We start from the raw sequence: 72,089 nt of genomic DNA, 5'->3' as shown, positions 1-72,089 counted from the left end.
TAGCAGCTATATACAAATCTGGACCGATCTGGGCCAAATTCAAGAAATATGTCTAGGAGCCTAACATAAATCACTGTCCCAAAATTCAGCAAAATCGGATAATAAATATGGCTTTTATGGGCCTAAGACCCTAAATCGGCGGATCGGTCTATATGGCAGCTATATCCAAATCTGGACCGATCTGGGCCAAATTGAAGAAGGACATCGAAGGGCCCAATACAGCTTATTGTCCCAAATTTCGGGGACATCGGACAACAAATACGCCTTTTATGGGGCCAAGATCTTAAATCGAGAGATCGGCCTATATAGCAGCTATATACAAATCTGGACCGATCTGGGCCAAATTCAAGAAATATGTCTAGGAGCCTAACATAAATCACTGACCCAAAATTCAGCAAAATCGGATAATAAATATGGCTTTTATGGGCCTAAGACCCTAAATCGGCGGATCGGTCTATATGGCAGCTATATTCAAATCTGGGCAGATCTGAGCCAAATTGACGAAGGATGTCGAAGGGCCTAACACAACTCAATGTTTCAAATTTCAGCAAAATCGGATAATAAATATGGCTTTTATGGACCTAAGACCCTAAATCGGGTCGAAGGGCCTAATACAACTCAAAATTGCAAATTTTGCCCATAAAATTCCACTACGGAACAGGGGCAAACTTCTCACATATCAATGAGTGCAGTCCGATTCAAGTTTAAGCTCAATGATAAGGGGCCTCCTTTTTTTATTTTATAGCCGAGTCCGAACGGCGTGCCTCAGTGCAACAACTCTTTGGAGAAAAGTTTTATATGGCATAGTACCTCACAAATGTTGCCAGGATTAAGAGGGGAAAACCACCGCTGAATTTTTTTCTGATGGTCTCGCCAGGATTCGAACCCAGGCCTAACACAACTCACTGTGCCAAATTTCAGCAAAATCGGATAATAAATGTGGCTTTAATTGGCCTAAGACCCTAAAACAGCGGAGCGGTCTATATGGGAGCTATATCAAGATATAGTCCGATATAGCCCATCTTCGAACTTAACCTGCTTATGGTTAAAAAAAAAGAATCTGCCAAATCGGATGACAATTGCGCCCTCTAGAGGCTCAAGATGTCAAGATCCCAGATCGGTTTATATGGCAGCTATATCGGGTTATGTATCAATTTGCACCATACTTAGCACAGTTATTGGAAGTCATAACAAAACACCTCATTCAAAATTTCAGCCAAATCGGATGAGAATTTCTTGCTCTATTGGCTCAAGAAGTCAAGATCCAAGATCGGTTTATATGACAGCTATACCAGATTATGAACCTATTTAAATCCTATTTAGCACATTGTGGATGTTATACCAAAACACTACGTGCAAAATTTCAGTCAAATCGGATAAGAATTGCGCCGTCTAGAAGTCAAGTTTCGACAGACAGAAGGACGGACGGACATGGCTAGTTCGACTTAAAATGACATGACGATTTAGAATATATATACTTTATGGGGTCTCAGACTCATATTTCGAGGTGTTACAAACAGAATGACGAAATTAGTGTACCCCCATCCTATGGTGGAGGATATACAACAACATGACGATCTCCCTATTTTACTTTTTGAGCCCCTAAGGGGCGAAATCCTAATTCGATTTGGCAGAAATTTTACACAATGTCTTCTACTGTGGTCTCCAATATTCATTCCATTATGGTCCGAATCGGACCATATCTTGATAAAGCTCTAATATTATAACAATTCTTTTCTTTTATCGCTTCCTTTGTTTGCCTAAAAAGAGACACCGGGAAAAGAACTTGACAAATGCTGATTTGTCGGCCCGGCCAAACTTAGCACGTTTTTACTTGTTCAATAGTTAAATATGAACTTCGCTAATTGGAGTACATATTTAGCAGTATTCATTGCGATGGAAACCCATGATTCTACCCGGCCCATTTTTATATTCTCCACCATAGGATGGGGGTATACTATTTTCGTCTTTCCTTTTGTAATACATCGAAATATTGATCTGAGACCCAAAAAGTATATATATTCTTGATCCTCTTGACATTCTTAGTGGATTTAGCTATGTCCGTCTGTCTGTCGAAAGCACGCGAACTTTCGAAGGAGTAAAGCTAGGTGATTGAAAGTTTGCATAACTACTTCTTGTAAGGGCAGGTCGGATGGGATTGTAAATGGGCCGATATCGGATCTCACCATCTTGAGTCTCCAGAGTGCGCAATCCGATTTGGCTGAAACACCACCAATTGTTTTATTTTGACCATAAACAACTGTGGCAAGTATGGTTCAAATAGGTTAATAACCTGATATAGCACCCATATAAACCGATCTCGGATCATGACTTTTTGAGCCTCTGAAGGGCGTAATTATTATCCGATTTGGCTGAAGTTTTGCATGAAGGGTTTTGGTCCAACCAACAACTACTGTGCTAAGTATCGCTCAAATCGGTTCATTGCCTGATATAGCTCCCATATTAACCGATCTCGGATCTTGATTTCGTAAGCCTCTAAAGGGCGCAATTATTATACGATTAAGCTGAAAATTTCCATCAAGTGTTTTATCTTCACTCTCAACAACTGTGCTAAGTTTGGTCCAAATCGGTTCATAACCTCATATAGCTCCCGTAGAATCCGATCTCGGATCTTGACTTTTTGAGCCGATAGAGGACGCAATTATTATCCGATTTGGCTGAAGTTTTGCATGAAGGGTTTAACCATCAAGAACTGTGCCAAGTATGGCTCAAATCGGTTCACAACCTGATATAGCTCCCATATAAACCGATTTCGGATCTTAATTTCTTGAGCCTCTAGAGGGCGCAATCTGTACCCGATTTGGATGAAATTTTAGCACGAAGTGTTTCATCAACAACTATGCAAAGAATGATCCAAATCGTATCATAACCTGATATAGCTCCCATATAAACCGATTTCGGACCTTAACTTCTTGAGCCTCTAAAGGTCTTAATTCCTAACAGATTCGGCTGAAATTTTGTACCAAGTGTTTTATTTTCACTCTCAACAACTGTGCTAAGTATGGTTCAAGTCGGTTTATAACCTTATATAGCTCCCATATAATCCGACCTCGGATCTTGACATTTTGAGCCGATAGAGGATGCAATTATTATCCGATTTGGCTGACGTTTTGCATGAAGGGTTTTGGTTTGACCTTCAACAACAAATCGGTTCACAACCTGATATAGCTCCAACCCAAACCATCTCCCGATTATACTTCTTGAACCCCTAGAGGGAGCAATTCTTATCCGATTTAGCAGAAATATTGCACAACGACTTCTTGTATGACCTTTAACATACGTTGTAAATATGACCTGAATCGATTTGTAACCTAATATAGCTCCCATATAAACAGATCTCCCAATTTTATTTCTTGAGCCACTATAGGGCATAATTCTTATCCAATTTGGCTGAGAGTTTGCACAATGACTTCCACTTTGGCCACCAACAGCCAAACCAAGTATGGCCCCAATCGGTTTATAATCGGTATAGCTGAAATAGCATAGCAATTCTTACCCATTATCCTTTGTTAGTCTATAAAGAGGCATTGGCCAAAGAACATGACAATTGGGATCTATGGTGGACGGTATATAAAATTCGGCCCGGCCGAATTTAGTGCACTTTTACTTGTTCATATTTGTTTCTTATCTCACTTCAAACATATGAACGAAACAATATTAAATGAAACATGCAACAAAAGTTGCAACATTGTTTTTCTCTGAGTGTAAAAGAACTCACAATAATGTTATTTGAAACGAGATAATTAAACCACTTCAGAGTTCTTATAAATGCTCAAGCAAAAAGTGTGCCGGGGAATTCCCACATCTTATGATAAATAGTTATTTAAGATAAGCGTGGATATCGTCAAATGATTAGCCGGTTTATTTGTATGCAATTTAATACCGCCTCATGGAGAGGAATTTCGCATGAAATGCAATTTATATCTTCAAACATGCCGTATATGAATGGCATGATAATTACTTGTAGATCACATGGAATTTCTTTTGAATTGTTGCTAATAGTTCCAATAAAGCATTAGACATTATGAATTAAACATATGGGGATGTGAATTATGCAGTGTGAAAGTTGACGATAGGGCTTTCTAAAAATTGTCACAATTCAATATTAAAATTGTACTAAATATACAAATATTATTTTTACAACTAACACCATGGGTGGTGGTGGGCGTGTGTGTTTATACTAATCTTTTAATGATGTAGATGTGGGTCTTATGTCCCATAGCAGTTATATCGAAGTATGTTTTCCGATTTGGACCAAATAATAACAAGTACAGTAGCTATATCTAAAAATAAACCGATCGGAACCATAGCCTAACATAAGTCAAATTTCAGGGAAATCGGATTATAAATGCGCCTTTTATGGGGATCGAGATATCGGTCTACAAGGCAGTTATATCCAATTCTGGACCGATTTGGGCCATGTTGCGGAAAATGTCGAAGAGCCTAACACAAAGCGCTGTCCCAAATTTCGGCGAAATCGGATAATAAATGCGCCTTTTATCGTCCAAAACCTTAAATCGAGAGATCGGTCTATATCGCAGCTATATTCAAATCTGGACCGATCTGGGCCAAAATGAAGAAGGACGTCGAAGAGCCTAACTAAACACACTGTCTCAAATTTCAGCGACATCGGACAATAAATGCGCCTTTTATGGCCCCAAAACCTAAAACTGAGAGATCGGTCTATTTGGAAGCTATATCCAAATCTGGACCAATCTGTGCCATATTGCAGACGTATGTCAAGGGGCTTAACCTAACTCACTGTCCCAAATTTCGGCAACATTGGACAATAAATGCGCCTTTTTACTGGCCCAAAACCTTAAATCGAGAAATCGGTCTATATGGCAGCTATATCCAAATCTGGGCCGATCTGGGCCAATTTGACGAAGGATGTCGAAGGGTCTAACACAACTCACTGTCCTAAATTTCAGCAAAATCGGATTTTATGGGTCTTAGACCCTAAATCGGCGGATCGGTCTATATGCATATATAGCATCACGGACATGGTTAGATCGACTTGGAACGTTGAGACGATCACGAATATATATACTTTATGAGGTCTTAGATTATTTGGAGGTGTTATAAACGGAATGACTAGATAAGTATACCCGCATAGAGAGATATTGAGCTGAAATTTTAATTTCTTCCAATTTAAGATTCACGACCATAAAAGGCGCATATATTATCCAATTGGGCGGAACTTCGGCACAGTCAGTTATTTTGATAGAGCTCGCATATAGACCGATCTCCCGATTTAAGGTCTAAGACGCATAGAAGCAGCATTTACTACTCAATTTCGCTGAAAATTGACAGTGAGTTGTCTTAGAACGCATGACAACCGAATAGAATATGGTTCAGATCGGATCTTGTATCTTGACAGCCTTCATATAGACCGAACTTTCGATGTAAGGTCTAAGGCCTGCAGAAGCTGAATTTATTACCCGATTTCGCTCAAATTCGACACTGAGAGCTGTGGTGGCCTTTCATTGTCATTACAGAGTATGATTCATATCGGACCATTTTTGGATATAGCTGCCATATACTCCGACCTCCCAGTTTATGGTTTTTCCCCATTAATGGCTAGATTTTTTTCCGATTTCGCTAAATTTTCAAACAAAGAGTTCAGTAAGACCATCAACGTTTGTGCTGGGTTTGGCCTAGATCAGACCATAATTCGATATATAGGCGCAGAGAGTTTCGTTAGGTCCCCCAACATTCGTGACGAATACGGTTGTGATCGCTTAATATTTGGATATAGCTGCTAAGCTGCATTTATTAACCGATTTCGCTGAAATTTTCCACTGAGAGCTGTGGTAGGCCCTTCGTCGTCATTACTGACTATGGTTCAGATCGGCTGTCATATGCGATGATCTCATAATTTATGGTCTTTTGCCCATAATTGGCTTGATTCTTATTCGATTTCGCGGATTTTTTTAAAGAAAGATTTGCGTAAGACCCTTGACTTTCTTGCTGGGCTTGGCCTAGCTCAGACCATAATTCAATATGGCTGCTACGGGATCATAAATGGCTAGCCGAAACGGGCCCGCTCCGCTGCGCCTTCTTTAACTCTCTAATATCTTTTTAGGGTCGGGACACTTCACCCTGAATGCGGATATAGAATTCGTGCCATTGTAGCCTATGACATCGGACAAAGCGGTGTTTATGCCCTCTTAATGTTGGCGACATTTGCGAGGTAAAAATGGTCATTTGACAAATATTCCCCAAAGAGGTGTCGCACTGCGGGACGCCGTTCGGAATCGGCTATAAAAAAGGTGCCTTATCATTGAGTTTAAATTTGAATCGGAAAGCATTCATTGATGTGTAAGAATTTGTTCCTTCTCGATTCCTGGTGGTAATGTTCTTCCTTAGGGTAATGTTCTTATTAGGGGAGGGATGGCACCTCAGACATTTCGACTCAAATATGGATATCAAATTCGTGATGCACTTCCAAATCCCTTTAATTTGAGCCCCATATTGCCATGGCCGGTAAATATGAACCGTTTGGAGCGTGTTTTGGGGCTGGGGCGGTCATTGGCACTTTGCACTGAAAATATATATCAAATTCGTTCTTTTTTCCCAACGGAAATGAACTTCTGTTTAGGCGGTGCTTTAGGGCGTACCCAAAACACTTGGCTGCAAAATTGGATATTAAATTCGTTTTCTACTCCCAAATACCTTTCATTTGACGTAACTTTAGGAGGAAAAGCGCCACCCAGACTTGAACGCAAATTTTAATACCATATTCGTAATATATGAAAGGTATTGGGGAGACCTTTTATTTGAGTGCCATATAGCCATGGTCGGCTAATATGCCCATTTGGGGGTATTTGGAAGTGGGCGACCTCCCATTACTTGGACCTAAAGTTTTGTGCCATATTTGTAATCTACTGCCTAATATTTTTCATTTGAGTCCCATATTGACATGAACTTCGATTATATCTGTTTAGAGGAGTTTTGGGGTTGGGGTGAGGTGACCCTTCGGCATGAATTTAATGCCCTATTTTAAGGGGTTTTGGGGCTGGGTTGGCCCCCAGGCGCTTGGACCCAACTTTTATTCGTACTCTACTCTTGAAACCCTTTTATTTGAATACCATATTGTCCCAATCGGTCCACTTTTATTTTTGGGTAGTACTTTTAAGGTAAGGAGGAGGGTCCGCCCCCTCCCAATTAAAAAAAAAAAATTTAAAATAAAAATTAAAAATAGCCGTTTTTGAGCCTATAAGGAACAAACTGACAAACAAACAAACACAAATTGAATTTTATATATAAGAAGAAGATTGAGGTGGTGAATATCCAAATTTCGGGCCGATCAAACTTAATGCCATATCTGCTTTTTCATTTTCACCAGACAAAAGCTGTTTTTTAGTAAACATTTGTGCTATTGGGTTGCCCAAAAAGTAATTGCGGATTTTTCATATAGTCGGAGTTGACAAATTTTTTCACAGCTTGTGACTCTGTAATTGCATTCTTTCTTCCGTCAGTTATCAGCTGTTACTTTTATTTTGCTTTAGAAAAAAAGTGTAAAAAAAGTATATTTGATTAAAGTTCATTCTAAATTTTTATAAAAATGCATTTACTTTCTTTTAAAAAATCCGCAATTACTTTTTGGGCAACTCAATAGTTGGAATGACAAAATTCTTTTAGTGCTGCTTTTAAACCTTTTAACATTGACTCGTAAATAAGTACCCAAAAAGGTGTTTTCCCGGTAAAAACGAATACATTGGGTATTTACCGTGAGGAATCCCGTCTCTAGATATGCAGAATGAGGCAAAAAAAACATTTATTAGCAAAATTTACCGATATTCCAAAGTCATTATGAAACACACAAACTATTGTAAACGTGACTGCATATAAAAATGCGTATTTCGTGATAAAATGTAAACAAAAAATTATTTGCATGTATTGTAACAATAAAACAGTCAATGAATGAAAACAAACGTGACATGGCTCTTCCCACGAGACTGGGAAACTGTAAACACATTTCATCGAACGAAAATCATTTCACAAAAATTATATTTATTTCAAAATACGCTAAACTGTGGCAAAATGCAAACCAGACAAAAAAAAAAAAAAAACTTATGAATGAACAAACAAGTAAAAGCGTGCTAAGTTCGGCCGGTTCGATTCGTATATACCCTCCACCATGGATAGCATTTGTCAAATTCTTTGCCAGGTATTTCTTTTTAGGCAAACAAAGGATAACCCAGCAAAAACTTTGTAAGTGCATTTTAATATATTTTGCATGTCAAATAATGGATAACTCATTATCCTTAGATTTACTAGCTGCTAAAATATAACGAGTTATCAACAGGAATACCATCTGTGTTACCGAAAGTACAAATGTCATTATATACAACATTCGATGAAGTTCAGGAATAAGCACTTATTTGTAATAATAGAAAAAATCTTTATTATAACCTTGGTAATGATAAAAATGCCATTAAGCAACTGCGGGCAAAATTATCTCATACCAATAAGTGCTGTACATTATAACGTTAAGCTCAATAATATGGGACCTCCAATTTTTTGGCGAGTACGAATGGCTTGCCGCAAAGCGACACCACTTAGCAACAAAATGCAAATTTGACCCATGAACATTCCACTAAGGAACAGGGGCAAACTTCTCACATATCAATGAGTGCAGTCCGATTCAAGTTTAAGCTCCTTTTTATTGCCGAGCCCGAACGGCGTGCCGCAGTGGGATAGCTATTTGGAGAGAAGTTTTACATGGCATAGTATCTCACAAACGTTGCCAGCATTAGGAGGGGAAAACCACCGCTGAAAATTTTTTCTTGTGGTCTCCCAGGATTCGAACCCAGGCGTTCAGCGTCATAGGCAGACATGCTAACCTCTGCGCTACGGTGGCTTCCACCACCACTTAGTAGCACTAGTGGGAAATACTGTGCCGTTATTATTATAAAAAATATTTTAAATTTTTTCTACCTCCTCACACATCCGTTGATAGTTTCGCATGCAGTGGGCGTATTTTTAAAGAAATAAAACAATTGGAAATTCATTTTGCTGTTCCAGGAGTCGAACCTTTGTGTTATTAATCTTCTGATGTATGCTTTTTCTTCAAAGAAGCTGAGCATTGAGAAAGTGGTGGTGGGGAAAAGCACGAACATGTCTGAGTCTAAGTAGTTATTTTTTAGCAACGTTCAACTAAGATAATATGCCATTATTTGTTGACAACTTGTATGCTTAGGCATAAGTACTTATCTTTGAACTATTGGCATACTTGTGCGGAAGGACTTTCCTCCTAGGACATCGCCATGTAAAAGTAACAAGTAAAAGCGTGCTAAGTTCGGCCGGGCCGAATCTTATATACCCTCCACCATGGATCGCATTTGTCGACTTCTTTTCCCGGCATCTCTTCTTAGGCAAAAAAGGATATAAGAAAAGAGTTGCTCTGCTATTAAAACGATATCAAGATATAGTCCGGTTCGGACCACAATTAAATTATATGTTGGAGACCTGTGTAAAATGTCAGCCAATTCGTATAAGAATTGCGCCCATTGGGGCTCACGATGTAAAATAGAGAGAACGATTTATATGGGATCTGTATCGGGCTATAGACCGATTCAGACCATAATAAACACGTTTGTTGATGGACACGAGAGGATCCATCGTACAAAATTTCAGGCATATCGGATAATAATTGCAACCTCTAGGGGTCAAGAAGTCAAGATCCCAGATCGGTTTATATGGCAGCTATATCAGGTTATGAACCGATTTGAACCTTATTTGACACAGTTGTTGAAAGTAAAAATAAAATACGTCATGTAAAATTTCAGCCAAATCGGATAGGAATTGCGCCCTCTAGAAGCTCAAGAAGTCAAATCCCCAGATCTGTTTATATGACAGCTATATCAGGTTATGGACCGATTTCAACCATACTTGGCACAGTTGTTGGATATCATAATGAAATACTTCGTGCAAAAATTCATTCAAATCGGATAAGAATTGTGCCCTCTAGAGGCTCAAGAAGTCAAGACCCAAGATCGGTTTATATGGCAGCTATATCAGGTTATGGACCGATTTGAACCATACTTGGCACAGTTGTTGGATATCATAGCAAAACACGTCGTGCAAAATTTCATTTTAATCCGATAAGAATTGCGCACTCTAGAGGCTCAAGAAGTCAAGACCCAAGATCTGTTTATATGGCAGCTATATCAAAACATGGACCGATATGGCCCATTTACAATACCAACCGACCTACACTAATAAGAAGTATTTTCGCAAAATTTCAAGCGGCTAGCTTTACTCCTTCGGAAGTTAGCGTGCTTTCGACAGACAGACGGACGGACGGACGGACGGACGGACAGACGGACGGACATGGCTAGATCGACATAAAATGTCACGACGATCAAGAATATATATACTTTATGGGGTCTCAGACGAATATTTCGAGTAGTTACAAACAGAATGACGAAATTAGTATACCCCCCATCTTATGGTGGAGGGTATAATTAGAAACGATGCCTAAAAATAAGTAGTTATTAGTTTTTGAATGTGCTTGCCTTTCTGGTTATTTGGTAATGAGAGTTTTTGCTGGCAATGGATAAGAATCGCTATGCTATTGGAGCTATACCAGGTTACGCACCGATTCGGGCCATACTTGGTTTGGGTGATAGAGACCATAGAAGGACTCTGTTCAGAGAAGCCACTTTGCCAGTCAAAGCAGTAGAAGCATAAATAGCAGCAATAAATACCAGCAGTAAAACTAACTGCATAGAACTAAGCAGCGACTGAATTTCATCTTCACCAACCACTCGCCCACGCATATGTTCGTACATCGACTTATCATGCATTGATATGTACATCGATCTGTGTATGGCTAGCTGAGCATTTTTATGTATCTCGATCTGTGTATGGTTTGCTGTGTTTTTATATGTACTTCGATGTGTGTAAGTTTCATCTATGCGTCTGCAGTTTGGAAGCGTACATACATAAAGAGCCATAAAAATCAAGCGGTCTACCCTAAAATTTATATGAAAATTTTTTGCAGTTATTTTGCATGCCCAAAAGAAGTTAATTTTAAATTTTGTTCAGTTGCTAAGCAGAAGTCAAATAAATCAATCGACTTGCAAACATTTGAAGTCTTTTTTTTGGTCACTACCGTGGGATAGGGGGTATATTCATTTAGTCATTCCGTTTGCAACATATCGAAATATCAATTTCCGGCCCTACAAAGTATATATATTTCGGATCGTCGTAAAATTCTAAAACGATTTAACGATGTCAGTGTGTCTGTCCGTTCGTCTGTTGTAATTACTTCAGAGCCTTCAAAACTTTAAATATTGAGCTGAAATTTGGCACAGATACGACTTTTTGATACACGCTGGTTAAGTTCTTGAACGGGCCAAATCGGACCATATTTGTATATAGCTGCTATATAGACCGATCTGCCGATAAAGGGTTTAATGCCCATAAATGCTTTATTTTTTATTCGCCAAATCATACCAGAACTGCACCTCTAGGGGCTCAAGAAGGGAGCTATAACAGATTTTAAACCATACTTGGTACGTGTGTTGAATGTTATAGAAAACGTCTTTGTACAAAATGTCAGCCAAATCGGATAATAATTGCGCCTTTTAGAGGCTCAACAATCAAATGGGGAGACCGGTTTATATGGCAGATATATCGACACATGGACCAATTTGGCCCATTTACAATTGCAACCAAACTGCACTAATCACTAATTACTCCTTCGAAATTTAGCGTGCTTTTGACAGACAGACGGACGGACGGACCGATATGGCTAAATAGATCTAAATAGATCAAGTAAATGAGTTACAAACGGTATGACGATGTTAGTATACCCCATCCTATGGTGGAGGGAATAAAAAAGTAAGCAAATTTATTGCCCATCCCCCAGAAAAGTTATTTGACATTGCCGTAAAGGGGGTTTCTTACCGATGTGCCTTAAGTTTTTCCCCTCCTGAGCAATCTCATTTAAGTTTTGCATGCGGCCAATGATTTAGATAAACTAACTTTGATTGGTGGTCGCACTCGGTGGTTCGGCTTCTTCGCCTGTTCGCTCTAAAGTTTCACAATGAAATGCAATGCAGTGTGCAATTTGTCATCGGAAGAAGTTGTAGGCAAATATATGCCCATAAATGGCTAGACAACGCACAGTTAAATAGAATAGAAAAAACAAATTGTAAAAAATCTTACATTTTAAAACGGATGGATATATCACTTTGATATTTTAGTGGATAGAACTGAGCTACTAACAAGGCTGTATGCAAAATTGTAAGACCTAGGTGATCCGGGCGTCTTTCGACAGGCCCTTGAAGTTCATCAACTCCGCATTTCGAAAACTTGCTTAGGCTGTCATTTGTAATTCGATTCCCATAATTCTTTTGTTGCTGGGTAGTGCTCAAAAATCACTACCAAAAACTCCGCTTATGGTCTACAAAATCTAGTTTTCTGACCTCGGGGACCGTCGATTTTTTTTAAGTTTGGCTGAGATAGGCTTTACATTTGCGATTGACGAAAGCAATTGTGGTTAATTTTTCACTTCAATACATGACTTGGATTGGCAACAAAATTTGCAACGAATTTGCGGATAAGAGTGTACAAATCGGATTATCCAGTTGACAGCTATACAGTTTGGAAGTCAAAAACTTCTGTCAAATTAGCAAAAATTAAAGCTTCTAGGAACCGAACAAGGATAATGTAGAGACCGGCTTATATGGGAGCTGCAACAGTTTTGAACAACAATTTGAACCGTACTTGGCACAGTTCTTGAAAGTCCTAACAGAATACTACAAGCAAAATTTCAGCCAATTGCGGCTTCCACGGGATTAAGAAGTCACGTCGAGAGATCGGTTTGTATGTGGGAGCTATATCAGGTTATATACCGATTTGGACCGTACTTGGCAGAGTCGTTATAAGTCATAACAAATCGGACAAAAATTGTGGTTTGTAAGGCTCAAGAAGTCAGATCGGGAGATCGGTTTATATGGGAGCTACAACAGGTTATAGGCCAACCGTACTTGGAACAGTTCCTGAAAGTCATAACAGAACAGTAAGTTCAAAATTTGAGCCAAATCGAACAAAAATTACGGCTTTCAGGGGCTCAAGAAGTCACATCGGTAGATCGGTATATATGGGAGCTATATCCAAATCTGAACCGATATGGCCCACTTGCAATGCCCAACGACTTCATCAATAAGAAGTATCTGTGCAAAATTTCATGCGGCTAGCTTAACCCGTTCAACAGCTATCGTGATTTCGACAGACGGAGGGACGGAAGGATGGACGAACGCACATGGCAAGATCGAGTCAGAATGTGGAGACAATCAAGAATATATATGCTTGAATGACTAGTATACCTCCATTCTATGGTTGTGGGTATAATAAAATTCGGTAAACCTCGAGAGAATAGATATTGTAGACTTCAAGCGGACCATTTGTAAGGAATTTTTGAGCACCATCCATCAAGAAAATAAATTTGGATTCGGACTACAAATGAAGATTTGGCAGCCCGAACAAATTTACCTGCTCTCAAACGACAAATTTTGTATTGGGTTGCCCAAAAAATAATTGCGGATTTTTTAAAAGAAAGTAAATGCATTTTTAATAAAACTTAGAATGAACTTTAATCAAATATGTAATTGCCATTTTGTTCGATAATCTTTTGCCATCTTCCTGGCAAATTTAGTATTCCACGCTCATAGAACTTCTGGCCTTTATCTGCAAAAAACTGAACCAAGTGCGATTTAATAGCCTCATCATTGCCGAAAGTTTTACCATTTAAGGAGTTCTGCAAAGATCGAAATAAATGGTAGTCTGATGGTGCAAGGTCAGGGCTATATGGTGGATGCATCAAAAGTTCCCAGCCAAGCTCACTCAGTTTTTGGCGAGTGACCAAAGATGTGTGCGGTCTAGCGTTGTCCTGGTGGAATATGACACCTTTACGATTGACCAATTCTGGTCGCTTCTCCTTGATGGCTGTATTCAATTTGTCCAATTGTTGACAGTAAACATCCGAATTAATCGATTGGTTCCTTGGAAGCAGCTCAAAATATACCACACCCTTCCAATCCCACCAAACAGACAGCACAACCTTCTTTTGGTGGATATCAGCCTTTGAAGTGGTTTGAGCTGGTTCACCATACTTGGACCATGATCATTTTCGACTAACGTTGTTGTAAACAATCCATTTTTCATCTCCAGTTATGATTCGTTTTAAAAACGGATCGAATTCATTGCGTTTAAGGTGCGTATCACAAGCGTTGATTCGGTTTGTTAAATGAATTTCTTTCAATACATGTGGTACCCAAATATCAAGCTTTTTCACCAGTCCAAAACTTTTTATGTGCTAATGAACGGTTGATTTTGGTATATTTAACTTCTCTCCTATCTCACGCTCAGTTACATGACAATCCAATTCGATTAATGATTTGATTTTCATTTGGCCGACCTGAAAAATCCGCAATTACTTTTTGGTCAACCCAATACTATTTTTTTTTTTCGAATCTATCTCACAGTTCAACGTGAGAAGTTGGATATTTGCGATTGGATACTTTTATAAATTAAACTCCTTAACAATTTGATACGTAAAATAAATTTTCTAAACAATATCGATAATAGTTCGTGCGTGAAACGAAATTTCGATAAAACTTGTTATGAAAATCTAAAATCTAAGAGATTATTTTTGACTCCTATCACTTGAACCTATTTTTTGATACCATGTTCGTAATCTACTGCAGAATATTTTTATTTAATCCCAACATTAGCATGATCGTCTAATGTGTCCACTTTTGGTTTTGGAGCGGCCCCCTTGGTAATTTCACCCAATTTTTCTTGAATATCTTTCATTTAAATCCCATATTGTCCCGATTGATCTTGGGCGGTACTTTTGGTGCGTTTTTGGGCTTGGTACTTGGATAAAATTTTGACATCATATTCGTATTATACTCCCGAATACCTTTCATTTGAGTCCCAAATTGTCCGATGGATCCTTTTTTTATTTTGGGCGGTACTCTATAGGCGGCGGCATAGGTATTTGTATCCATTTTTTGACACCATATGCAAATTCTACCACCGAAAAACTTTCATTTGGGTCCCATATTGTCCCGATCTGTCCAGTTTGATTTTTGGCGGTACTTTTAGGCTGTTTTGGGCTTGGGACGTCTCCCTAGGTACTTGAACCCAATTTTAATTATCATATTCATGCTCTGCTTCCAAATACCTTTCATTTGAGTCCCATATTGTAGGTAAATTTGTCCTGCCCTGGGCTTTTAGTGGGTGGGGAGGCCCCTCAGGCACTAATGAATACATGATTATGTCAGATTTGTACTCTGCTTAAAAATACGATTCATTTGATACCCAAACTGTCCAATGAGGTAAAAGTGTCCCGTAGGGTGGTGTTTTTGGGAGTGCGGAACCCCCCGAAACTAAGTGTGACATTTTTATGTCAAGTTTGTACTCTTCCCTTAAATACCTTTCTTTTGACACCCATATTGCCTCAATCGATAAACATGTCCGTTCGAGTGGGTTGGAGGGATGGAGCGTCCCCCAAGGTTATTTGAAAACAATTTTTTATACCAATTTCGCTATCTATATCCAAATCTGAACCAATCTATCAGCACGCATATTGTGAGAAGTATATGAAAACATTTTGCAAAATTTCAGTTGTATTCGTGGATTAAATTGCTTGCTATGGCTACAAAATCGAGCTGGTAAAATATCGATGGCACTATCGATACTAGCGATATTTTATTTTTTGTATGAATATCGATCGATATTTTCCCTATCGATACTATCGGCAAAGATAAAATTTTTGCAAAATTTAACAAAAATAAGCCATCCGACATTGAATGTATCTCTTAAGAAACAATGCGCCTACACAGGGCGCAATTTTCATGCGATTAGTCTACAATTTTGTGCAATAATTTTTCTCGTGATTTCCAACCCATTCTATTAAATTTGAGTTTTCTCGGTCTATGAAATTGATATTGCGTCTATACAAATTAATCTCCAGATTTTTACTTCTCATTTTCATTAAAAATATAGTAAATGGGAAATTAACGATAGTATCGATACTATCGATGTTTATTATAAAAAATATCGTGCGTGCGTTTATCGATAGTTTGCCAGCTCTGCTACAAAAGTGAATGTCGGGCGTGCATATACATGGGAGATATATCTAAGCCTAAACCGATTTCCATAAAATTTATCGGCAATTTTGGGAGTCTTAAGAAAATAGTCTGTGCCAAATTTCGTGAAGATTCTTTGACAGATGTGAACAATACAGACATTTTAGTTCAAAATAGGGCTATATATTTATGGAGCTAACATCTCCCATATAAAAAAAATAAGGCATATATTTTTATACACACCACCATAGAATGCGGGTATACTAATCTAGTCATTCTGTTTGTAACACCTCGAAATATATATATATTCTTGATCGTCTCATCGTTCTGAATCGATCTAGCCATGTCCGTCCGTCTGTCGAAATTACGATAGAGGTCGAATGCGTAAAGCTAGCCGCTTGGAACTTTGCACAGTTACTAAATATCGATGTAGGTCGTTGGGGATTGCAAATGGGCCATATAGGTTCAGATTTAGATATAGGTCCCATATAAATAGAATTCCCGATTTGACTTCTTGAGCCCCTGGAAGGCGCAATTTTTGTCCGATTTGGCTGAAATTTTGCGTGTGGTGTTGATTTTAGACTTTCAACAACTGCATTAAGTACGGTCCAAATCGGTCTTTAACCTGAAATAGCTCCTATATAAACCGATCTCCCGATTTGACTTTTTGAGACCATACAAGCGCATTTTTTATGACTTCCAACAACTGTGCTAAGTACGGTCCAAATCGGTCTACAACCTGATATAGCTTCCATATAAACCGATCTCCCGATTTGACTTCTTGAGCCCCTGAAGCCGTAATTTTTGTCCGATTTGGCTGAAGTTTTGCACGTAGTGTTCATTTATGACTTCCAACAACTGTATCAAGCACGGTCCAAATCGGTTTATAATCTGATATAGCTCCTATATAAACCGATCTCTCGATTTGACTTCTTACTTCCCTTACAAGCCGCGATTTTTATCCGATTTTTATAAACCGATCGCCTGATTTGACTTCTTAAGCGTTTACTAGCCTCAATTTTCATCCGATTTGGCTGAATTTTTGCACATAGTGGTCTGTTATGACTTCCAACAACTGTTTCCGGCACGGTCCAAATCTGTTTATAAACTGATATAGCACTCATATATACCAATCTCCCGATTTGACTTCTTGAGCGCTTACTAGCCTCAATTTTCATCCGATTTGGCTGAATTTTTGCACATAGTGGTCTGTTATGACTTTCAACAACTGTGCCCGGCACGGTCCAAATCGGTCTATAAACTGATATAGCACCCATATATACCAATCTCCCGATTTGACTTCTTGAGCGCTTACTAGCCTCAATTTTCATCCGATTTGGCTGAAACTTTGCACATAGCGTTCTGTTATGACTTCCAACAACTGTGGCCGGCACGGTCCAAATCGGTTTATAAACTGATAGCACCCATATATACCGATCTCCCGATTTGACTTCTTGAGCCCCTGGAAGCTGCAATTTTTGTCCCATTTGGCTGAAACTTTGCACATAGCGTTATGTTATGACTTCCAACAACTGTGTCAAGTACGGTCTAAATCGGACAATAACTTTATATAGCTCCCATATATACCGATCTCCCGATTTGACTTCCAGAGCCCCTGGAAGCCTCAATTTTCATCGCATTTGGCTGAAATTTTGCACATAGTGTTCTGTTATGACTAAAATATAACATATGTTCTGCAATTGCTTCAAAATGCATCCAAATCGGAGAACATTTGTGGATTTTGTCGAATCTTGACCACATTTTCTCATTTCCGCCCATAGTGCTGCGTGTCGTAGTGCAACACCTCTTTGGTGAGAAGTTTGTATATTGCATAGTACCCTTATAAATGTCGCTAGCAATAGGAGACTATAGGCACCACTAACATTTTTTCTCTCCAGGATTCGAACCTAGGTGTTCAGCGTCATAGGTGGGCATGCTAACTTCGCCACTTTGCCACGATGGCCTCCAATAATATAATGTACTGTTCTAAAATTCATCTAAATTGCGTCAAAAATACGCCTTTTATGGGCCAATGACCCTTACGAAGAACGTTGTATAAGACAGCTATATTCAAACATCTGTGTAAAATTTTAGCTCCATACCCTTAAGAATATGGCATGATTACAATAGAAAGACGAACAGATACACGTTTTTGATGGAATCATTGCTCTTCTCGGTAAGCCAAAATCAGTGGTAAAACGTGAAACCACATCGTGAAATTTATGGACACCAGGTAAATGTATGCCAGAAATGTTGTCCCGTCCTATTAATTTATTGATGGTTAGCCTCAAATTACAATAGTCGAGAACTATTGTATTATTACTAAGTTATTTCAATGCCTACAGCATGAACCAAATGAACTATTGAAAAAAAAAATCATTTGTCTAGACATTTTAAATGTTCAATAAGTTAAAGTTTTACAAAGCTGTTATTAATGTTAAATTTATTACAGTAGCACTTTATACTTTCATATGTTGTTTATAAGATCTTTTACAATTAAGTATTCCCTGTACTTTATGTACAACTTTATAAGCATGTTAAGAAATTCATTTAATGTAAACAACAGTTTGATGTAATTCAAAATGTTGCTGTTGTTCCACAAACCTATTTCCATAATAATGAGTTAATTGAGAACTTGCTAAAGGTCAAAAAGGGAAAGTCTGGTGGAAACTGGTCTCTCACAACCACTTTGGAGATAATAACATGTTAGATTCCATTGATTGCCATTCATTGGATTGGAGACACGATTATCTTAATACGTCTTAGTCAAGTCACAATCAATCAAAGTGATCTTCATTGAGGAAACACACTATAAGTGTCCCTTAAAAATTTTCCTTTTATGAATAAACTGTGGATATTTAAATTATTGCTTCCGAGAGGCAATTACTGTTAGGTGAAAATAAGCTGGGGTATGACTTTCCGGCGCCACAACCAATACACATTAAATCAAACTTGTTTGTTTTTATTGCAAGTGATGTTGAATTTTGATGTTCATTCATTTTGCGTCGAAAGTTTTTTTTCATGGAAAGTTTAGTTTTTTTATACCCACCACCATTGTATTATAATTATTCTAGTCATTCTGTTTGTATCACCTTGAAATATTGATCTGTGACCCCTTAAAATATATAAAGTCCAGGTCGACATTTGTATAAATACTTCTAATTGATGTGGGTCACTGGGGATTGCTTCCTTCGACTTGACTTCATGAGCCCCTGAAATGTAATAACAACTTCAAATATAAACTTATCCGTTGAGTGGAGCGAACGTGTTTTCATATCGCTTCTCAAAGAAAAATATCGGTATCTCGGAATAAGTACTACCTATTACGAACGATTTTAAAACCTTTTTGAAGTAGGCTCAAAATGGACTCCAAAGACCCAAAAGCTGTGGTGGTGGCGGCAGACCGTAGCATGATGTCCTACTTTCCTATAGGTGTGCGTGCCTTGGTAACTGTAGTCGAGAGTAATGCTTCAAGCGCACAACTAGTCGTCAGACTTAACAAGTAAAAGCGTGCTAAGTTCGTTCGGGCCGAATCTTATATACCCTCCACCATGGATCACATTTGTCGAGTTCTTTTCCCGGTATCTCTTTTTAGGCAAATGAAGGACAAAATACTGGAGATATCTCAAGTTATGGATCATAATTGAATTGAATGCTGGAGACCATAGTAGAAGTCATTGTTTAAAATTTCAGCCAATTCGAATAAAAATTGCGCCCTCATTACGGGGCTCAAAAAGTAAAATAGGAAGATCGGTTTATATGGGAGCTGTTTCAGGCTAAAGACCACTTCAGTTCATACTTGACATATTGGAAGTCATAGGAAAAACCGTTGTGCAAAAGTTCAGCTAAATAAGATAATAATTGCGCCCTCAAGAGGCTCAAGAAGTCAAGATCCCAGATCGGTTTATATGGCAATTATATCAGAGTATGGACCGATTTTAACCATATTTGGCACAATAACAAAACACGTCATGCAAAATTTCAGCCAAATTGGATAATAAAGAAGTCAAGATTAATGGTCGGCTTATATGGCAGTTGTTTCAGGTTATGGACCGATTTGAACAATGCTTAGCACAGGTGTTGGAAGCCATAATGAAACACGTCGTGCAAAATTTCAGCCAAATCGGATAGGAATTGCGCCTCCAGAGGCTCAAGAAATCATGACCCCAGATAGGTTAATATGACAGCTATATCAGGCCATAAACCGATTTCAACCATACTTAGTACAGTTGATGGAAGTCATAACGAAATAATTCATGCATGCGGATGAGAACTGCCCCCCGTAGGGGCACAAAAAGTCAATATTCAAGATTGGTTTATATGGCATTTAAATCAGGACATACACCTATTTGAACCATATTAAGCACAGTTGTTGAAAGTCATAACGAAACGCGTCATGTAAATTTTCTGCCAAATCGGAAAGAAATTGTGCCCCCTAGAGGGTCAAGACGTCAAGGCCCCAGATCGGTCTATATGACAGCTATATCAGTCTATAGACCGATTTCAATCATACTTAGCACAGTTGTTGGAATTCGTAACAAAACGGATAAGAATTGGGCCCTCTAGAGGCTCAAGAAATCAAGATCCAAGATCGGTTTATATATCAGCTATATCAAAACATGGATTGATTTGGCCCATATACAATTGAGATCTACAGGAGTCAGAATGAAGTTCGGAGATTCGACCAAAGAATTAAAATAAAAACGGTTCAGGCACATCCTCCTGCAGAGACAAAGAAAGATATCTGGTAATTGACGCAGACAGCATGCTGAGGATATAGAAGAACATTTTACCCAACTGCTAGTGTCCGACGATGATGGTATAGAATGTTTACCTCCTAGTTAGAATTAGGTTCAAGAACCAATAAGGCAGCAGGAAACGATGGGTTGCCCGCTGAACTATTTAAGACCGGAGGCGACAGGCTGATAAGGCGTATGTATCAGCCTGTCTGCGCGATCTGTCTAAAAGAAGGTATACCGGATGATTGGAACTACACAAGAAAAGAGACAAGACTACTACTGACTACTACAGAGGAATAAGTCTCCGAAAAGATTCTCTCGAGCGTACTTTGTGAAAGTTTAAAGCTTAAGTCAATGAGTTAATTGGGCTTTAGACCTGGTAAATCCACCATATACCACATATTCACACTGTGCCAAATCCTGAAAAAGACTCGAAAAAAACAATTCAACACCTACCATTTTTTTGTTGACTTCAAAGTTGCTTTCGACAGCCCTATACGTCCAAAGAATTACATGTGTGCAGGCGAAAATTTTAATTCAACATACAGAAACCAAAAAAGAGTGGATTTTGATAGATTGTTCTTTGTTCGTTCGGACTATTGTTCGACATTCACAAACAGTCTATTACTTTTTTTTAATATTCCGACAGTGAAACATTTTGAGCAACCATAACGATTCATAGTAAAATATTCTTAACTTATTAAATGCATTAATATTCTATACCTAATTGCCAAATTTTTATATCGTTTTTCGCTAATACAAAAATTTTGAAATGACACTTCTAAGAACTTGAAAAATTCATTTCGAATATTATGACAAACAAATAGGCATTTTAATAGCATAAAAAGTTTGTGGAACACTTAATACCCCATTATTAAACTTGTGTTGCATGTCAATGCCTACTTGCATTCAACTATATCCAAATATGGGTGTGCACCCAATTTCTGACTAATGGTTAAGTGATTCTATTCGAGAACCATGATGTCTCAATTTCAAAAGACCATTCAATGTTTACTTATGATTTCAATGCATTTCCGAATTTTCAATGAGTACAAATGTGTTCTTAGATCTTGGACATAACTCGCAATGCTGTTGTTACCCAGATTTCCATGGAATTCAAAATTCCAGTGAAATTTGCCATGGCTACTTTGTGTGTCTTAAAAGTAGTGATTTGGTTTATTCATTGGATTTCCTAATTACTAATTCACTTTCGTTGCTGATAATAGTTAAATAGCTAATACATAACCCACCGTGACCGAATTTCTTAATGCTATTACATGAACTTCCATGTCATCCATGTCTGATTTACAACACTGTGAAATGAAATGGTGAATGTGAATGATTTCAACCATAAATCATTAACAAAATTTCAGCAAAATTTTGCTGGCTAAATTTTCTATCAAACATACGTCGAACTACACATTCTTATATAAAAACAAGCACAAATACTGACCAGTCGAAGTTTAGATAGGAATATTTTTTCAATGTAACCTACTATCCCTTTGAAAAATCAAATCTCTTACTTATGTAAAATCTAATCCAAAGGATGTCTTGACAACAGCAAAAGTTCACAACATCTCATCGAGTGTTGTAACTGGAATGACATACAGATATACACACTAACGTATAAATATGAAATAATGTGACATAAATGAATTCACAATAAAGCCTTTATTCTGTAAATAATTAGTAATACTCGAGCAAGTTGATGTGCGTAATACTGATTTGGATAGATTATCAAGTGTTTCCCAACAAAAGTCATAAATCAAATGAAACTAAAGATTTCATTGAGGATTAAAACTATTCTATTAAATAAATTGCTTTCTTATGGATGATATGCTACAATTGTTCACAATTGATATTTCATGAATGTCATTGATAATCATATGTGTGTTGAAGGAATGTAATGTAAATTTCGAATTTGCCCATGAACATTCCACTCAGGAACAGTGGCAAATGTCCTTACTTCGGGTTACATAAATTTGGGCTTTTGGACAACCATAGTAGAATGTTTTTTATACCCTCAACCATAGGATGGGGGGTATACTAATTTCGTCATTCTGTTTGTAACTACTCGAAATATTCGTCTGAGACCCCATTAAGTATATATATTCTTGATCGTCGCGACATTTTATGTCGATCTAGCCATGTCCGTCCGTCCGTCCGTTTGTCTGTCTGTCGCTAGCACGCTAACTTCCGAAGGAGTAAAGCTAGCCGCTTGAAATTTTGCACAAATACTTCTTATAGGTGTAGGTCGGTTGGTATTGCAAATGGGCCATATCGGTCCATGTTTTGGGATGAAATTTTGCACGACGTGTTTTGTTATGATATCCAACAACTGTGCCAAGTATTGTTCACATCGGTCCATAACCAGATATAGCTACCATATAAACCGATCTTGGGTCTTGACATCTTGAGCCTCTAGTGTGCGCAATTCTTATCCGATTGGAATGAAATTTTGCACGACGTGTTTTGCTACGATATCCAATAATTGTGACAAGTATGGTTCACATCGGTCCATAACCCGATATAGCTGCCATATAAACCGATCTTGGGTCTTGACATCTTGAGCCTCTAGAGTGCGCAATTCTTATCCGATTGGAATGAAATTTTACACTGCATGTTTTGTTATGATATCCAATAACTGTGCCAAGTGTGATTCAAATCGGTCTATAACCTGATATAGCTGCCATATAAACCGATCTTGGGTCTTGATTCTTGAGCCTCTAGAGGGCGCAATTCTCATCCGATTTGACTGAATTTTTGCGCATAGTGTTTTAGTATCACTTCTAACAACTGGCTAAGTATGGTTCAATTCGGGCCATTATCTGGTATAGCTGTCATATAAACCGATCTTGGGTCTTGACTTCTTGAGCCTCTAGAGTGCGTAATTCTTATCCGATTAGAATGAAATTTTGCACCACGTGTTTTGTTATGATATCCAACAACTGTGCCAAGTATGGTTCAAATCGGTTCATAACCTGATGTAGCTGCCATGAAATTTTGTACGACGAATCCTCTCATGACCATCAACATACGTGTTTATTATGGTCTGAATCGGTCTATAGCCCGATACAGCTCCCATATAAATCGATCTCTCTGTTTTACTTTTTGAGCCACCAAAGGGCGCAATTCTTATTCGAATTGGCTGACACTTTACACAGGTCTCCAACATATAATTTAATTGTGGTCTAAACCGGATCATATCTTGATATCGCTCTAATAGCAGAACAAATATTTTCTTATATCATTTTTTGCCTAAGAAGAGATGCCGGGAAAAGAACTGACAAATGCGCTCCATGGTGGAGGGCATATAAGATTCGGCCCGGCCGAACTTAGCACGCTTTTACTTGTTATTACTTACTATAGTCATATAATCCAAAACAACAAAGTCGATCAAACCGGGTGGAACTTTTGGTTTATCGATACCAAAACCAATGCTGACGATTTTTCCAACCAAAAACATAATAAAATGTGTACTAATGCCCGTATAAAGCACATATAGACTTGAGCGGAAAGAAAGGAACAGTTAAAAGATGATGTATGTGAAAATCTTATATATAAAAATCAATTTGTGTTTGTTTGTTTGTGTGTTCCTTAGAGACACAGAAACGGCTGAACCGATTTTCTTGAAATTTTCACAGATGGTACATATTGACCCCGTGTGAAAATAGGGTACTACAATTTTTGATATCTGAAGGGGGAGCGGACCCTCCCCCTTACCCTAACTTTCAGAAACGCCAGATCTCGGAGATGGGTGGTGCGATTTAAGCGAAATTTTGTGTGCTCTCATATAGCACCCTTAAAATGAAAATTTGGTATCCAAATTTTGGATGGGGTACCTAGGGGGGCTGCCCCACCCTAAAACCTACCAAACAGACAAAGTGTTTGGGGGCCGCCTCTCCCCAAAAACATGCCCCCAAGGGGACAAATTTACGACCATAGCAATATGGGGCTCAAATGAAAGGTCTTTGGAAGTAAAGCACGAATCAATATTCGGGAAAAGTGTCTATGGGGCCACCCCACCCCCACAACAGCACTCAATTAGGAAGTATTTGCTGAATATTGCAATATGAGGCCCAAATAAGATGGTTTTTAGAGTAGAACACGAATCCTATATATTTTTTCAAGGCCAACTCATGCCGGCCATGTTTGCCGACTATGGAAATATGGGGCTCAAATTAAAGGTATGTGGGAGTAGACCACATATCTGATATCAACATTAGGGGCCAACTGTCTAGCGGACGTCCCACCACCATAAAAACCCCCAAATAGGACGTATTTGCTCACCAAGACAATTTGGGTCTTAAAGAGAGTTTAAAGCCTTTAGTGCCAATACCCCAAACCGAACATATTTGCTGACTTTTGCAATAAGGAGTTTAAATGAGATTAGAAAACGAATTTGATATCCAATTTTGAGGGCAATGGCAATATGGGGTTCCAATAAATGATATATAGATATATGAGAATAGAGAACGTTGTTGATATATTTTCCGGGCTTAGTGTTTGGGGGACCACCCCTAAATCGGGCATATTTACCGACCATGTCAATGTGGAGCTTAAATGAAAGGCATTGGGAGGTAGAACAAGGATTGATACCCACTTTCGGGACCAATTCTCTGGGGACTACCCCTTTCGCAAAATACCCCGCAATTTTTTACTGCCCATCGCAATATGGGGCTTAAATAAAAGTATTTGGGAGTATAATACGAATTTGGTATCCAAATGTAGGACCATGTATTTAGGGCATCTCCCTTTCCCAAAACACCCCCAAAGGGAAACCATTTTTCGACCATGCCAATATGTGGCTCAAATGAAAGGTATTTGAGATTAGAAAACAAATTTGATAACCTATTTTGGGGCCATGTGTTTGGGGGACGATTCATCCTGTAAACTCCTCTTTAGATAACGGCAACATGGGGTTTAAATAAATGGTATTTGAGAGAAGAGCACAATGCTGATATTTTATCAGGGCCAAGTATCTGGGGGACCACCTCCCCCCGAAAACACCACTAAATCAGACAATAAAGATCATATGGGATTCAGATAAAGGCACTTATATTTTTAAACTGTGAGTCAAGTTAGCACGGTATTTCACTAAAAGATCTTTAATTGTCGAAAATAAATATTCCAAGGAAACGTTTGTTCCATATAAAGTAAAAGGAGGCGCAGCGGAGCGGGCCCGGGTCAGCTAGTATATTATAATATAAAAATTCGCGATAGAGCGCCACCTATATGTGAAATTTAAAATATAATGCAGATAACCTACTACAGAAAATCCTAATACAAAAGTAATAACAGCCAAATACAAATATGGAAAAATTCGAATATAAAAAAAGAAATTCAAACACAAATATGGCGAGAAATGATAGTATTATAAAAATCAAAATAAAATACAAGTCGTAAAAGAAATATGGATGTCGAATTTAATTCATCACTCAATAGAAGAAATAGGCACACTGTGGTCAACTGAGAAAAAGTGGGATACAACTGTTTACAGGAAATATAGTTTGGACCACGTTCTTTCCGAATCTATTCAATTTGGAGTCCTTAGTAGTAAAGAAACCTAGATATTGGCCATTTTTGGCAAAATTTGGTTATTTTTCCATATGATGCCCCATTTTTCACAGTAAATGGCCCACTGTGGCCAACTAGGAAATAGTGGCCTGAAACCGTTTACAGGAAATATAATATGGACCACGCTCTTTTCGAATCTATTCCATTTGGAGCCCTAAGTATTAAAGAAACCAAGATGTTGGTAATTTTTGGCAGAATTTGGTAATTTTTTCATATGATGCCCCATTTTTCAGAGATAATGGCCCCTATGGCCAACTGGGCAATAGTGGGCTGAAACCGTTTACAGGAAATATAATATTGTCCATGCTCTTTCCGAATCTATTCTTGGTTTCTTTAAAACTCAGGGCTTCATGTTGAATATCAGGGATTCGGAGCGGAGTGGAGTGGAGCGGGGAAGGCCTATTTTTACAAGAGCGAAATTTTTGAACCCATAGCGGAGCGGTTTTTAAACTAAAAATCAGTTCCGACAAAATAAAATTCATATAAACATTTTTATACCCTACACCACCACTGTGGTACAGGGTATGTAACTTTGTGCATTTGATTGCAACGCTAAAAAGGAGAAGAGCTAGATCCATTGATAAATATACCGATCCTATATATATATTTTCATACATATATATTTTCCATCCGATATGGCCTATTAATCTGTCGAAGAATTTCTTTTACATCTCGGTTCGCTCACACTGAAATCTATCTTCTATCTATCTACCGAATCTATCTTCTCTCTACCAAATAGGCGATTCCCCTACCATCATTCATTTGATCATTTATTCGCCTTAACCCAACTTAATGCACAACGCCCCATGGTGTCAACTAAAAGCTTACACAAGTTAACAAATGATTTTTTAAATAACATTTTGAAGAATAAGTCTTAAAAATTTGCCATTACTTACAGACAACATACTTTGAGAAAATAAATTGCAATTTGAACTTCACTTGATTTGATATCAAATAAACTCTGTACTCACTCCCTTTCTCAATACAACATACTTAAGAAATCATTCCATTATGCTCGACTATAATCTGATGTTAGAAGAGACAATTGAAAAATGTCATTTGTCTATTTAACAAAAAGATTTAAATGCGAGCACAATAATAAATAAAATTAAATGTATGTAAGTTTATATGTAGAAATTGAAGAAGTAATATTGATATCTATGTATATGTTTTCCTTATTCACAAGGCAATTGTGGTCACAAAATAAGTATGTCATATGTGCTCTGATATCTTCATATTTTACGATTATTTGTTCTAAAAGGTTGTGAACTATACCGATTATGTTCTCCAACCAACATCAAGTTGCATCACAATCATCATCATCTTCATCATCGACATGTGATTTTCATATTTAATTACTTTTAGGATTTCCATTACAAGTGCAGTGAGTAAGGAAATACAAATTGACGATTAAGGTTGAACTGATGACACTTTACAAGTTCTAGTTTTTCATAATACCACCTAGCAGGAACCGCGTATGATAAAGAAAAACTTGAGGGAAATACCAGAATCACATTACGATATAATAAAAATGTGTTGCATTAACTTCTTGCAAACATTTCTCCGAAATCAGCATAAAATATCCTTTAAGGAATTTACTCTTAAAGGATGGCACAGAGTGGAATAGAATCGGAACAAAACTAGAAAAAATCTTCTGTTTGAGAACGGTTATAGATATATCTTTGAAATTTAGAATAGAAAGAGGTGAGATTCGACTTTACTTTAATTGGCCATGACAGAACATTTGTTCCACTAGCACCGTAAAATAGCGTTCCAAGTGACTGGATCTTCTGCGCTCATGTTATAATCTCTAACACCAAGTTTCGAGGTGTCTCCCACCATCGGGTTTGCGTGTACCATCGTTTTTGCCTTCAAAACACTTCTTTCCTGGAGTTTCTTAATCCATTCTGACAATATGACCGAGCCAAAGCAGTCGTTGTATTTTTATACGTGTAACTATGCTATCGTCGTCATACAGCTCGTGGTTTATAAGACGCCTATATTCTCCATTAACACAAACTGGTCCATATATTTTAAGAAGAATCTTTCTCTCAAACTCTCCAAGCAATACCTCGTCTGCTTTAACAAGCACCCATGCATCAGAACCATTTAACAACAGTATCAGTGTCCTGTATAGTGCAACCTTCGTCAGTCGAGAGGTCGCCAAGAAACTTAGTAGTAGCATCTGTTTGCCAGTATTATTCTTCGCTTTATTTCAAAACGGCGGTGCCGAGGTAGATAAAGTGGCTGACCACTCAAAGTTGTGGCTCCCAACTTTCTCCATTTTCTTTATCTGATCAGTTGTACAGGCAGATTTAGGAATTGATACGATCCATTGATACGATGACCCATTTTCACTTTTTTTCACAATTCTTTCAACGGCAGCAGCTACTCCTTCCGGTGACAGACCCATGATATCGATGTCGTCGGCATAGCCGAGTAGCATTTGCTGTCTTGTGAGTAGTGTACCACATCTACTCACATATGCATCTCGTATAATCTTCTTCAGCAGGATAATAATAAGATCACACGGTTTCCTCTCCGCAGCCATCGTCAGGCACAAGCAGTTGGGTAAAATGTTCTTTACACCATCACCAGGCATTGGATCTTCTATTGTCCATTGTCATCTGTTGTGTTTCGGCTTTTCAATATCCAGCTTCCGTACAGTGTCAAATAGTACTTTGCAGTAACAAGGTAATCTACAGTCGCTCCACGGATCGATCGTACATCTAACACGCTGGATGAATGCCTTCCATCTATCACAATGTGATCAATTTGGTTCCTTGTCATTTGATTGGGTGACAGCCATGTGGCTTTGGAATATTTTTATGTTTAAATCTGGTGCTGCTAACTCCCATGTTTTTTGCCGCTGCGAAATCTATTAGCCTCAACCCATTATCGGACGTAATCTCGTGGAGGCTAGTCTTTCCGACTGTTGGACCAAAGACATCTTCCTTCGCTATCTTCGCATTAAAATCTCCCAGGACGATTTTAATATCATGGGCGGGACAGCGGTAATATTTTCTCTCCAGGCGCTCGTAGAATTATCCTTGGTCTGCTCGTCTTTGCCTCCCGTCGGGACATGGGCACAAATAAGGCTGATGTTGAAGAATCTGGCTTTTATGCGGATTGTGCTAGCCTCTCATCCACCGGAGTTAAGCTTGAGACAAGGTGTTTCAGTCTCCGACTAACCACAAATCCACTGCCAAATTGTTGCCTCGTGTTATGGCAACTATGGTTTAGTTCGTCACCGTTTGGTGTTTTGTGACGCTATTCCCGGTCCATCGCACATCCTGCAAGGCGGTAATACATGCCTTGCAAATCTCCAATCAGCCAGTGCGTATACAGCACCTTCTCTATAGAGAGACGGACATTCCAGATGGAGATCCGCAAATCATGGTCCTTTTCTCGTTTACGTGGGTCTTCAACTTTTGGGAGTCAGTTTTATCTATTCCTTTGTTTCTCAGAGTAATTCTTATAGTTTCCCGAGGCGGATTACTGGCCCAGCATAGATATATTTTGGCAAAATTTGATCGATGAGGTTCTGTATTGGAGGGTCTCCAAAGAGCACTCCTTCTCTAACAATCGCTACATCAGGTTAAGAATAGCGTGGCCAGCGCCGAATTCGATAATCCACTATAGTAAGTTGAAACCAACTGGACAAAATTCGGAAGACTAATCGGGGGAAGACTTGCGCAAGATAATGTAGATTGTCTAAGCATAGAAGATATTGACGACTATGTCAACAGTATTACGACTACAATAGTGGGGTCTTTCGAAGTAAGTCGTGATCTTCGACAAAGAAAATCAGCCCAAGAATAACCCTGGATGACAGGGGAGATTCGCAACTTTAGGCAAGAGATTTAACAACAGAGCAAGTCGAAAAAAAGCGGAGTTTAACTGGGAGCGGATTTTCTGCCAACAGGACGATATCGTTAATGTAGCCGCCAAGATAAAAAAGTTTCTGTCAAAAACCCATAACCAAACTGAAACTTTAGACGACTTGGGAGTGAGAGGAGAGAGAACGAAGCACATGTTGAGGCTTTGAGGAAAACGCATTTTCCCCAAGATACGACGGGACTTACGGAGACACCGGAATCTTGGAAAATGAGGTTGATCGAAGGTAAAGGAAGCCTTGAAAAGCTTCAAACCATTTAAGTAACCCGGACCTGATGGAATATTTCCGGCGCCCCATCTGGCCACAGCGTGCCTCCTAGGCAGGAGGCAAGGATGATATATATACCCAAGCCCGGGAAAGCAAGTTATGCGACACCAAACGCATTACGTCCTTTCTAGACAAAAACCATGGAACGTGTTGTAGATAACATGATAAAATGTAGGACATCCAGCGAATTGCTCATATACAAACAAAATGCCAATGTTAAGAGAAGGCCGGTGAAGACTCCCCTGCACCGGGTATGCATTATATAAAATAATCCACCGATGCCAAGACGTACACATTGGCGGTAAGCATTGACAATGTGCGGACCAACATACTGATCCAATGCAACATAATCACCAGTACCAGGTGAATCGGGTCCTCAGAGACTCATGACATAAATGTAAGAGAGAAAGTGGCACAGGGCACACCACAGGGTGGCATTTTATCGCCACTCCTATGGGTGACCACCATAAATGACCTATTACGGATGCTGACTGAGGAGGGATTTAAACCCCTCTGAACCCGACGATGCCATAATACTTCTAAGAGGTAAGGGTCTTGCAGTTGGCATACGATTATGCTTAACCCGTGGGTCTCAATGTTAATCCAGAGAAGATTGAAATCTGCCTGTTTACGAGAAAGACGAAGGTAGGCCAATTGGACGCACCACGTTTCCTCAATAGGACGATTTCGATATCCGAAAAGGTCAAATAATTAGGAGTGATTTTGGACAGGAAATTGAATTGGAAGTGTCACATTCAAGAGCGTACTGAGAAGGCTCACAGATGTTGGGCACTATGAAGCCGAGCCGTAGACTTGAAATGGGGCTTGAATCCGAGGATAGTCCACTGGCTCTACAGGAGTGTGATTAGATCGATACTTACTTATGCCTAAAGTGCAACGTAAGGGTAATACAATAGGTTCAGAGAACATGTTGTCTTGGCGGAGGCATTAGGACTACGCCCATTAGGGCAATGGAGACTGTTCTAGATATCCGACCAATTGACATATAGATTAAGTGTACGGCAGCCACCACTGCGGCTATGAGACTGAAGGCTATGGGAGAATGGATAGAGGATAGGAGCAGGTTATACCAAAGAGGTATAATAGAGGCGACGATGGGAACCCGGTTGGACTAGAAGAGGTTTCAGATCGGATACATGAGATGAAACTTGAGGTCGAGTGCGAGACACTGCTGCCAGAGCCACAGTCTTGGATTGCCACAAAAATGTAGTACTTATCCCACTTCTGGTACTGTCACCAAATCCTTTTTTTTTTTTTGTTTTGAAGCGCTCTTTTATTTGAGCCCCTATTCATACTCCTAACCCTTCCTGCTCGCGCTGGGCACACATTCACCATTTCGTTCTAATTGGTACTTCTTTGTACCTAAACGTACGAATATCACAAAATTCCGTCTTATTACGCGCCTGTGGCCCAATGTTTCATGATTCTAGCTTTAGCTGGAGGCCACCGTAGCACAGAGGTTAGCGTGTCCATCTATGACCCTGAACGCCTATTGGGTTGCCCAAAAATAAAACTTTGAATAAAATTTAATCAAATATACTTTTTTTACACTTTTTTTCTAAAGCAAGCTAAAAGTAGCAGCTGATAACTGACAGAAGAAAGAATGCAATTACAGAGTCACAAGCTGTGAAAAAATTTGTCAACGCCGACAAAAGAAAAATCCGCAATTACTTTTTGAGCAACCCAATAGATTCGAATGCTAGTGAGAACATCATGAACATTTTCAGCGGTGGGCACTGCGTCACGCCGTTCAGACTCGGCTATAAAAAGGAGGCCCCTTATCATAGAGCTTAAACTTGAATCGGACAGCACTAATTGATATGTGAGAAGCTAGCCCCTGTTCCTTAATGGAATGTTCATAGGCAAATTTGCACTTGCAGTACCGTTTGCTACTAGCCTTATTAATGAAATGGTGTAGCTGTTTAAACCAAACTGTTATTGGTTTTAGTACCAAACCGTTATTTGTTTTAATAGCAATCTCCTTACCACTTCAATATTACACCCTCTTATAAAACAAAATAAAAAAAAACACCAAAAACAATTTTAATTTTATTTTGTTTTGATAGTACCTAAAAATTCTCCAAGCCCAATAGATGCTGTCAAATTGTACCTGTATCCCAAATTCAAAGCTCTAGCTCAATCTATAAAGTTCCATATAGTTCCAATTACAGGACTGAAGCTCGTTTTCTTCCACTTCTGGTACGATGTCGGCATTTCGTATTTGGTACAACTTATCGTATTTTTGTCAAGACTACGAAAAAATTATTTCATTTTACACATCTCCGTTCACTGTAAACTAAATAAGCTACTTCGTACTATTTAGTACTTTTTGGTACCAAAAGTACGATCACCAAATACCAGACATGCCAAATACCAAATGGTACCAATTTTGGTACGAAAATTTACGAATTTCGAATGGATCATTTAATCACCCATCATGTATTTGCTAGTTGTACCTACGTGACAAGTTAGGGGCACCGGTAGCCGAGTTGGTAGCGTGCTTGGATTACCAGTGCACGGGGTCGTGGGTTCGATTCCAGGCAGAAGCCTTGGTCTGTCGCTACTGTGGTATCACAATGGACTTAAATTGTCTAAGTGAGTCTGTAAAGGACTGCCACTCTTACCTAACCTAACCTACGTGACAAATTTCAGACCTCTAGCTCAATCTGTAAAAAAAGTACCAAGTAGTATCAATTGGGATATTAAATGTACATTTTCTCTCGTTATCAGTACTATTTTTCCATGGTTTCTTTTCACCCTCATCTTTTCGCGCCAGATGTCTTAATTAAAATTTCAAAATTCTACTTCTATTCATTCGCCCTATACAAAAGTCACGCATTTCGTACCTTTTGGTACTTTTTTAGTACCTAAATTTGCAAATTTCCAAAAACTCTTATAGTCATCCAATTATGAATGACAAAGTATTCCTAAGTTCCGACATTCAGAGCTCTAGTTCAATTTACAAATAAAGTACCAAATAGTTCCAATTGCGGTTATAAACGTACTATTTCTCCCACTTGCGGTACGATCTTTTATTTGAGCCCAAGAACGTTCGCGCTGGGATAGATAGATATTGAAAACATCGATTTTAAAATGGTGTCAACATTTCAAGTACAACGCTAAACAAAAATTTTGCCGCTATGACAAGAGTAGTAATGTGACGCCGTCATTTCTTAACAGACTATTGCTATTAAATTGATACCAAATGGTATTAAACATATTTGCCAATTACGCGAGTAAAGAAATACCAGTCGGTATTGCCAATGCACCTCCCTTTTCTATAAGTGCCACACATCTACTTATGCTGCATACTACCCTATCCATAGGTATGTGTGTGAAGATAAATTCCGAATTTAACTAGTGGAGACACAAACCACTGACTTAACAGTTCTCTGTTACTGCCATTAGCAGAACACTGTTAAGGAACTTTGTAGGCAATTAATTAATTTAAATAAAGTATTTGTTCATAAAAATTAAATTTCAAACACACAAAAAACCAAAAAAAGATCTAGAAAATAATAAGGTGATCCAACATTATAATTTAGTTCCCTCGATAACGGCAAGGTGTACTAACAAGATAAAGAAAATTGTAAAATTCATTGATCCACTGTGCACAAATGGAAAATAGTAAGGCGATGAGACCGGCATCAAACGACAGCTAGGGAAGCCTAGTTTCCTATACATATGCAAACATTTTCCAAATAATCGTCTAACTATCGAATTTTAGCCAAAAACTTGAAAAAATTACCCAAAAAACTGAAAAAGTAAATTTTGCGTGAACCACTGTGCGAAAACGGAAAATAGTAAGGCGATGAGACCGGCATCAAACGACAGCTAGCAAAGCCTAGTTTCTCATACATATGCTCACATTTTCCAAATAATCGTCTAACTATCGAATTTTAGCCAAAAACTTGAAAAAATTACCCAAAAAACTGAAAAAGTAAATTTTGGGTGAACCACTGTGTGAAAACGGAAAATAGTAAGGCGATGAGACCGGCATCAAACGACAGCTAGGGAAGCCTAGTTTCCTATACATATGCAAATATTTTCGAAATAATCGTCTAACTATCGAATTTTAGCCAAAAACTTGAAAAAATTACCCAAAAAACTGAAAAAGTAAATTTTGGGTGAACCACTGTGTAAAAACGGAAAATAGTAAGGCGATGAGACCGGCATCAAACGACAGCTAGGGAAGCCTAGTTTCTCATACATATGCAAACATTTTCCAAATAATCGTCTAACTATCGAATTTTAGCCAAAAACTTGAAAAAATTACCCAAAAAACTGAAAAAGTAAATTTTGCGTGAACCACTGTGCGAAAACGGAAAATAGTAAGGCGATGAGACCGGCATCAAACGACAGCTAGCAAAGCCTAGTTTCTCATACATATGCTCACATTTTCCAAATAATCGTCTAACTATCGAATTTTAGCCAAAAACTTGAAAAAATTACCCAAAAAACTGAAAAAGTAAATTTTGGGTGAACCACTGTGTGAAAACGGAAAATAGTAAGGCGATGAGACCGGCATCAAACGACAGCTAGCGAAGCCTAGTTTCCTATACATATGCAAACATTTTCCAAATAATCGTCCAACTATCGAATTTTAAGCAAAAACTTGAAAAAATTACCCAAAAAACTGAAAAAGTAAATTTTGGGTGAACCACTGTGCACAAATGGAAAATAGTAAGGCGATGAGACCGGCATCAAACGACAGCTAGGGAAGCCTAGTTTCTCATACATATGCAAATATTTTCGAAATAATCGTCTAACTATCGAATTTTAGCCAAAAACTTGAAAAAATTACCCAAAAAACTGAAAAAGTAAATTTTGGGTGAACCACTGTGTGAAAACGGAAAATAGTAAGGCGATGAGACCGGCATCAAACGACAGCTAGGGAAGCCTAGTTTCTCATACATATGCAAATATTTTCGAAATAATCGTCTAACTATCGAATTTTAGCCAAAAACTTGAAAAAATTACCCAAAAAACTGAAAAAGTAAATTTTGGGTGAACCACTGTGTGAAAACGGAAAATAGTAAGGCGATGAGACCGGCATCAAACGACAACTAGCGAAGCCTAGTTTCCTATACATATGCAAACATTTTCCAAATAATCGTCCAACTATCGAATTTTAAGCAAAAACTTGAAAAAATTACCCAAAAAACTGAAAAAGTAAATTTTGGGTGAACCACTGTGCACAAATGGAAAATAGTAAGGCGATGAGACCGGCATCAAACGACAGCTAGGGAAGCCTAGTTTCTCATACATATGCCCACATTTTCCAAATAATCGTCTAACTATCGAATTTTAGCCAAAAACTTGAAAAAATTACCCAAAAAACTGAAAAAGTAAATTTTGCGTGAACCACTGTGCGAAAACGGAAAATAGTAAGGCGATGAGACCGGCATCAAACGACAGCTAGGGAAGCCTAGTTTCTCATACATATGCAAATATTTTCGAAATAATCGTCTAACTATCGAATTTTAGCCAAAAACTTGAAAAAATTACCCAAAAAACTGAAAAAGTAAATTTTGGGTGAACCACTGTGTGAAAACGGAAAATAGTAAGGCGATGAGACCGGCATCAAACGACAGCTAGCGAAGCCTAGTTTCCTATACATATGCAAACATTTTCCAAATAATCGTCCAACTATCGAATTTTAAGCAAAAACTTGAAAAAATTACCCAAAAAACTGAAAAAGTAAATTTTGGGTGAACCACTGTGCACAAATGGAAAATAGTAAGGCGATGAGACCGGCATCAAACGACAGCTAGGGAAGCCTAGTTTCTCATACATATGCCCACATTTTCCAAATAATCGTCTAACTATCGAATTTTAGGCAAAAACTTGAAAAAATTACCCAAAAAACTGAAAAAGTAAATTTTGGGTGAACCACTGTGTGAAAACGGAAAATAGTAAGGCGATGAGACCGGCATCAAACGACAGCTAGGGAAGCCTAGTTTCCTATACATATGCAAATATTTTCGAAATAATCGTCTAACTATCGAATTTTAGCCAAAAACTTGAAAAAATTACCCAAAAAACTGAAAAAGTAAATTTTGGGTGAACCACTGTGTAAAAACGGAAAATAGTAAGGCGATGAGACCGGCATCAAACGACAGCTAGGGAAGCCTAGTTTCTCATACATATGCAAACATTTTCCAAATAATCGTCTAACTATCGAATTTTAGGCAAAAACTTGAAAAAATTACCCAAAAAACTGAAAAAGTAAATTTTGCGTGAACCACTGTGCGAAAACGGAAAATAGTAAGGCGATGAGACCGGCATCAAACGACAGCTAGGGAAGCCTAGTTTCCTATACATATGCAAACATTTTCCAAATAATCGTCCAACTATCGAATTTTAGCCAAAAACTTGAAAAAATTACCCAAAAAACTGAAAAAGTAAATTTTGGGTGAACCACTGTGTAAAAACGGAAAATAGTAAGGCGATGAGACCGGCATCAAACGACAGCTAGGGAAGCCTAGTTTCCTATACATATGCAAACATTTTCCAAATAATCGTCCAACTATCGAATTTTAGCCAAAAACTTGAAAAAATTACCCAAAAAACTGAAAAAGTAAATTTTGGGTGAACCACTGTGTAAAAACGGAAAATAGTAAGGCGATGAGACCGGCATCAAACGACAGCTAGCGAAGCCTAGTTTCCTATACATATGCAAATATTTTCGAAATAATCGTCTAACTATCGAATTTTAGCCAAAAACTTGAAAAAATTACCCAAAAAACTGAAAAAGTAAATTTTGGGTGAACCACTGTGTAAAAACGGAAAATAGTAAGGCGATGAGACCGGCATCAAACGACAGCTAGGGAAGCCTAGTTTCTCATACATATGCAAACATTTTCCAAATAATCGTCTAACTATCGAATTTTAGGCAAAAACTTGAAAAAATTACCCAAAAAACTGAAAAAGTAAATTTTGCGTGAACCACTGTGCGAAAACGGAAAATAGTAAGGCGATGAGACCGGCATCAAACGACAGCTAGGGAAGCCTAGTTTCTCATACATATGCAAATATTTTCGAAATAATCGTCTAACTATCGAATTTTAGCCAAAAACTTGAAAAAATTACCCAAAAAACTGAAAAAGTAAATTTTGGGTGAACCACTGTGTGAAAACGGAAAATAGTAAGGCGATGAGACCGGCATCAAACGACAGCTAGCGAAGCCTAGTTTCCTATACATATGCAAACATTTTCCAAATAATCGTCCAACTATCGAATTTTAAGCAAAAACTTGAAAAAATTACCCAAAAAACTGAAAAAGTAAATTTTGGGTGAACCACTGTGCACAAATGGAAAATAGTAAGGCGATGAGACCGGCATCAAACGACAGCTAGGGAAGCCTAGTTTCTCATACATATGCCCACATTTTCCAAATAATCGTCTAACTATCGAATTTTAGGCAAAAACTTGAAAAAATTACCCAAAAAACTGAAAAAGTAAATTTTGGGTGAACCACTGTGTGAAAACGGAAAATAGTAAGGCGATGAGACCGGCATCAAACGACAGCTAGGGAAGCCTAGTTTCCTATACATATGCAAATATTTTCGAAATAATCGTCTAACTATCGAATTTTAGCCAAAAACTTGAAAAAATTACCCAAAAAACTGAAAAAGTAAATTTTGGGTGAACCACTGTGTAAAAACGGAAAATAGTAAGGCGATGAGACCGGCATCAAACGACAGCTAGGGAAGCCTAGTTTCCTATACATATGCAAATATTTTCGAAATAATCGTCTAACTATCGAATTTTAGCCAAAAACTTGAAAAAATTACCCAAAAAACTGAAAAAGTAAATTTTGGGTGAACCACTGTGTAAAAACGGAAAATAGTAAGGCGATGAGACCGGCATCAAACGACAGCTAGCAAAGCCTAGTTTCTCATACATATGCTCACATTTTCCAAATAATCGTCTAACTATCGAATTTTAGCCAAAAACTTGAAAAAATTACCCAAAAAACTGAAAAAGTAAATTTTGGGTGAACCACTGTGTGAAAACGGAAAATAGTAAGGCGATGAGACCGGCATCAAACGACAGCTAGCGAAGCCTAGTTTCCTATACATATGCAAACATTTTCGAAATAATCGTCTAACTATCGAATTTTAGCCAAAAACTTGAAAAAATTACCCAAAAAACTGAAAAAGTAAATTTTGGGTGAACCACTGTGTAAAAACGGAAAATAGTAAGGCGATGAGACCGGCATCAAACGACAGCTAGGGAAGCCTAGTTTCCTATACATATGCAAATATTTTCGAAATAATCGTCTAACTATCGAATTTTAGCCAAAAACTTGAAAAAATTACCCAAAAAACTGAAAAAGTAAATTTTGGGTGAACCACTGTGTAAAAACGGAAAATAGTAAGGCGATGAGACCGGCATCAAACGACAGCTAGGGAAGCCTAGTTTCTCATACATATGCCCACATTTTCCAAATAATCGTCTAACTATCGAATTTTAGCCAAAAACTTGAAAAAATTACCCAAAAAACTGAAAAAGTAAATTTTGCGTGAACCACTGTGCGAAAACGGAAAATAGTAAGGCGATGAGACCGGCATCAAACGACAGCTAGCGAAGCCTAGTTTCCTATACATATGCAAACATTTTCGAAATAATCGTCTAACTATCGAATTTTAGCCAAAAACTTGAAAAAATTACCCAAAAAACTGAAAAAGTAAATTTTGGGTGAACCACTGTGTAAAAACGGAAAATAGTAAGGCGATGAGACCGGCATCAAACGACAGCTAGGGAAGCCTAGTTTCCTATACATATGCAAATATTTTCGAAATAATCGTCTAACTATCGAATTTTAGCCAAAAACTTGAAAAAATTACCCAAAAAACTGAAAAAGTAAATTTTGGGTGAACCACTGTGTAAAAACGGAAAATAGTAAGGCGATGAGACCGGCATCAAACGACAGCTAGGGAAGCCTAGTTTCTCATACATATGCAAACATTTTCCAAATAATCGTCTAACTATCGAATTTTAGCCAAAAACTTGAAAAAATTACCCAAAAAACTGAAAAAGTAAATTTTGCGTGAACCACTGTGCGAAAACGGAAAATAGTAAGGCGATGAGACCGGCATCAAACGACAGCTAGCGAAGCCTAGTTTCCTATACATATGCAAACATTTTCGAAATAATCGTCTAACTATCGAATTTTAGCCAAAAACTTGAAAAAATTACCCAAAAAACTGAAAAAGTAAATTTTGGGTGAACCACTGTGTAAAAACGGAAAATAGTAAGGCGATGAGACCGGCATCAAACGACAGCTAGGGAAGCCTAGTTTCCTATACATATGCAAATATTTTCGAAATAATCGTCTAACTATCGAATTTTAGCCAAAAACTTGAAAAAATTACCCAAAAAACTGAAAAAGTAAATTTTGGGTGAACCACTGTGTAAAAACGGAAAATAGTAAGGCGATGAGACCGGCATCAAACGACAGCTAGGGAAGCCTAGTTTCTCATACATATGCAAACATTTTCCAAATAATCGTCTAACTATCGAATTTTAGCCAAAAACTTGAAAAAATTACCCAAAAAACTGAAAAAGTAAATTTTGCGTGAACCACTGTGCGAAAACGGAAAATAGTAAGGCGATGAGACCGGCATCAAACGACAGCTAGCAAAGCCTAGTTTCTCATACATATGCTCACATTTTCCAAATAATCGTCTAACTATCGAATTTTAGCCAAAAACTTGAAAAAATTACCCAAAAAACTGAAAAAGTAAATTTTGGGTGAACCACTGTGTGAAAACGGAAAATAGTAAGGCGATGAGACCGGCATCAAACGACAGCTAGCGAAGCCTAGTTTCCTATACATATGCAAACATTTTCCAAATAATCGTCCAACTATCGAATTTTAAGCAAAAACTTGAAAAAATTACCCAAAAAACTGAAAAAGTAAATTTTGGGTGAACCACTGTGTAAAAACGGAAAATAGTAAGGCGATGAGACCGGCATCAAACGACAGCTAGGGAAGCCTAGTTTCTCATACATATGCAAACATTTTCCAAATAATCGTCTAACTATCGAATTTTAGCCAAAAACTTGAAAAAATTACCCAAAAAACTGAAAAAGTAAATTTTGGGTGAACCACTGTGTAAAAACGGAAAATAGTAAGGCGATGAGACCGGCATCAAACGACAGCTAGGGAAGCCTAGTTTCCTATACATATGCAAACATTTTCCAAATAATCGTCCAACTATCGAATTTTAGCCAAAAACTTGAAAAAATTACCCAAAAAACTGAAAAAGTAAATTTTGGGTGAACCACTGTGTGAAAACGGAAAATAGTAAGGCGATGAGACCGGCATCAAACGACAGCTAGCGAAGCCTAGTTTCCTATACATATGCAAACATTTTCCAAATAATCGTCCAACTATCGAATTTTAAGCAAAAACTTGAAAAAATTACCCAAAAAACTGAAAAAGTAAATTTTGGGTGAACCACTGTGCACAAATGGAAAATAGTAAGGCGATGAGACCGGCATCAAACGACAGCTAGGGAAGCCTAGTTTCTCATACATATGCCCACATTTTCCAAATAATCGTCTAACTATCGAATTTTAGGCAAAAACTTGAAAAAATTACCCAAAAAACTGAAAAAGTAAATTTTGGGTGAACCACTGTGTGAAAACGGAAAATAGTAAGGCGATGAGACCGGCATCAAACGACAGCTAGGGAAGCCTAGTTTCCTATACATATGCAAATATTTTCGAAATAATCGTCTAACTATCGAATTTTAAGCAAAAACTTGAAAAAATTACCCAAAAAACTGAAAAAGTAAATTTTGGGTGAACCACTGTGCACAAATGGAAAATAGTAAGGCGATGAGACCGGCATCAAACGACAGCTAGGGAAGCCTAGTTTCTCATACATATGCCCACATTTTCCAAATAATCGTCTAACTATCGAATTTTAGGCAAAAACTTGAAAAAATTACCCAAAAAACTGAAAAAAAAAACTGAACTTAACCCACATATCTATTCATTCAAAAATGCAAAAGGATACAAAACCTTTCATTGATTTTGAAATCCCAGGCAAGGAAATTTCACATTAAAAAGGTAAAAAAATTTATGTATAAGAAACTCGGCTTCGCTAGCTGTCGTTTGATGCCGGTCTCATCGCCTTACTATTTTCCATTTGTGCACAGTGGTTCACCCAAAATTTACTTTTTCAGTTTTTTGGGTAATTTTTTCAAGTCTTTGCCTAAAATTCGATAGTTGGACGATTATTTGGAAAATGTGAGCATATGTATAGGAAACTAGGCTTCCCTAGCTGTCGTTTGATGCCGGTCTCATCGCCTTACTATTTTCCGTTTTACACAGTGGTTCACCCAAAATTTACCTTTTTAGTTTTTTGGGTAATTTTTTCAAGTTTTAGCCTAAAATTCGATAGTTGAACGATTATTTGGAAAATGTGGGCATATGTATGAGAAACTAGGCTTCCCTAGCTATCGTTTGATGCCGGTCTCATCGCCTTACTATTTTCCGTTTTCGCACAGTGGTTCACGCAAAATTTACTTTTTCAGTTTTTTGGGTAATTTTTTCAAGTTTTTGGCTAAAATTCGATAGTTGGACGATTATTTGGAAAATGTTTGCATATGTATAGGAAACTAGGCTTCCCTAGCTGTCGTTTGATGCCGGTCTCATCGCCTTACTATTTTCCGTTTTCGCACAGTGGTTCACGCAAAATTTACTTTTTCAGTTTTTTGGGTAATTTTTTCAAGTTTTTGCCTAAAATTCGATAGTTAGACGATTATTTGGAAAATGTTTGCATATGTATGAGAAACTAGGCTTCCCTAGCTGTCGTTTGATGCCGGTCTCATCGCCTTACTATTTTCCGTTTTTACACAGTGGTTCACCCAAAATTTACTTTTTCAGTTTTTTGGGTAATTTTTTCAAGTTTTTGGCTAAAATTCGATAGTTAGACGATTATTTCGAAAATATTTGCATATGTATAGGAAACTAGGCTTCCCTAGCTGTCGTTTGATGCCGGTCTCATCGCCTTACTATTTTCCGTTTTTACACAGTGGTTCACCCAAAATTTACTTTTTCAGTTTTTTGGGTAATTTTTTCAAGTTTTTGGCTAAAATTCGATAGTTAGACGATTATTTCGAAAATGTTTGCATATGTATAGGAAACTAGGCTTCGCTAGCTGTCGTTTGATGCCGGTCTCATCGCCTTACTATTTTCCGTTTTCACACAGTGGTTCACCCAAAATTTACTTTTTCAGTTTTTTGGGTAATTTTTTCAAGTTTTTGGCTAAAATTCGATAGTTAGACGATTATTTGGAAAATGTGAGCATATGTATGAGAAACTAGGCTTTGCTAGCTGTCGTTTGATGCCGGTCTCATCGCCTTACTATTTTCCGTTTTCGCACAGTGGTTCACGCAAAATTTACTTTTTCAGTTTTTTGGGTAATTTTTTCAAGTTTTTGGCTAAAATTCGATAGTTAGACGATTATTTGGAAAATGTTTGCATATGTATAGGAAACTAGGCTTCCCTAGCTGTCGTTTGATGCCGGTCTCATCGCCTTACTATTTTCCGTTTTCACACAGTGGTTCACCCAAAATTTACTTTTTCAGTTTTTTGGGTAATTTTTTCAAGTTTTTGCCTAAAATTCGATAGTTAGACGATTATTTGGAAAATGTGGGCATATGTATGAGAAACTAGGCTTCCCTAGCTGTCGTTTGATGCCGGTCTCATCGCCTTACTATTTTCCATTTGTGCACAGTGGTTCACCCAAAATTTACTTTTTCAGTTTTTTGGGTAATTTTTTCAAGTTTTTGCTTAAAATTCGATAGTTGGACGATTATTTGGAAAATGTTTGCATATGTATAGGAAACTAGGCTTCGCTAGCTGTCGTTTGATGCCGGTCTCATCGCCTTACTATTTTCCGTTTTCACACAGTGGTTCACCCAAAATTTACTTTTTCAGTTTTTTGGGTAATTTTTTCAAGTTTTTGGCTAAAATTCGATAGTTAGACGATTATTTCGAAAATATTTGCATATGTATGAGAAACTAGGCTTCCCTAGCTGTCGTTTGATGCCGGTCTCATCGCCTTACTATTTTCCGTTTTCGCACAGTGGTTCACGCAAAATTTACTTTTTCAGTTTTTTGGGTAATTTTTTCAAGTTTTTGCCTAAAATTCGATAGTTAGACGATTATTTGGAAAATGTTTGCATATGTATGAGAAACTAGGCTTCCCTAGCTGTCGTTTGATGCCGGTCTCATCGCCTTACTATTTTCCATTTGTGCACAGTGGTTCACCCAAAATTTACTTTTTCAGTTTTTTGGGTAATTTTTTCAAGTTTTTGCTTAAAATTCGATAGTTGGACGATTATTTGGAAAATGTTTGCATATGTATAGGAAACTAGGCTTCGCTAGCTGTCGTTTGATGCCGGTCTCATCGCCTTACTATTTTCCGTTTTCACACAGTGGTTCACCCAAAATTTACTTTTTCAGTTTTTTGGGTAATTTTTTCAAGTTTTTGGCTAAAATTCGATAGTTAGACGATTATTTGGAAAATGTGAGCATATGTATGAGAAACTAGGCTTTGCTAGCTGTCGTTTGATGCCGGTCTCATCGCCTTACTATTTTCCGTTTTCGCACAGTGGTTCACGCAAAATTTACTTTTTCAGTTTTTTGGGTAATTTTTTCAAGTTTTTGGCTAAAATTCGATAGTTAGACGATTATTTGGAAAATGTTTGCATATGTATGAGAAACTAGGCTTCCCTAGCTGTCGTTTGATGCCGGTCTCATCGCCTTACTATTTTCCGTTTTTACACAGTGGTTCACCCAAAATTTACTTTTTCAGTTTTTTGGGTAATTTTTTCAAGTTTTTGGCTAAAATTCGATAGTTAGACGATTATTTCGAAAATATTTGCATATGTATAGGAAACTAGGCTTCCCTAGCTGTCGTTTGATGCCGGTCTCATCGCCTTACTATTTTCCGTTTTTACACAGTGGTTCACCCAAAATTTACTTTTTCAGTTTTTTGGGTAATTTTTTCAAGTTTTTGGCTAAAATTCGATAGTTAGACGATTATTTCGAAAATGTTTGCATATGTATAGGAAACTAGGCTTCGCTAGCTGTCGTTTGATGCCGGTCTCATCGCCTTACTATTTTCCGTTTTCGCACAGTGGTTCACGCAAAATTTACTTTTTCAGTTTTTTGGGTAATTTTTTCAAGTTTTTGGCTAAAATTCGATAGTTAGACGATTATTTGGAAAATGTGGGCATATGTATGAGAAACTAGGCTTCCCTAGCTGTCGTTTGATGCCGGTCTCATCGCCTTACTATTTTCCGTTTTTACACAGTGGTTCACCCAAAATTTACTTTTTCAGTTTTTTGGGTAATTTTTTCAAGTTTTTGGCTAAAATTCGATAGTTAGACGATTATTTCGAAAATATTTGCATATGTATAGGAAACTAGGCTTCCCTAGCTGTCGTTTGATGCCGGTCTCATCGCCTTACTATTTTCCGTTTTTACACAGTGGTTCACCCAAAATTTACTTTTTCAGTTTTTTGGGTAATTTTTTCAAGTTTTTGGCTAAAATTCGATAGTTAGACGATTATTTCGAAAATGTTTGCATATGTATAGGAAACTAGGCTTCGCTAGCTGTCGTTTGATGCCGGTCTCATCGCCTTACTATTTTCCGTTTTCACACAGTGGTTCACCCAAAATTTACTTTTTCAGTTTTTTGGGTAATTTTTTCAAGTTTTTGGCTAAAATTCGATAGTTAGACGATTATTTGGAAAATGTGAGCATATGTATGAGAAACTAGGCTTTGCTAGCTGTCGTTTGATGCCGGTCTCATCGCCTTACTATTTTCCGTTTTTACACAGTGGTTCACCCAAAATTTACTTTTTCAGTTTTTTGGGTAATTTTTTCAAGTTTTTGGCTAAAATTCGATAGTTAGACGATTATTTCGAAAATATTTGCATATGTATAGGAAACTAGGCTTCCCTAGCTGTCGTTTGATGCCGGTCTCATCGCCTTACTATTTTCCGTTTTTACACAGTGGTTCACCCAAAATTTACTTTTTCAGTTTTTTGGGTAATTTTTTCAAGTTTTTGGCTAAAATTCGATAGTTAGACGATTATTTCGAAAATATTTGCATATGTATAGGAAACTAGGCTTCCCTAGCTGTCGTTTGATGCCGGTCTCATCGCCTTACTATTTTCCGTTTTCACACAGTGGTTCACCCAAAATTTACTTTTTCAGTTTTTTGGGTAATTTTTTCAAGTTTTTGCCTAAAATTCGATAGTTAGACGATTATTTGGAAAATGTTTGCATATGTATGAGAAACTAGGCTTCCCTAGCTGTCGTTTGATGCCGGTCTCATCGCCTTACTATTTTCCATTTGTGCACAGTGGTTCACCCAAAATTTACTTTTTCAGTTTTTTGGGTAATTTTTTCAAGTTTTTGCTTAAAATTCGATAGTTGGACGATTATTTGGAAAATGTTTGCATATGTATAGGAAACTAGGCTTCGCTAGCTGTCGTTTGATGCCGGTCTCATCGCCTTACTATTTTCCGTTTTCACACAGTGGTTCACCCAAAATTTACTTTTTCAGTTTTTTGGGTAATTTTTTCAAGTCTTTGCCTAAAATTCGATAGTTGGACGATTATTTGGAAAATGTGAGCATATGTATAGGAAACTAGGCTTCCCTAGCTGTCGTTTGATGCCGGTCTCATCGCCTTACTATTTTCCGTTTTACACAGTGGTTCACCCAAAATTTACCTTTTTAGTTTTTTGGGTAATTTTTTCAAGTTTTAGCCTAAAATTCGATAGTTGAACGATTATTTGGAAAATGTGGGCATATGTATGAGAAACTAGGCTTCCCTAGCTATCGTTTGATGCCGGTCTCATCGCCTTACTATTTTCCGTTTTCGCACAGTGGTTCACGCAAAATTTACTTTTTCAGTTTTTTGGGTAATTTTTTCAAGTTTTTGGCTAAAATTCGATAGTTGGACGATTATTTGGAAAATGTTTGCATATGTATAGGAAACTAGGCTTCGCTAGCTGTCGTTTGATGCCGGTCTCATCGCCTTACTATTTTCCGTTTTCACACAGTGGTTCACCCAAAATTTACTTTTTCAGTTTTTTGGGTAATTTTTTCAAGTATTTGCCTAAAATTCGATTGTTGGACGATTATTTGGAAAATGTGAGCATATGTATGAGAAACTAGGCTTTGCTAGCTGTCGTTTGATGCCGGTCTCATCGCCTTACTATTTTCCGTTTTCGCACAGTGGTTCACGCAAAATTTACTTTTTCAGTTTTTTGGGTAATTTTTTCAAGTTTTTGGCTAAAATTCGATAGTTAGACGATTATTTGGAAAATGTTTGCATATGTATGAGAAACTAGGCTTCCCTAGCTGTCGTTTGATGCCGGTCTCATCGCCTTACTATTTTCCGTTTTTACACAGTGGTTCACCCAAAATTTACTTTTTCAGTTTTTTGGGTAATTTTTTCAAGTTTTTGGCTAAAATTCGATAGTTAGACGATTATTTCGAAAATATTTGCATATGTATAGGAAACTAGGCTTCCCTAGCTGTCGTTTGATGCCGGTCTCATCGCCTTACTATTTTCCGTTTTCACACAGTGGTTCACCCAAAATTTACTTTTTCAGTTTTTTGGGTAATTTTTTCAAGTTTTTGGCTAAAATTCGATAGTTAGACGATTATTTGGAAAATGTTTGCATATGTATGAGAAACTAGGCTTCCCTAGCTGTCGTTTGATGCCGGTCTCATCGCCTTACTATTTTCCGTTTTCACACAGTGGTTCACCCAAAATTTACTTTTTCAGTTTTTTGGGTAATTTTTTCAAGTTTTTGGCTAAAATTCGATAGTTAGACGATTATTTGGAAAATGTTTGCATATGTATAGGAAACTAGGCTTCCCTAGCTGTCGTTTGATGCCGGTCTCATCGCCTTACTATTTTCCATTTGTGCACAGTGGATCAATGAATTTTACAATCTTCTTTATCTTGTTAGTACACCTTGCGGTTATTCAGGAAACTAAATTTTAGTGTTGGATCACCTTATTATTTTCTAAATCTCTTTTTGGTCTTTGTGTGTTTGAAATTTAATTTTTATGAACAAATACTTTTTTTAAAATTAATTAATTGCCTACAAAGTTCCTTAACAGTGGTCTGCTAATGGCAGTAACAGAGGACTGTTAAGTCAGTGGTTTGTGTCTCCACTAGTTAAATTCGGAATTTATCTTCACTCACATTCCATAGGTAGGGTACAATGAAAACTGGCTGAATCATAATTCTTAACGTGGCTTAAGTCACCTGTTGCCTTTTGAGTGGCTACAATTCTTGTGGCCTTTTAGTCATTCAAATCTCCTTTTGTATCAAGAATCATATCTACCGCTTCGGTCAGTACAAGTTAGGGGATGCGGTGGGGGTTTTAATGTCTGAGGATTTATTTGAAAGTGTATTCAAATTTCTTGTAAGGATTAAATATTGTACTTACAAATGTCACAGTACTGTCCTGCTTCCATACAAAATACCATTTGGTTGGCCTAAAGCTTTTGCATTGCATTTGTAAAAGCATAGTTGTATTGTTGGGGATTATGTTTGCTTACTGTCCATCTAGACAATGAATTACACTGAATGACAAAGGGTGGATTGAAGGAGGGGGGGAGAATGAATGCACTGATGCACTTTTATATTTAGTTACTGTACCTAGGACATGTCCTAAGATCTGTTGTCAGGATATTTAATTTGTCCCTGTTTGAAGGCATTTGTATTTCGGTATTGAAAGCAATGTCATTGTTAAACTAACAGCATACACAATACAATCAAACATACAAATACATTTATACAACTTCATTTTGTAATACAAAGAATATTATTAAAAGCTTAAAATGAATAAGTTATTACAATTGCCATAAACATATATGACAACTTGAAAAATATTTTAATACATAGAAAATGTAATGAATAAAGAAAAATAAAATAAACAGAAATTTGATAAGAGATGGTATTCCATTATAAATAACTAGCTGACACGGGCCCGTTCCGCTGCGCCTTCTTTTACTTTATATGGAACAAAAGTTTCCTTGGAATATTTATTTTTGACAATTAAAGATCTATTAGTGAAATACCATGCTAACTTGACTAACAGTTTAACAATATAAATGTCCTTATCTGAATCCCATATGATCTTTAGTGGTCTACGAATTTAAGTTTGGATGTAAGGTGTACTCCATTCTTGAAATACTTCATTTCAGCCCGATATTCTCATGATGTCTGATTTAGTGGTGTTTTCGGGGGAGAGGTGGTCCCCCAGATACTTGGTCCTGAAAAAATATCAGCATGGTGCTCTACCATTTATTTAAACCCCATATTGCCATTGGCTTAAGAGGAGTTAACAGGATGAGGCGTCCCCCAAACACATGGCCCCAAAATAGGTTATCAAATTCGTTTTCTGATCTCAAATACCTTTCATTTGAGCCACATATTGGCATGGTCGAAAAATTTTTTCCCTTTGGGGGTGTTTTGGGAAAGGGATGATGCCCTAAATACATGGTCCAACATTTGTATTTTAAATTCGTATTCTACTCCCAAATACCTTTATTTGAGCCCCATATTGCGATGGTCACTAAAAAATTGCTGCTTGGGTATTTTGGGCATCAATTCTTGCGAAAATGGGTATCAATTCTTGCCCTACCTCCCCATACCTTTAATTTAAGCTCCACATTGACATGGTGGGTAAATATGTCCGATTTAGGGGTGTTTTGGGGATTGGGGTGGTCCCCCAAACACTAAACCCGGAAAATCTATCAGCAACGTGCTCTATTCTCATATATCTATATATCATTTATTTGAACCCCATATTGACATTGGCCTCAAAATTGGATATCAAATTCGTTTTCAAATCTCATTTAAACTCCATATGGCAAAAGTCAGCAAATATGTCCGGTTTGGGTTATTGACCCTGAAAACTATAAATATTTAGCTCCACTCTCTTTACGACCCAAATTGTCTTGGTGAGCAAATACGTCCTATTTGGGGGGGTTGTTATGGTGGTGGGACGTCCCCTAGACAGTTCGTCCCTAATGTTGGTATCAGATACGTGGTCTACTCCTTTAATTTGAGCCCCACATTTCCATAGTCGGCAAACGTGACCGGCTTAGGGGGTGTTTTGGAGGATGGGCTGCCCCTCAGTGAGTTGGCCTTGAAAATATATATAGGATTCGTGTTCTACTCTAAAAACCCTCTTATTTGAGCCTCATATTGCAAAAGTGTGCAAATACTTACAATTTGGGTGGGGTGGCCCCATAGACACTTTTCCCAAATATTGATATCAGATTCGTGCTTTACTCCCAAAGACCTTTCATTTGAGCCCCATACGGCTATGGTCGTAAATTTGTCCCCTTTGGGGGATGTTTTTGGTGAGAGGCGGCCCCCCAAACACTTGGTCCCAGATTAGGATCAGATTAGTATTCTACTCGCAAATACCTTTCATTTGAGTCCCATATTGCCATGATCGGTAAATATGTCCAATTTAGGGGCTTGGGGTGGTCCCCCTAGCACTTGGTTCGACAAATGGATATCAGATACGATTTCTTCTCCTAAATACCATTCATTTGAGTCCCATATTGTCGTAATTGGTCTAAATATATGTTTGGTAGGTTTTAGGGTGGGGCGGCCCTCCTAGGTACGCCATCCGAAATTTTAATACCAAATTTTTATTTTTAGGGTTCTTTATCAGAGCACAAAAAATTTCGCTTAAATCGCACCACCCATCTCCGAGATCTGGCGTTTCTGAAAATTAGGGTAAGGGGGAGGGTCCGCCCCCCCTTCAGATATCAAAAGATGTATTACCCTATTTTCACCACGGGGTCATTATGCACCATCTGTGAAAATTTCAAGAAAATCGGTTCAGCCGTTTCTGAGTCTATAAGGAACACACAAACATACAAACAAACAAACCTACAAATAAAACACAAATTGATTTTTATATACAAGATAATATGACTTCAGAATCAGGTGAAGTATCATATCCCTGCGGCAAATGGCCCAGGTCCCAAATCTATCACAGGATAGGTCCTCTGGGTATAGGGACCGGTCCCAGTTCCCGTCCCCTTACACGGAAAAAACCTATCACTTTTAAAAAGGTTTGTCGCTCGAGGTGACGAATTGCCACCATTCTAACACCGTAGGATAGGTCCTGATACAGTTCGAAAAGGATGAGTATACTTTACCAAGTATTTTTAAGGAAGATAACATTAGTTAGCAGATATATATACAATTTTTAATAATAATTAAGCGACAGTTGATTCCCTGTAGGATATGTCCTGTGAAAGGAAACTAATTCTCCACTTTAAAACTCTTGATTCCCTAGAGGATATGTCCTGTGAAATGGTAACTAATTCTCCAGTTTAAGACCGGTTTATTTAGGGCAATTGACTACACATTTCCCGTTGGTATATTAGTCACATCATTGTTATGGTAGTTAGTCTATACCACAAATGATAAAAAATATTTTTTTTATAAAAAAAACTCCTTAATATGAATCAACTGGCGAAGACCTTTTTCTTTTAATCTAGGGGTGAGGCAAGAACATCCTGTTTATATTATCCACCTCCATTTCCTCTCAATTTTGTTTTTTGTTTTGTCAATTTCCTCAAAACAATCATTGGCGACTTTAAACAGATGAAAAGAGAAGCCTCAAAGAAGTCGAAAAACACTTTTAAGTACTTTTGCTTTATATATGTACTTAGCACTTGTTAAGGTGCTTTTTCGACTTTCCACTCAGGAAGGAAATGAAATCGTGGTTGTGGTTTTCTTATTTTTTAAGGTAAATGTGTAGCAGTACATTTGAATGTGTCAAAAGGAAAATTTAAGTTTTTTTTCCAGAAATGTAATTTGAGGGATGACACAAAAACAAAACCGGATATTTCCTGGCAATGCGTAAGATTAAGATAAACATGGAAATTGAGGACAAGGTGTGACATAAATAGAAAATTTTACCAAAATTTCACTTTTTTGGCAAGTATTTTTCCGGGCACCTCTCGGCATTTGGCCACCTCGAAATTTCGAAAACTTACTCGGGCTACCAAATCATCATTTGTAATCTGATATCCAAAATTCCCTTTTTGGATAGTACACAAAAATCCCTAGAAAAAATTCGTTAGAGGTCTACAGGCAGCCATCGTGGCGCAAAAATTAGCAATCCGCCTATGACGCCGAACGCCTGGGCTCAAATCCCGGGCGTGAACGTCAACAAAATTGTCAGCGTTGGTTATCCCCTTAGTAATGATGGCTACATTATTTATTCTGGTCTCGGGGATTTTCGAATTGTATTTTTTAACTTTGGCCGACATAGGCTTTGTATTTTGCGATTTACAAAGGAGTTTCTTTTCCCGTTTTCATTTTGATGCATGAAAATGAAAACGAATATATAGACTGAAAATATTTTAAGAAAAACAAGTAAAAGCGCGTAAAATTTGACCGGACCGAATTTTATTTACCTACCACCATGGATCGAATTTGATACGTTCTTTGAATGACTTTTTCAAATATATAAGAGAATGATCTACAGACATATATGGATCGTACTTGTTATGATATGTTCAAGTAGTCAAATCGGGCAATCGTTTTATATGGGAACTTTTTAAGGTTATAAACCAATTCGGACTTTTCTTGGCACGGCTATTGGAATTCATAGCAAAACTTACGTGCAAAATTTCAGCCAAATCGGATTGTAAATGCGTCTTCTAGAGGCTCAAGACATAAAATCTGAAGATAAGATTGGCAGCTATATCAGGTTTTGAACCGATTAAACCATTCTTGGCACATTTACTGAAAGTCAGAACAGAACACCTCATGCGAAATTTGTTTAAACTGTGCCCTCTAGCGCTTTATCAAAGCATAGATCGATATGGCTCATATCCGTCCGTCCGTCGAAATCACGAAAGCGTTACAAAGAATAAAGATATCCACTTGAAATTTTGCACAGATACTTCTTGTCGATGTAGGTCATTGTGGATTGCAATTGGGCCATATTGGTTGAGATTTTGGCCATATAATCCGATTTGGCTGAAATTTGGCGTAATGACTTGGGTTCTGAGTTCCAATATCAGTGCCGAGTATTATGCGATTTGATCTATAAACTGATAAAAAAAAACGGATAAAAACGGATCCCCGGATTTGACTTCTTGAGCCCCTAGAAGCCTCAGTTTTCATTCGATTTGACCGAAATCTGGCACAATGACTTTTGTTCTGACTTCCAACATTATTGCCGAGTACGATCCAAAACGGTCAACAAACTGGTATGCCACTCATATGAACCGGTTCCCGGATTTAATTTTTGAGCCCCCAAAAGCCTCAATTTTCATCTAATTTGGCTGAAATTTGACACAAAGACTTCTGCTATGACTTTCAGCGACCGCGCCAAGTGTGATCCGAATCGGTGAATATACTGATATAGGCCCCTTAAACACCGACTACCCAATATGATTACTTGAGACCAAGGCTGCCGCAACCAATTCCCGATTTGGTTGTTGTAATAAATGCAAATTTTTAGCGGAATCCATGGCAGTGGGTACCCACGAACGTAGCAAATTTTTTCTTGTTTTATTTGCAGGCTGTATAACTTTTAACCCGGAGGCTATCGTGGCGCAGAGGTTAGCATATCCGCCTATGTCGCCGAAAGTCTGTACTCAAATCCCGTCGTGAACATAAGAAAATTTTTCAGCGGTGGTTATCCCCTTACTAATGCTGGCTATATTTGTGAGCGAATATTGTTGCGGGAAAGGTTCACATACGTTTGAACATGGCGAGGAAAGTACGATCTGACACTGCACGGAAGCTGAACATTGAAAAGCTGCAAACACAACAGATGACAACGGCATACTCCACTCGACTGATCCAACTGCTTGATGAAAGCACTCCGTGGTCCGATGATATAATGGCGCAGTGGCAATACATTGCCCACTTCATGGGAAATGCCGCAAAATCCTTACTTGAGTACCGGAAGCCTTCCCCAAGATACCCGTGGTACGACCAAGAGTGTCAAGATGCTACAAAAGCCAAGAATGCGGCATATAGAGCAACCCTACAATCAGTAGCAACGCGCAAGATGAAAGAGAGGTATCGGAAGAAAAGGAGAGAGGGAAAACGTCTATTCCGCTGAAAGAAAAAGGAAATGGAAAGACGTGAGTGTGAGCGAAGTGCGAAGTCCGGAAATTCTACCAAAGAATTGAACATCAAACCGATGGGTTTTGGTGCAGGCATATCCTCCTGCAGAGACAAAGAATGAAATCTGGTAACTGACACAGATAGCATGCTGAGGATATGGAAGGAACATTTTATCCAACTGCTAGCGTCCGAAGATGGCGGCGAAGAGGATACCGAAGAACCAATCCCTGATGATGGTATAGAATGTTTACCTCCTAGTCAAAATGAGCTCCAGGTAGCAGTGACCCGACTAAAGAACAACAAGGCAGGAGGAGCCGACGGGTGAACTATTTAAGACGGGAGGCGACATGCTGATAAGGCGTATGCATCAGCTTATCTGCGCAATTAGGCTAGAAGAACACACACCCGATGATTGGAACCTCATCATACTATGTCCCGTATAGAAGAAAGGAGACAAGACGGAATGTGCCAACTACAAAGGAATAAGTCTCCTCTCCAACGCATATAAGATACACTCGAGCATACTGTGTGAAAGATTAAAACCTAAAGTCAGTAAGGTAATTGGGCCCTATCAATGCGTCTTTAGACTTGTTAAATCCACCCTAGACCAGATATTCACACTGCGCCAAATCCTGGAAAAGACCCTAAAAGTACAATTCAACACCTACCATCTCTTTGTTGACTACAAAGCCACTTTACATACCCCTTTACGTTCAAAGGTATTTCAAGCCATGTCCGAGTTTGGTATCCGAAGACCTTTCATTTGAGCCTCATATTGCAATGGTCATAAATTTGTCCCCTTTGGGGGATGTTTTTGGTGAGAGGCGGCCCTCCAAACACTTGGTCCCATATTTGGATATCAGATTCGAATTCTACATTCAAATACCTTTTAATTAAGCCCCATATTCCCATGTTCAATAAATAAGTCCTGTTGAGGGGTGTTTTGGGAAAGGGGTAGACCCCCAGAAACGAGGTCCCACATTTGGATATCAGATTCGTATTCTACTCCCAAATACCTTTCATTTGAGTCCCATATTGCCATGGTCGGTAAATATGTCCGATTTAGGAGTGTTTTGGGGGTTGGGGTGGTCCCCCTAGCACTTGGTCCGACAATTGGATATCAGATACGTTTTCTTATCCTAAATACCTTTAATTTGAGTCCCATATTGTCGTGATTGGTCTAAATATATGTTTGGTAGGTTTTAGGGTGGGGCAGCACCCCTAGGTACCCCATCCGAAATTTGGATACCAAATTTTTATTTTTAGGGTACTATATGAGAGCACACAAAAGTTCGCTTAAATCGCTCCACCCATCTCCGAGATCTGGCATTTCTGACAATTAAGGTAAGGGGGAGGGTCCGCCCCGCTTCAGATATCAAAAAATGTAGTACCCTATTTTCACCACGGGGTCATTATGCACCATCTGTGAAAATTTCAAGAAAATCGGCTCAGCCGTTTCTGAGTTTATAAGGAACACACAAACAGTTTTTTTTTGAAAATTTATTTACCCGGTTATTTTCATTTCTCACCCTCTGACTTTTCAACTTCATAACGGTTGGCTAAAGCAAAAAGTTCACATTCGTACTTTGGCCCTAGGTGTTATTGTTATTTTCATTTGGGTGTCAGTTTTATTAGTTTGTTGTTGTTGTCTTCTTCTTCTTCCACTTTTAATGTTGAGCACAACGCACTTGTTATATCCACAAGTGCTCTCACTTTTTGTTGAGTTATTTTTTTAAATTTGTATTCTTTAAAAGCTTTTGGCATTTTTGGGGGTCATTACCTAGCAAACGAAAAAAAAAACTCAAAAAACACACGAGACATCTTTTGTGGGTGAATTACATTCTTAGCAAAATGTTTGTTTTTCTACAATTTCCATGGCACACAAAGTATCGTGTGAACTTACACCAAATGGTTTCATTGTTGGCTATTGGGGTTTTAAGTTGGAGTGAACTTGAAAGTTTTGTAAGGCGAACATTTTTTTAAGGTTTAAAAATTATTCACAACCACTTACAAATTTAGTTTTTAGGTAAAAAGTATGCAAAAGGACTTAAAAATCACAATAAAAATTTGGGTTTAACCTTAAAAAGTCACCACCATCAACCTGTCTTTGAACACTCTTATAATACCCGATAACTGGAAGATGGGTAGAGAGATCCCGCTACTGAAGCTTGGAGAGGATCTGAGAAAGGGGGAGTTGTACACACCGATCTCTCTGCTCTCACCAGTAGCCAAGACCAGCGTTACCGTTGTGCCACTTTAGTATCAAATTTGACTCTTTTTTTGGACGATGCCACTTGTGTGCCACTTTATTTTTTTGATACTAAATGCCACACTTTTAACATTTTTGCGCCACTTTTCCATCCATTTGTGCCACTTGTTCAAAAATACAACTATGTAGCGTTTATCTATTGTTTATCGTCCAACAAATCGCATATAAATAGATCTGTTCGCATACTTTTCCAGTAAAAATTTGCAAGCAAAAGTACAGGAACGACTTCCAGTAAAAATTTGCAGAAAAACTGCTAATTTCTGTTTTGGTTAGTTTTTATTAGCTTGCTTGGAAAACAAATTTTTAAATAACAAGTAAAAGTGTGCTAAGTTCGGCCGGGTTGAATCTTATATACCCTCCACCATGGATCGCATTTGTCGATCGCTTTTCCCGGCATCTCTTCTTAGGCAAAAAAGGATATAAGAAAAGATTTGCTCTGCTATTAGAGCGATATCAAGATATGGTCCGGTTTGGACCACAATTAAATTATATGTTGGAGACCTGTGTAAAATGTCAGTCAATTCGAATAAGAATTGCGCCCTTTGGGGGCTCAAGAAGTAAAATAGAGAGATCGATTTATATGGGATCTGTATCGGGCTATAGACCGATTCAGACCATAATAAACACATATGTTGATGGCTATGAAAGGATCCGTCTTAAAAAATTTCAGGGAAATCAGATAATAATTGCGACCTCTAGAGGCTCAAGAAATCAAGATCCCAGATCGGTTTATATGGCACCTATATCGGATTATGAACCGATTTGAACCTTATTTGACACAGTTGTTGAAAGTAAAAATAAAATACGTCATGCAAAATTTCAGCCAAATCGGATAGGAATTGCGCCCTCTAGAAGCTCAAGAAGTCAAATCCCCAGATCTGTTTATATGACAGCTATATCAGGTTATGAACCGATTTGAAGCATACTTGGCACAGTTGTTAGAAGTCATAACAAAATACTTCGTGCAAAATTTTCTTCCAATCGGATAAGAATTGCGCACTCTAGAGGCTCAAAAAGTCAAGACCCATATCGGTTTGTAAGGCAGCTATATCAGGTTATGGACCGATTTGAACCATACTTGGCACAGTCGTTGGATATCATAACAAATTATGGTGGGGGGTATAAAAAAATGCTGGCGATACTTATGAGGTATTTTCCTAAGATAAACGTCAATTTATTGACCCGAGAGTGAAAAGGCTAGAAGGGGAGCCATTCGTATATCCGTGATCTCCATGCTGCTAGAAAGCCATCAGCCAGCCAGCAGCCGGTTGTACTTACCGCATTGGCCCGACAGGGTATTTCAGTGTACAACACACTGCTACAAAAAAAAAAAACAACCATGCACGAAGCTACGAATGTCATCCGTGGCGCCAAGTCGCGCAAGGTGCTGCTTCCAAACAGAATCTCTACACTGATCCTGAAGAATCTGGATCTGCCTGGAGTCGATTGCCTTACAACTGTCCTCAGCCTATCCGAACACTATTATAGTACCCGATGTTTGGAAGATGGGCAGTCTGATCACGCTACTGAAACTTGAAAAGGACACGAGCAAGGGGGAGTCGTACAGACCGATCTTCCATCTCTCACCAGTAGTCAAGACGCTTGAGGGACTACTCCTCCCGCTCCGCTCGTTGGACAATTTCCATTCGCCGAGCAACAACATACATTTCGAAGGCTGCATAGGACTACAACTGATTTGCATGCCATCACCGTATACAAAAGTACATTTGTTGTGCCGACAAAGATACATCCAAATCTTTTGGATATTGGAAGCTTTCAATTCGGTCATGTGGCGGCTACGATCACTTTGTTATCATTGAAGATATCTGTATCCGTTCACAATTGACATACTAATTTGCACTAATTGTTTCTAATCCCACTGTGCGTCACTTGTTTAACTGCCCAGCTAGACCCGCTCAATCCCATGGCAGTATCTTCCCTCCTTAACAAATTCAAAGGTGTTGGGTTCATCGTAGCTCTTCGATGATGATAATTCCATCATCACTAGCTCCTCCTAGCTTTTTGGTTTTTTTTTTTATAAAAACGAAAAAAATTTGCCACTTTTCAAAAACCTTCTTCTTGTTTACAAATGGCACCTTTTGTGCCACTATTTGAAAATTTCCAACAGTAACGCTGGCCAAGACGCTCTAGGGACTTCTCCTTCCGAGCCCCGAGCCTCGTTGGAGAATTTCCATTCGCAAAGCATCAGCATGGATTTCGAAGACTGCAAAGCACAACAACTGCTCTCCATGCCATCACCACACACATTTGCTGTGGCTTTAATCAGCCCAGGCCATGTGATAGGATGGTCCTCGTAGCACTCGACCTATCGAAGGCATTCGACATGTTCAGCCATGCCAAACTCTTTGAGGACATCGCCAATACGTCCCTCCAGCCAGACCTGAAACGCTGGGTCGCGAATTATCTGTGTGGTCGCCAGTCATTTGTGGAATTTAGAGATAAGAAATCGAAACACTGTACAGTAAAACAGGGAGTTCCCCAAGGCAGGGTGATATCTCCGGCACTTTTTAACCTCAACCTATGCTCCATTCCCCACCTCTAGACGTCATAGATATTGTATCATATGCGGACGATTGTATGATCATGGCATCAGGCCCCTCACCCTTTGATGACATCTGCAGTAGGTTAAGCATCAACAAACATGTCTCTTATTTTGCTGCAAGAAATGTTAAGATATCTGCCACCAAATCTTGAGCCAAATTGATCACTACATACACGCCTGAGGTGCGTAGGGAGCTGAAAGTGATGGTCGAAGGAATGACAATTCCGAGTGTTCCAAAATACTTGGTGTCACATTTGACAGCTCTTACAAATTCTCCTCACATACCCCAGCAATTTACGATAAAGTCAAAAGTAGAAACAAGGTCCTCAGGTCACTTGCCGGCAGCACTTGGGGTACAGACAAAGAAACCTTGTTGCGATGTAAAAAGGAATTGGCCGGTCGGTAAGTAATGCAGCGTGGTGGTCCTTATGTTCCCATTAGCTTAGTGACACGCAGTGGTATAATATACTGATCTGTCAGAATGCCGCCCTTCGAACTGCAACGGGTTGTCACCTCAGTTCTCACGTGGACCACCTACATCAGGAGATAAAGATCCTACCCGTGCGATGACATAACTAAATGCTGTCTAAGCAATACCTTTTGGGCTATTATCGCAGAGACCATCCAAATCCTCATCTTGGGGATAGGTATCCACCGCCTAGAAGCCTTAAAGAATATCTTCATGATCTAGAGCTTGAGGTTTAGCGCTACAAGAGAGAAACTCTAGATCAAGCGAGCCTAGAAAACATTCATGCAGACACGGTAGCAAATGCGGTAAATAGCTACCGGGTGCATGTGGTCCTTGGAGAACGACCGCCTCCCATTGCACCTGAAGAAATTGACCTCCCCCGGCAAACCAGTAGTAATTGTGGCTTAACTGCGATCCGGCAGATGCAGCCGTATCAATTCCTTAGGAGCAAGGATGGATGCCAACGTGCAGGATGTATGTCCCGATTGTAACCAGAGACCACACGTCACATGTTTAACTGCCCAGCCAGATCCCTCTGGGCGCACCCAATCTTAGTCGCAGAGTTCCTGAATCTGGACACTCAACAGAATCAAGCAGACGAAAGATTGAACACAACACACAACTGCAACAACAGCAACCACCATGAAAAATGGTGGTTGCCTTAAGAACGCAAGACGTTTATTTGGTCTCTATAATTCTTTCTTTTATATAAAGTTAATGTTTCAAGCCAAGAACAGCCGTTTTTATTGCCAGAGTTCCTGAAATTTCAAAGTTATGCTTGGCCTCCTGATATCGAAGCAAAGTATGGTCCATATCGGACCATATTTACATAAAGCAGCCATATGCAACTATCTGCCGATTCAGGGTCCTAAGCCAAAACAAAACCAAAACCCATTGCTCTAAGATGAACGTTAATCCAAGGACGAAAATTTATTTCTATAGAATTTTTTTTTTTTTCAAAATTTTAGTCCTACAAAAAATTTTTTTGAAAATTTTATATTTCTAAAGAATCTTTTTGAAACAAACCAAATTATGCAAATATCTAAGCTCACCACACAGTCATCATCTAGCACAGACAATTCCGGAATGTGAACGAACTATGAAAAAACTTGTAACTAGCACTGCCATCAACCATTGGAATATTGGTACAGATGGCGCACTAAATTCACACTTACCAAATCTCACCACATCAATCTAACAAAGCTCATTTTCACCTTAAGATAATTATGACAAACATAAATCATCTAAGAAAATGTAAAGATCTACATGCAAATTAATATTGAGCTTTACTTACCCAGCACTTGCACTGCAATGTAGTTGAGTAACAGGTTAACATTTTAATTTAATTAAGAGAAAGCTTTTCGAAGAGTCTTAAATTCAACGTAACTTTTCAAAATCTCTTTATATTCGTACAAAAAAAAAAAGTAAAATGCTAAAGGCCTGTTGCCTCACACACTAACAACAACAACGTGACGAATAACGGTTTATGTTATTTTTGACACTTGGAAAGAAGAATAGTAAAATTCTAAACGTTCAATCAAGCACCAATTTTGTTTTGTTTTTTAATCACCAGTTATTTAATAACAAATTTGTCTCGCAATTATATCAAATGTCTTGTCTTTTTCCACACAACACAATAACCGACACGTCTTCACTTCGCGACACCGACTGAGAAACTGATTGGAATGTTGAGCTGCAGTATGTTGAACACCATCACTTGCAGTTGCAACTAAAAACAGAGTAATGAAGATATAGATCAACAAAAGGAAGAAACGAGAATGCGTAATAGGTACACATATGTTAAAGAAAAAAACAAATTTCTACCAAGGCCAGTAGGCAGGGTTACCGTTGAGAGAGGTTGAAAAGTGCCAAAAAGGGGATTGTTTTAAAATAGGGTCACAAAAAGAGATCTTATTGAAAAAAAAAAAAAAAATGGGCCGCAAACCATTTATTTCCCAAAAAGGAGTAAAATGATTAAAAATTTATTTTGATAAAACAAACATTAAGTAAAGAAGAAGAACCCGGCACGGGATAGCTGTGAGCACCACACAAGCTGGAACATTGAGTTCCGACCTGTGTGGTGTTCATTGCTGCCACGAGGTGTTCATAAGCTGCGAGCTATCGGGCGTCCACAGGTTGCGGATAGTGGAATGCTCCATACGGGGTAGCTGTAACTGCAGTCACTGCGGACAATCAGCGGTATAGAGTGGAGAGTGTCAGTGAGAGGTCGGGTGGCACTGGCTCTTGCACAAATACTGAGTGCCTATGATACTCGATATGACAAGGCGAGTGATAGGCGCCATTAAATAACCAATGGCCATGGTGTTACCGCGGCGATCAGTCGATTGGACCGGAACGAGCATGCTTTCCTACAGGAGTTTGACGAGTATCGTCACCGCCATAAAAAAAACGTGGCACAACAACAACAGAAGAAAATTATTAAAATTATAGCAATAAAAAAATAAAATCTATTTTTATTTTTTTTTCAATGTCTGAAAAAAAATAAATGACAAATATTTTATACTAACTACCGAAAGATTGGGGTATATTAATTTTGTCATTCCGTTTTTACCACATTGAAATATTCATTTCTGACCCTATAAATTACATATGTATTCCTTAAAAATATAAGACGATTTAGCCATGTCTTTAAAAATACAGATATTGAGCTGAAACTTTGCACACATTCTTTTTTTTTTGTCCATATGCAGGTTAAGATCGAAGATGGGCTATATCGGACTATATCTTAAAATAGCCCCCATATAAACCGATCCGCCGATGTAAGGTTTTAGGCCCATAAAAGCCACATTTATTATCCTATTTTGCTGAAATTTGGAACAGTAAGTTGTGTTAGGCCACTCAACATCTTTCTTCAATTTGGCCCAGGTCGGTCAAGATTTGGATTTGCCATATAGACCGATCTCTCAATTTAAGGTCTTGGGTCCATAAAAGGTGCATTAATTGTCCGATTTCCCCGAAATTTGGGACAGTGAGTTGTGTTGGGCCCCTCGACATATTTCTGCAATTTGGTTCAGATCGGTCCAAATATGGATATAGCTGCCATATAGACCGAACTTTCGATTTAAGGTCTTGGGGCCCATAAAAGGCGCATTTATTGTCCGAGTTGTGTTAGGCCCTTCGACATCCTTCTTAAATTTGACCCAGATCGGTCAAGATTTGGATATAGCTGCCATATAGATCAATCTCTCGATTTAAGGTCTTTGGCCCATTAAAGGCGCATTTATTGTCCGATTTTGGGACGGTGAGTTGTGTTAGGCCCTTCGACATCCCTATTTAATTTGGTCCAGATCGGTTCAGATTTGGATATAGCTGTCATGTAGACCGATCTCTCGTATATGGTTCAGATCGGTCTATATTTGGATTTAGCTACCAAACTCACCAATACTGTACAAAATTGGACATTGCCTTGTATTTATTAGACCACTCAATGTACGTGCCGAATTTGGTCCAAATCGAACCATATTTCGATATTTTCGAGCTGCTGTAGGGGCATAAATAATGCATTTCCGCCGGATTACGACAAAAGGCGTTGTAAATTTTGTCACGAATTCCACAAATAATATTTAAAAATTAAAATCGGACCACAAATGCCTTTGTGAATTGCAAAATAAGAGGCAGCTTGCAGTAAAAATTGCAAAAAAAAAAAAAATAAAATAAAAGTCGAATATCATCGAATCCAGTGGAGATATTGTATATCTCAAGTGGCCTTTTTTGTAGGGAATTTGGAGCACTATCCAGCAAAAAAAAAAAATTTGGAAATCGGACCACAGACGATCATTTGGCAGCCCCAACACATTTTCGAAATACAGTGGTGATCAATTTTAGGGGCATGCCAAAAGGCGTCCGGAAAACCTAGGACCTTGCCAAATGCACACGATCTCGCTAAGACCCCAGCTCAAACCATAACAAATTTGGAAAAGATATCTCTACCCGTCCTCACACGGCATATTTTTCACTATTTTTTTTCGAATTTCTTCTACTTTGCAACGCCTATGTATGGTAACGACAAAATTGATGCATGAATTTGTAACGTCGTTTTCCTCTCAGTGTACACTTTTATTTGTAATTGGAATCAAAAAATCGCATTACCCAAAAAAAACATGCGATAGTTTGAATTGGATACGATAGGCTATGCTAACTGATTTTCCGAGATAATTCCCAAACGAGGGGTGGTTACAAATTTAGGGCTTCGAACGCTTCTAGATTATGTGGCCCTATGTAAACTTGAAGAGTTCTGCAGCTTTGTTGTTGGTATGATCAGAAGTTTCACCAAATGTCTCCGTCATGACAGCTCACTGTATGATTGAAAAAACAAGCTGATGGACAAATGGTTGGAAGCAATTGTGAGAAAAGCATGTCTTTGGCTGGCAAGCAAAAAAAGTTCCACTTAAGATATTAATTTGTCTGAACTAGCGGAAGTATACCTTTGCATGTTGTGAGGCTTTTTAAAGCTATCTGGCAGGCCAAAACCTATTACCCAAACAATCTTCGATTGCTATAGAAAAAACTTTTAATATGAGCATTTTGCAGCGAGGCCTTTCGCTAGGCCGAAATAGCGATCACTGTTGCCTGCACAATGCATTTAGCACCCTACATTTTTGTTCAAAATAGAAAATAACAAAAATCCATTGGTCTTAGCTGGACTTAAATCCAAAGACATTTTATATCTATAGAACATTTTTTTAACATTTTTATTGCTACAGAAATTTTTGAAATTTGAAACAAACCAAACTATACAATTATCTGAGCTCCACACAGTCATCATCTAGCGGAGACAATTCTTTAATGTGAACGAACTGAGAAAAAAAAGCTATAACTAGCACGGCCATCAACCACTTCGACATTGGTATAGATGGCGCACTAAATTCTAAATTCACAAACTTTCTATCTCACCACTTTTATCAAACAAAACTCATTTTCACCTTAAGATAATTATGACAAATAAAAATCATCTCAGAAAAAGTAAAGATCTGCATGCAAATTAATATTGAGCTTTACTTACCCAGCCCTTGCTCTGTAATGTAGTTGAGATACAGCTTTACATTTTGAAGAGAAAGCTTTTCGTAAAAGTCTAAAATCCAACTTAACGTTTCAGCATCTCTTTATATTCGTACCAAAAACAAAGTACAATGCAGAAGCCTATTGTCTCACACACTAACAACAACAACGTGACTAATAACGGTTTATGCTATTTTTTACACACTTTGGAAATAAGAAAAGTAAAATTCTAAACGTTCAAACACCATTTTTGTTTTTTTAAGCACTAATTGTTTACTAAAAAACTTGGCTCGCAATTGTGTCAAATGTCTTGTTTGATATGATAATTTGTTATTAGCTTCGTTTTGCACAACACTACTACCGACACGTCTTCACTTCGCGACAACGACCGAGAAACTGAAACTGGAATGTTGAGCTGCAGTATGTCGAACACCATCGCTTGCAGTTGCAACTAACAAGAGAGTAATGGAGAAATAGATCAACAAAAGGAAGATACAAGAATGCTTAATAGGTATACGTATGTTTAAGGAAATACAAACAAATTTACTACTAATGCCAGTTGACAGGGTTGCAAATGCAAATTTGGCCATGAGCATTCCAATAATGATCAAGACAGGGTTAAGGTTGAGAAAAGTAGCAAAAAGGGGATAGTTTAAAAAAAGTGTCACAAAGAAACAAGAGATTTTATTGAAAAAAAGGTACGCAAACTTTTATTTTTCAAAATTACAAAATATATTAAATTAAAAAAAAAAAATTAAACAAAGAACTAGGACGGTAAGGTCACGAACAGTCTTGGAGTATAAAAAGGAGAACAACGCCTTCTCTGAGGATGCCACGCTCCACATCGTTTGGGTGCAGGGCCATAGCGGAGTAAGGGGAAATGAAAAAGTAGACGATTTGGCATTAAAGGCCAGAGGACTGCCGTCAATATCTTTGGTTCGATTCAATTTCATGCTCAATCATAAAGGGCTTCCTTTTTATAGCCAAGTCCGAACGGCGTGTCGCAATGTGACACCTCTTTGGGGAGATGTTTTCACATGGTTCTTGCTAGGATTCGATCCCAGACGTTCAGCGTCGTTGGCGGACATGCTAAACTCTGCGCTACGGTAACCACCAGGTAGTAGGGGAGTAGCATGGAAAATAATTGGGGATTTTGTAAGTAGCACGGAATTCCTGACTTAGATTTTCTTTTTCAAGGTTACTATTTTGTACTGAGAACGCTCAACAAGTCGATTACTGACTTAGGTGTATGTCCATAGTGGCATAGGGCGGATGAATATCCGCACGCTTTTTTCAACCTAACCTAAAACAGAAGGAAAATTTAAAATTTTAGCGTTAATAAAATTGTGAAAAACGTAATAAAATCCTTTAAACTAATAATTTGACAATTTTTCATTAAAAATATTTTTGTACCCACCACTATAGGATTGGGGTATACTAATCTAGCCATTTCGTTTGTAACACCTCGAAATATTGGTCTAGGAAGCGGTCGAACGCGTAAAGCTAGCCGCTTGAAATTTGTCCAGACACTTAATCTTGATGTAGGTCGTTGGCGATTGCAAATGGGCCATATCGGTTGACATTTGGATATAGCTCCAATCTCCCGATTTGACTTCTTGAGCCCCTGGAAGCCGCAATTTTTGTCTGATTTGGCTGAACCTGATATAGCTCCCATATAAACCGATCTCCCGATTCGACTTTTTGAGCACCTGGAAGCTTCAATTTTCATCTGATTCGGCTGAAATGTTGCACATAGTGTTCTGTTATTACTTCCAGCAACTGTACCGAATTTTTAAGTTTGAAAATATTTGTTTATATACAATTTAAAGTAGGCGTGATACACGTGATTCTTGAGTGAGATTGAATTAAGATTCTTCGTGCGTGAGCGTGAGTGAGTGAAATCATGATTACGACACTAATCACGACCAGTGTTGCCGCTCAAAAAAATTTTAGAAAAATCCTACCAAACCCAACTAAAATCTACCGAATGTCCCACGAGTCAAAAATGTGGAATATGCTTCTATACACACCTGTCGGTAATAAATCAATTTCGTGCTCTACTCCCAAATACCTTTCATTTAAGATCCATAGCCATGGTTGGTAAATACTGGGTTGCCCAAAAAGTAATTGCGGATTTTTCATATAGTCGGCGTTGACAAATTTTTTCACAGCTTGTGACTCTGTAATTGCATTCTTTCTTCTGTCAGTTATCAGCTGTTACTTTTAGCTTGCTTTAGAAAAAAAGTATATTTGATTAAAGTTCATTCTAAGTTTTATTAAAAATGCATTTTCTTTTTTTTTAAAAAAATCCGCAATTACTTTCTGGGCAACCCAATATATCCGATTTGAGTGGTTTAATGGGAGTGGACTGACCCACGAAACACTTAGTTCCACAATTGGAAATCAGATTCGCTTTCTACTCACAAATATCTTTAATTGGTCTATAAATCCGTTTGGCGGGTTTTGGGGGGTGGGCGGCCCCCCAGGCACCCCACCTCAGATTCCGATACCAAATTTTTGATTTTAGGTTGATATATGTAAGTGTGCCAATAAAATTTCGCTTAAATTGCCCTACCCATGTCTGAGATCTGGTGTTAAGGCCCGTCTTCGAGTGGAAAAATAAAAAAATTATACCGCAAACAACCGCCCAAAGTCATAACGAAGATAAATGCTGTATGATAAATTTTGACCACTCTGCCCTCTTTCTGTTTATGTTGGCTTCTCCAAATCACCCCCATTTACTGGCTGTTTTCAATTTGATCAACTAAATCCATTTGTAAATAACCTTTGGAAACAGCCAGTAGATGGCGCTAACTTAAATGTTAGTGCTACTACTCGCTTGGAGTGGCCTATAACATTGATCATCATGGTAGTTGTCTATAAGTGTCTTTATAACTACCTATTAAATAGTCATCATTTTGTCTTTTTTTTTAAATCAAATCAAATTGCCATATTCTACGATTTCCTGTGCTAAAGAACTAATTTGCCAGTCTATATATTTGGTGCGATGGCGATAGTTCTTACTATGAAACCATGCAAAACTTTTGAACAAAAAAGTGTTGCCCAGCAGCACGTCATTTGCTCTTGACTATCGATGATCTAAAAATTGTTGCAATCTTAACGCTAAGGTTTGCAACTACTCCAATCACGCTGAACGGCATAATTTTTGGGATATGGAGGCCTACATTTATTTGTGTCGCCACACATTAATTAAATCATTAGGTCATTATGATTGAACGACTGTTTTGGGGTGAGGTGGTCCGATAGATAAATGAGCAGAATGAAGATATCAGATTCGCAGTCCACAACCTTATAACTTTAATTTAACCCCATATTGTCGCGATTGGTGTATACAGCCGTTTGGTGGAGGGTGTCTATATGAGTGTTGTGCGCCACACTCCATCATCCACTTGAGCACATATTGGAATGACGCACTCTATTCAAAAATATCTATTATTTGATCCCTAATTGTTTTAATTGGTCAAATAATCTATTGGTCGCGATTTTTTGAGGAAAAGCGCCACCTAGATTCTTGGACACGAAGTTTAATGTTATGTTCGTAATCAACTCCCAAATACCAATAAAATTCCCATTTTGGGGGTTGGGCGACCCACAAATACTTAGACAAAATTTTTTATCTCATATTCGTTATTAACTCCGGGGTACCTTTCATTTGAGTCCAATATTGATATGTAAATCCAATATGTTTGTTTGGGGAACTTTTGGAGTTGGAGTGGCCTCTGGGTTCTTTGGACCCAACTTTTAATACCATATTCGTATTCTACTCTCCACTACCTTTCATTTGATATCCATATTGTCCCGATCGGTCAACCTTGATTTTGGGTGGTGTTTCTGGAGAAACGCGGGAGTGTCCACCCCTTCCAATATCAACAAATTATACAGCCTATTCCTCCTCTCTGACAATATTCGTAATCTACTCCCGAATACCTTTCATTTGAGTCCCATATTGTCATTATCGTCCAATATGCCTAATTGGGTTTTGGGGTCGGGGCAGCCCCATAGGTACTTGTACCCAAATTTCGATATCAAATTTGTATTCTACTCCCGAATGCCTTTCATTTGAGTTCCATATTGCCCCGATGGGTCCTTCCGGACCACCCCCTACAATCTGGGAAAATTGGAAAGAAATCCGTTCAGTCGTTTTTGAATCTATACGAAACAAACAAATTTACAACCCCACAAACAAACGAACGCAAGCTCACCCCCTTCGTTAATACCCAAATTTCCCCACATCTGTGACTTTTTTTCCTAGCAGAAGCGGCTTTAACCAGCAACTTAGGGCGGCATCGCTGAACCGTGTGACTTGTAAGATAATCCAGATAGGTATGAGATTTATAAATTCAAGGCTGGCTACTACTGAATAATCAGTGCTTAGCAACGGAAGAAGAAAAACATTTAGACTTCTCTTTGCATGATAAGAGGATCAGTGTCACTATTTCCTCGTACCCTTGAAATTTAAAAAGCAAGGATTCTTAGTCCACAGAACAGCTCGCCCATCCAGGGACCGTTAAGAAGGCACCATTCCTCTTCAGAACACTGTTAATATAATACCAAAAATTATTTGATCAACACCTTCCTCCACACACCTATGACGTACGTAATATATTAGAAACACTTCTTTGCTGTTGCAATATGCAATTTACCAAATCAGTAAACATGATTTTCTTTTGTATTTCGATCGCCCCACCTCTCCCCTCCCTTAGAAAGTATGTATGTATGTATGTATGTACATTCAAACTCAACAGCTTAACAGACATGTTAGATCGACACTGCATTCAGTCTTTCGCCTACTGCCGTGGTATCAAAACGTCTTTCGTGTCGGTTGAATGTTATTTAGTGCCTTTGAAGTTAATTAATCATTTAGAAGTGTATATTTCGTTTAATTGTATGTGAAATAGTTTCTTAATCATTCAATTCAAGTGTATATAAGAAATTAATCGGTACTTTACATTAAATTAAAAGTAAAAAGACATTGAAACAAACCCAAACGTTTACCGTTATTCGCATCGTTGTTGCTTGTCGATAGAAAAAAATGCAATTCGTTGTGCTGTGTGCGGAAAAGAAAACAAAGAGAGCAAAGTTTTGCAGAGTCTCTCTCGCATAACATCAACCATTACAGAAAGCAATCGTTGGCAGAGTGTAACAACAACAGAGTAAGTAAAGCTTAATGTTGAAGCTTAATTTTGAAAGCTTAATTAATGAAAGCTTAATTTTTAAGATAATTTTGTTTCTCAAATGTCACAATTATCTTGAGATAAATCAGAGGTTCATTTTAACCATGGCGTGATTTCACTGTAGTTGTAGTGGTTCGCAAAATGAAATCCTGTTGATTGTTTTAATAATCTCCTTTTTTTAACGGATTATCGAAAATATTGCACATAGTGTTCTGTTATGATTTGCAACATTCGTGGTTATTATGGTCCAAATCGGTCTATAACCAGATATACATAACATAGTTCCGATTTAAACCCATCGCACGATTACTCCCATCCATAAATATATAACATTCATAAAAACTTTATTTAAACTAATTTCTCAGAAAATGTATCGAAATGATTTTTTAAAAAATTGGTAGGAAAAGTTGATCAAGTTGTTTTAACAATATGGTACGTTGTGCGTTTTGATCGCTTGGAGAAACTTTTTGGCTCTATGGTCAATATTGCGAGTGTAGTGAAATGATATTTAATGCGCCATCTAGATGTGATGTTGAATTGTTAAGGTTTATGACAAGAATATGTATACGTTAAGGGGGGGCAACCAAATTACATAAATAAAATAGCTTGACTACGATTCCTTGAATTAAGTTAAAAAAAAAACTGATAAAATTTTCAGTACGAATGCAATTTTTGTATTTAACATTAAAATTTTGTCTTTCGAAAAAAAAACTCATTGAAATTTTGTCTTTAGAGAAAATTGTATTGAAATTTTGTTTTTAGAAAAATTTAAGAAAAATATCAATAAATTTTGGCTCTAAAAATTTCTTTGAAATATTATCCGCATCCTTTTTTCAACCCCACTTAACCTATAATATTCTGTACCCCATTAGTAATGTAGGGTAAAAGTATGTACAGCTATAACACCCTGTACAACCGTAGTAGTATTGGCTATAATTACATGCCTTTGTTATAATGTCTGTTCACCTTAGGATAGGGAGTATACTTATCTAGTCATACCCTTTGTAACACTTTGAAGTATTGATCTGCGACCCCCTTGATAGCAAGACATTTTAAGTCGCAAGTCATAAGATAGTCTTTTGTGCTAAATATCGTGGGAATCGGTTAATAAATGACCATATTTTTTCAATATTAGTCCGAATTGGGCAAATATATATACAGGAGCCAAATTTTAAATCGAATTTTTCCAGTTTTATTAGGCTTCGTCTCTAGGTAAAAAAAGCGTAAATAAAATTTGAAGACTTTCTGTACCCACCGCCATAGGATAGGGTATACTAATCTATTCATTATGTTTGTAACACATCGAAATATTGATCTAAGACCCTTAATTGTAACGACGACTAAATTGCGGACATTTGTGATTCTTTACATTCTTAGTCAATCTAGCCATGTCCGATAGTCCATCACTCCATCTGTCCCCTGGCAGTCCGCCTCTGGAAATCACGCTAGCGGTCGAACGCGTATGGCTAGCAGCTTTAAATTTTACATTTGTACTTCTTATTGATGTAGGTCATTGGAGATTTGAAGGCCGCCTTAACGCAGAGGTTAAAATTTTTCGTCTATGACGCTGATCGCCTGGGTTCGAATCCTGTTAGGAACATCAAACGAACTCCTTTCCTGTTTCTTAATGGAATGTTCACCGCCACCTTTACAATTTCCGATGGGGATTGCAAATGGGCTATAACGGTTCATATTAGGGCCTTATCGGTTCAGATATAGTTATATAAAATCCTTGGACTTATCTCTGTGAGCCCCTAGAAGCTGCAATTATTGCCCCATTGAGCTTATATTTTATGACTTTGGTGACTAGTATTATCAGAATTGGTTTACAACCTAATGTAGCACCGATTTCCCGAATTGACTTCATGGGACTCTAGAAATTTTTAACAAAATTCATGGTGGTAGGTTCCCAAAATTCCGCTCGGTCGAATTTTACCAATTTTTAGATTTAGATTCATGTAATAATACACAAATGAAACGATTGGATCTTCTTAGCTAAGGAGGACTGAAGTGAAAACCAATTGGAAGACAAGTTTAACTCCAAGATGTTGAGAATTTAATAGAAATTGAATTGAATGTTGTACTCTATGACAAAATCTGTTGGTGTGGGAAGGAAGTTGGTTTTGCTTCATCACCAATAACTTCAAAACTGGTATGTATTACCATCAGGATAGAATGGAAATTATATATAAAAGTAGTCGGGAGCAATGCACAAATTTGAAAGCAAAATTTTTTGTCAAATGAAGCTTCCAATACCCAAGACACTTCATCTCCCTCTAACCACAACTGTCAAAAACCCCAGATCTCGGAAATGGGTGCATCGATTTGGGTGAAATCCAAACGAACATGTTTACCGATTGGGAGAATGTGGGTATAAAATGAGAGGTATTCAAGAGTAGAGTACGAACTTGATATTCGCCCTCACTTGTCGGGGGACCCGACCCCCAAAAACCGCCAAAAATTACATATTTTCCGATTGGGGCAATATGGGCATCAAAAGAAAGGTAATTGGAAGTATTGGGTTGCCCAAAAAGTAATTGCGGATTTTTTAAAAGAAAGTAAATGCATTTTTTTTACACTTATTTTCTAAAGCAAGCTAAAAGTAATAGCTGATAACTGACAGAAGAAAGAATGCAATTACAGAGTCACAAGCTGTGAAAAAAATTTGTCAACGCCGACTATATGAAAAATCCGCAATTACTTTTTGGGCAACCCAATAGTATACGACATGCATATAAAAATTTGGGGTCAAGCCCCAGG

Source organism: Stomoxys calcitrans, chromosome 4 (genome assembly GCF_963082655.1).
Source record: "Stomoxys calcitrans chromosome 4, idStoCalc2.1, whole genome shotgun sequence".
NCBI classification, from domain to species: Eukaryota; Metazoa; Arthropoda; class Insecta; order Diptera; family Muscidae; genus Stomoxys; species Stomoxys calcitrans.
Note: the sequence above shows the minus strand (reverse complement) of the source record.